At 34.8% G+C, this 72089-nt stretch overlaps 3 protein-coding genes across 3 annotated transcripts; 2 read left to right on the top strand and 1 right to left on the bottom strand.

Annotated features, from left to right (window-relative positions):
* Window positions 1-33978: 33978 nt before the first annotated feature.
* On the top strand, window positions 33979-36654 carry LOC130970494 (pentatricopeptide repeat-containing protein At4g39530). The gene has a single exon (XM_057896598.1). It carries the CDS (start codon window positions 34022-34024, stop codon window positions 36584-36586), a length of 2565 nt encoding a protein of 854 aa, XP_057752581.1. The 5' UTR covers window positions 33979-34021; the 3' UTR covers window positions 36587-36654.
* Window positions 36655-54923: 18269 nt separating this feature from the next.
* Window positions 54924-55463, bottom strand: LOC130966888 (30S ribosomal protein S13, chloroplastic-like). The gene is made up of 3 exons (XM_057891711.1): window positions 55355-55463; window positions 55063-55289; window positions 54924-54983 (listed from the first exon to the last, which is right to left on the bottom strand). The coding sequence occupies exons 1-3, from the start codon at window positions 55461-55463 to the stop codon at window positions 54924-54926; spliced, it is 396 nt and encodes a 131-aa protein (XP_057747694.1).
* Window positions 55464-58739: 3276 nt separating this feature from the next.
* LOC130970769 (60S ribosomal protein L6-1-like) lies at window positions 58740-60194 on the top strand. The gene is made up of 4 exons (XM_057896949.1): window positions 58740-58999; window positions 59271-59377; window positions 59769-59950; window positions 60039-60194. The coding sequence occupies exons 1-4, from the start codon at window positions 58740-58742 to the stop codon at window positions 60192-60194; spliced, it is 705 nt and encodes a 234-aa protein (XP_057752932.1).
* Window positions 60195-72089: the final 11895 nt, after the last annotated feature.

Genomic DNA, 72089 nt, shown 5'->3' with positions numbered 1-72089 from the left:
AACAGAACTGCAAGTTTCATGGACTTCCATCAGAAGATCCTTACCAGTTCTTAACTGAGTTCTTGCAGATCTGTGAGACTGTTAAGACTAATGGAGTAGATCCTGAAGTCTACAGGCTCATACTTTTCCCTTTTGTTGTAAGAGACAGAGCTAGAGCATGGTTGGACTCTCAACCTAAAGATAGCCTGGACTCCTAGGATAAGCTGGTCATGGCCTTCTTGGCTAAGTTCTTTCCTCCTCAAAAGCTGAGCAAGCTTAGAGTGGATGTTCAAACCTTCAAACAAAAAGATGGTGATCCCTCTATGAAGTTTGGGAAAGATACAAGCAGATGACCAAAAGATGTCCTTCTGACATGTTTTCAGAATGGACCATGATAGATATATTCTATTATGGTCTATCTGAGTTCTCTAAGATGTCATTGGACCATTCTACAGGTGGATCCATTCACCTAAAGAAAATGCCTGCAGAAGCTCAAGAACTTATTGACATGGTTGCAAATAACCAGTTCATGTACACTTCTGAGAGAAATTTCGTGAATAATGGGACGCCTCAAAGGAAGGGAGTTCTTGAAATTGATGCTCTGAATGTCATATTGGCTCAGAACAAAATGTTGACTCATCAAGTCAACATGATTTCTCAAAGTCTGAATGGATGGCAAAATGCATCCAACAGTACTAAAGAGGCATCTTCTGAAGAAGAAGCTTATGATCCTGAGAACCCTGCCATGGCAGAGGTAAATTACATGGGTGAACCTTATGGAAACACCTATAATTCATCATGGAGAAATTATCCAAATTTCTCATGGAAGGATCAACAAAAGCCTCAACAAGGCTTTAATAATGGTGGAAGAAATAGGCTCAGCAATATCAAGCCTTATCCATCATCTTCTCAGCAACAGACAGAGAATTATGAACAGAGTACCTCTAACTTAGCAAATTTAGTCTCTGATCTGTCTAAGGCCACTTTAAGTTTTTTGAGTGAAACAAGGCCCTCCATCAGAAATCTGGAGGCACAAGTGGGCCAGCTGAGTAAGAAAATAATTGAAACTCCTCCTAGTACTCTCCCAAGCAATACAGAAGAGAATCCAAAGAGAGAGTGCAAGGCCATTGATATAATCAACATGGCCCCACCTAGAGAGGAAGGAGAGGACGTGAATCCCAATGAAGAATACCTCATGGGACGTCTCTCAAGCAAGAAGGAGTTCCCTATTGAGGACCCAAGGGAATCTGAGGCTCATATAGAGACCATAGAGATCCCATTAAACCTCCTTCTACCATTCATGAGCTCTGAAGACTATTCTTCCTCTGAAGAGGATGAAGATGTAACTGGAGAGCAAGTTGCTCAATATCTAGGAGCTATCATGAAACTGAATGCCAAGTTGTTTGGTAATGAGACTTGGGAAGGTGAACCTCCCTTGCTCATTGGTGAACTAGATACATGGATTCAGCAAACTTTACCTAAAAAAAAAGATCCTGGCAAATTCTTAATACCCTGTACCATAGGCACCATGACCTTTGAAAAGGCTCTATGTGACCTGGGGTCAAGCATAAATCTTATGCCACTCTCTGTAATGGAGAAGCTAGGGATCATTGAGGTACAGCCTGCCTTATTCTCATTACAATTGGCAGACAAGTCAGTAAGACAAGCTTATGGATTAGTAGAGGACGTGTTAGTAAAGGTTAAAGGCCTTTACATTCCTGCTGATTTCATAATCTTAGACACTAGGAAGGAGGAGGATGAATGCATCATCCTTGGAAGACCTTTCCTAGCCACAGCAGAAGCTGTGATAGATGTTAACAGAGGAGAATTAGTCCTTCAATTGAATGGGGACTACCTTGTGTTTAAGGCACACGGCTATCCTTCTGTAACAAGGGAGAGTAAGCATACGGAGCTTCTCTCAGTACAGAGTCAAACAGAGCCCCCACAGTCAAACTCTAAGTTTGGTGTTAGGAGGCCACAACTAAACTCTAAGTTTGGTGTTGAATCCCCACATCCAAACTCTAAGTTTGGTGTTGGGTGTCGACAACATTGACCTGATCACCTGTGAGGCTCCATGAGAGCCCACTGTCAAGCTATTGACATTAAAGAAGCGCTTATTGGGAGGCAACCTAATTTTTATATATCTAATTTTATTTTATTTTCATTGTTCTTTTATGTTTTATTAGGTTCATGATCATGTGGAGTCACAAAAAAAATATTAAAATTAAAAACAGAATCAAAAATAGTAGAAGAAAAATCACACCATGGAAGAAGGACTTACTGGCGTTTAAACGCCAGTAAGGAGCATCTGGCTGGCGTTCAACGCTAGAACAGAGCATGGATCTGGCGTTGAACGCCAGAAACAAGCAACACCCTGGCGTTCAAACGGCAGGAATGCACCCTGAGGAGAGCTGGCGCTGAACGCCAAAAACAAGCATGGAACTGGCATTCAACGCCAGAAACATGCTGCAGATGGGTGTTGAACGCCCAGAACAAGCATAAAGCTGGCGTTTAACGCCAGAAACAAGCATCAATCTGGCGTTAAATGCCAGGATTGCACTTAAATGGCATTTTACACGCCTAATTGGTGCAGGGATGTTAAATCCTTGACACCTCAGGATCTGTGGACCCCACAGGATCCCCACCTACCTCAACTCACCTTCTCCCTTCTTCACCAATCAACTCAATCTCTCTTCCCCATCACCTATTCACCACTCACATCTATCCATCTCTTCCCCACCCAATCCCACCCATATGGCCGAAACATACACATCTCTCCCTCTCCTCCATATCCTCTTCTTCTTCTTCTCTTCTTTCTTCTTTTGCTCGAGGGCGAGCAACATTCTAAGTTTAGTGTGGTAAAAGCATAGCTTTTTCATTTTTCCATAACCATTGATGGCACCTAAGGCTAGAGAAACCTCAAAAAAAAAAAGAAGAAAAGGGAAGACAAAAGCTTCCACCGCTAAGTCATGGGAGATGGAGAGATTCATCTCAAAGGTCCATAGCTCAGTAATAGAGCATTTGACTGCACATCAAGAGAGCCCACACATGGATCTCAACAAGCCGAGAAATCCCTCAGATACCTCAGGGGATACATGTTCCTCCACATAACTATTGGGAGCAACTAAGGATAGGAACACCAAAATCACTAGGGATCAAGCAACAGAGGTAAGGAAGAGACATAGAGGAGCTCAAAAAGCACCATTGGTCCTTCAAAAAAGGCGCCACCCTCACTAAGGTGGACTTATTCCTTAACTTTCTTGTTCTTAATTCTCTGTTTTTCGATTTTTATGCTTCATGTTTATCTATGTTTTGTGACTTTATTACATGATCATTAGTATTTAGTAACTATGTCTTAAGGCTATGAATAATTCCATTAATCCTTTACCTCTCTTAAATGAAAAATGTTTCTAATTCAAAAGAACAAGAAATACATGAATTTCGAAAATTGTCCTTGAATTTAGTTTAATTATAGTGATGTGGTGACAATACTTTTTGCTTTCTGAATGAATGCTTGAACAGTGCATATTTTTTATCTTGTTGTTTATGAATGTTAAAATTGTTGGCTCTTGAAAGAATGATGAACAAGAGAAATGTTATTGATGATCTGAAAAAATCATAAAATTGATTCTTGAAGCAAGAAAAAGCAGTGAAAAAGCCAAAGGCTTGCGAAAAAAAAAGTGGCAAAAAAAATTAGAAAGAAAAAGAAAAAGCAAGCAGAAAAAGCCAATAGCCCTTAAAACCAAAAGGCAAGGGTAAAAAGGATAAAGCTGTCCCTAACCATGTGCTTGTGGCATGCAGGTCCAAGTGAAAAGCTTGAGACTGAGTGGTTAAAGTCGTGATCCAAAGCAAAAAGAGTGTGCTTAAGAGCTCTAGACACCTCTAACTGGGGACTCTAGCAAAGCTGAGTCACAATCTGAAGAGGTTCACCCAGTCATGTGTCTATGGCATTTATGTATCCGGTGGTAATACTGGAAAACAAAGTGCTTAGAGCCACGGCCAAGACTCATAAAAGTAGCTGTGTTCAAGAATCAACAAATTTAACTAGGAGAATCAATAATACTATCTGAAATTCTAAGTTCCTAGAGATGCCAATCATTCTAAACTTCAAAGGAAAAAGTGAGATGCCAAAACTGTTCAGAAGCAAAAAGCTACAAGTCCCGCTCATCTAATTAGAACTAATATTTATTGATATTTTGGAATTTATAGTATAGTCTCTTCTTTTTCTCCTAACTGATTTTCAGTTGCTTGGGGACAAGCAACAATTTAAGTTTGGTGTTGTGATTAGCGGATAATTTATACGCTTTTTGGCATTGTTTTTAGGTAGTTTTTAGAATAATCTAGCTACTTTTAGGGATGTTTTCATTAGTTTTTATGCTAAATTCACATTTCTGGACTTTACTATGAGTTTGTGTGTTTTTCTGTGATTTCAGGTAATTTCTGGCTGAAATTGAGAGACCTGAGCAAAACTCTGATAAAAGGCTGACAAAGGACTGCTGATGCTGTTGGAATCTGACCTCCCTGCACTCGAAATGGATTTTCTGGAGTTACAGAACTTCAAATGGCGCGCTCTCAACGGCGTATAAAAGTAGACATCCAGAGCTTTCCAGAAATATATAATAGTTCATACTTTATTTGTGATTTGACGACGTAAACTGGCGCTCAACTCCAGTTCCATGCTGCATTCTGGAGTCAAACGTCAGAAACATGTCATGAACCAGAGTTGAACGCCAAAAATACGTTACAACTTGGCGTTCAACTCCAAGATAAGTCTCAGCTCGTGTAAAGATCAAGCTCAGCCCAAGCACACACCAAGTGGGCCCCGGAAGTAGATTTCTGCATCAATTACTTACTTCTGTAAACCCTAGTAGTTAGTCTAATATAAATAGGATATTTTACTAGTGTATTAGATATCTTTGGTCTCAGTTTTATTTTATTATTCATCTTAGGAGACTATTGATCACGTTTGGGGGGCTGGCCATTCGGCCATGCCTGGACCTTCATCACTTTTGTATTTTCAACGGTGGAGTTTCTACACACCATAGATTAAGGGTGTGGAGCTCTGCTATACCTCAAGTTTCAATGCAATTACTACTATTTTCTATTCAATTCTGCTTGTTCTTATTCTAAGATATTCGTTGCACTTCAACATGATGAATGTGGTGATCCGTGACACTCACCATCATTCTCACCTATGAACGAGCGTGACTGACAACCACTTCCGTTCTACCTTAGACCGGGCGCATATCTCTTGGATTCCTTAATTAGAATCTTCGTGGTATAAGCTAGAATTGATGGCGGCATTCATGGGAATCCGGAAAGTCTAACCTTGTCTGTGGTATTCCGAGTAGAATTCCGGGATTGAATGATTGTGACGAGCTTCAAACTCGCGATTGTTGGGCGTGATGAAAAACGCAAAAGAATCAAGGGATTCTATTCCAACATGATCGAGAACCGACAGATGATTAGCCGTGCTGTGACAGAGCATTTGGACTATTTTCACTGAGAGGATGGGATGTAGCCATTGACAACGGTAACGCCCTACATACAGCTTGCCATGGAAAGGAGTAAGAAGGATTGAGGGAAGGCAATAAGAAAGCAGAGATTCAACAGGGACAATTCATCTCCATATACTTATCCGAAATTCTCACCAATGATTTACATAAGTATTTCTATCTTTATTTTATGTTTTATTTATTATTATTATTTGAAAACTCCATAATCAATTATTATCCGCCTAACTGAGATTTACAAGATAACCATAGCTTGCTTCATACCAACAATCTCCGTGGGATCGACCCTTACTCACATAAGGTATTACTAGGACGACTCAGTGCACTTGCTGGTTAGTTGTGCGGAGTTGTGACTAAGTGTGATTCACGTTTGAGAGCGCTACCAAGTTATTGGAGCCATTGTTGATGATCACAATTTCGTGCACCAATGCGTGACTGAGATTTACAAGATGACCATAGCTTGCTTCAATCCGACAATCTCCTTGGGATCGACCCTTACACATGTAAGGTATTACTTGGACGACCTAGTACACTTGCTAGTCAGCTGCACGGAGTCGTGAGAGAAGTGTGAACTCACGATTTCGTGTACCAGTAAGCACATCATAGAAGCACGCTGCAACGTCGGAAAAAAAAAAGGCCAGAAAGTCTTTATTCCTAGGATGACCCTAAGCGCATCCGATCATCGATTGCTATTCAAGTTTCAATGTAGACAATTTTCTACAATGGTATCATATGCAATGACTATAAACAAAAGCCAAGGCCAACCGCTTTCAAAAGTTGGATTGATTATGAAAAAACCAGTTTTTACTCACGGACAGCTGTATGTGGCAGCATCTAGGGTCACAAATAGGCAAGGGTTCAAGATATTGTTATGTCACGCTGATGATAACCGAACAACAACAGATAATGTCGTATTCAAAGAAGTGTTTTAGGAATGTTTTTTGAAAGATCAAGCACCAGCCATACCATCATATGTTTGAGTAATGTGTTCTGAAGGTATTAATCTTAAGCTGCGTCAGGAGCAGGTACTGAGTTTTGTTTAGTTTTGCGCATTTTATTTTCTCCGCATGAATACACATTGACTTTAAAGGAATTTCCATATAATTTTACCAAATTGAATCATTAAACTATTGCCAACTAAGCATAAGAGTTATAGATCACACGAGTCTTAAGATGTTAATACAGATTACAAAGGGATAGAATTAATTTGAATGCAATTTATAATCGAATTTGGTCATGCACATCGATAAAACAACCATCTTAATCCAACAAAAAGATTTGTATTTTTAAACAATCTTACTTGCATTTGAGGGAAGAGACCATTTTTCCATTTTGATTGCGCCCAACATCAACTTAGGATGAAGCCGACTGTGATTTTGATTTGTCAATAAATCAAACATGGTATTATTGCAATATCTGAAAGTTGAAGATAATTGATATTTCAATTAGCTGTAGATCAAAATATAAGACATTAAATAACTAATTGCTGCACAATTAAAGAAATTTGACAGGGAAGAAAAATAAATAGAACACAGGGCCCAATATTATGCTCACTCAAGTTTAGTAATTAGTACAAATCCTCACACTTGACTATTAAGAGAAGAAAAATAAATATTTTGATTATTTATAAGGATTCTTTTCTCATGAAGTATGGAAAACTAGTTTGGTAAATGCTTCATAACTCATACCTATTACACTGTGTTAGTTGTAATGTGCTTCTAATTGAGCCTTCAATTCACTTGATTCCAATTCTATTGTGATAAAAAAATAGGTGATACATTTGTTGAGTACAACTTATATGAATTAAGAAAGTCGTATAAACAACTATGGCTAAAATTGTATTTCTTTTGAATTCTTTCTTATTACATGTTCTTGTGTAGTAAGCCTGCCTTGAGGTATAACTCGCCCTATTCAGAGATTGAGCTCTCTTTCGCCTGAAGTGGAAGAGGTATCGGTTGATTTCAAGAAAAATGACAGCGGTAGGCACCTGCAAAGGCACTCTGATGTTCAAGTAAGTAAGAGTAGGATATGAGTATAATGTTATTCAGAGTGAATAGCATACATTTTACGTAGTAAGAATTTTGTATTTATTGCCTCTTCAGAGTGGTCGAGATATTTTTCTGACATTTTGATAACCACCCTCAATTTGTTTTGGAATGGTTTTATTGTCACCGAGATTCTCTCTAACTAAAATAAGTCATGTTTTATTTATTTTATCTGAATTTTGATTTATAGGTTTAACTGGGCCGGGTTATTACTAATGGATTATAGCCCCCAAACTTGACCTATGATATTTTCAATAAAACAGGTTGAATTTTTGTCTTTTGGACCTATAAATCAGAATCGTGGTAATAGTAGTAGCTCCCAAACTCAACTTCTATTTTAAAAATAATAGTCATGCTAGAAAGGAGAGGTTAAGTTAAATAATAATAAAGTAAAAAAAATGAGAGTGGTTATGAATAATGATTAAATATGAATATGAGGATTAGCCCCCATTTTCTAGTGTGATTGAAATATATGAAGTATAAAATTTGTTGAAATAACGAAAAGAATAATTATGATTTAAAAAAGAAAATAAAAATAAATAACATGAAATGTAATAGATGAAATTAGAGAATAATGTTTGAAATGAGTAATAAATGATATGACAAATGTAATTATGACTTAGAGTTACTTTTTTGTTCACCAAGATCATCAAGACCATTTATCAAGAGTTGGAACTTGAGAAATATGATCAACAAATGATGTGTTAGTGGTAATTTAAAAGGTCAGGTTTTGGACCGTAAGATGGGATAACTAGTATTTATTTATCAAGTTGATGTGAAATAGGCAGAAAAATATAGTTGAGGCATTTGCATCTTCCCAAGAAAAAAACTTGAAAATGAGTAAGAGAGGTTAGTCGCTTACCTTTTTTGTTTGTTATTCATTGTATCTTCCTCTTCGTTTCTAGGTTATTATTGTTTGACTTTCCTGTTTTTGGAATGGAAAAAAAGAAAAATAAAGGTGAAGATGATGATATGGTAGACAAGGAGTTTGTTCTTGATTATTGTGATCCATACTCGTGGGTAGGTTCATCTGTGAGAGGTTATGTGTCATTGTTTAATGATGAAAATAGTATGCTTCAATTAGGTAGCTCTGAGTGGATTAGAAGAGGTGAGAATATGAAGGTTGAGTTTTTGCCATGTCGTGTATTTGATAAAGTGTATCATCGGAATGAAGGTTATGAGTTCTTTTATATGTATACTTATTTGTTTATGGAATTAGGGGTGAAGTTTTCCTTCACACCTTTTGACTGTGGTGTTCTTACTCAAATAAAATATGCACTATCTCAGTTATACCTAACGCATGGGCGTTCATAAGAGGGTTTGAAATCTTAATGGAGCATATGGAAGAGGAGCCTTCTTTAGAGATATTTTTTACAAGGGTTAAGGAGAGGAATATGGTTAAATTTTGCGAGTGTTCTGAATAAGGCTATTTTTAGTTTGTATAAGTCATCTTTCAAAGGGTTTAAGGGTATGTATGTGAAGGTGAGGTCTCTAGAAGAAGAATTTTTATTCTTCATAGATAAGTATCTCTTAGAAAGGTTTCCTCTATATTAGTGCCTAAATCCTCGACAAATATTAAATATGGAAAAAATAGGGTATAAGAATAAAGTGATTACAAAAAATTTTGTAAATAACGTGTCAACTTTTAGATTATTTTCTGTTGTTAATTTGCTTGAGTGGGATACGGATAAAGATGTTGTAGTCAACTATAAAGGTAACTAGTATAGAAAGTGATTTTTTTTTTGAAATACTTTGGTTATTTAAAATTGATGATATATGATATTGTGTTCTGTAAGAGAGAAGGCATCAAAGGTCACTGCCAGTAGCCTTTAGTCATTTTTTTAGGGCAAAAAATATGGAGAAAGAAGAATCTACCAGCAATGTGAAGGTGGAAGGAGGGCTGAGGTGGATTAATCGATACCTCGAAAGAGAGTTGTGAGTATTAAGAAAAGGAAGATTGAGATAGAGGTTGCTAAAGAAAAAGTGATAGATCTGACTGATGGCAAACAAGCTACAAAAGAGTTGGATTTGACAAAAGTAGAAAAGCTTACTAATAATCAAAAGAATTTGCACAAGTTCAAAGGTACCGAGGATATAACCTCTATGTGGAGTGAACACTATCCCTTTGTGTTACTATCGGACGAGCATGGTCAAGCACCTGCAGATATCAATCTTGTTAATAGTGCGGAATAATGTGACCGTTGATTAATATTTGCAAGTATTGTTGATTATCACTATGTGCAAAATGTATATTCCATATTTGTTAATGCTGAGTTGCTTGTATTCTGTGTAGGTGATTGGGGCTAGATTAATGTGCATATGGAGGACCCGGGAGGTGAGCCATAGGATGGCCGAGGCGGGGAAGGAAGATATAGAAAAGCTAATGAAAGAAAAGTGTAAGACGGAAAAAGAGCTTTGTGCTACTATGGAAAAGCTAGATGTTATAGAGAAAAAGTTGAAAGAGATGAAAGAAAAATTGAGTTCACTAGAGGAAAAAGAAAAAAAGGTTGACTAAAGAGAATGCTAAATTTCAAGCGAGGATTGTGGAGTTGGCTCTTGAGAAGAAAAATGCCGAGAATAGTAAGGTGAACCATGGGCTTAAAATGTTCTCTGCTGGATTTGACAGGGCTGCAGAGCAAGCTAAGTTTATTGCTCCTACTATGGACTTTGTCACTATAGACCCATGCAAGATTGTTCTTAATGGAGGACTTGTAAATGATGATGTGGATCAAGAGGGTGGACATAAGAATATGACTACTCCATAGTAGTTTATTTGTTTAAAGAATTAGATTGTATGTGTATTGTTTGAACAATGTTTTATGTTTATGTTTTGTTGATGATGAACTGATTACTCAACTTTGTAGGGTGAACTTGGTTGGTTTAGGAATTTATATATTGTGCCTTTGTATTGATTTGATATTCATATGTTTGTGTGATCATGGTAGAGTCATTAGGGATGATGATTGATCATTGTGAAATTTATAATTTAGTAAATATATATATATAGATTGTTATTTATAAATTAAGGATGTGCTTTGTTGATGGAACCTAAGAGTTATGCTTTGGGTAATGTTAAGATTAATAAACAAAGGTAGCATGATTTGTGCTATTTGTGATTTTTATAGTAATTGTTTTATATGTCGGTTAGTGATTTTGAAGTTGAATGATTGTATCAAAGTATCAATTGTGTGAGTTGTACTTGGGTGTGAGTATCTGATTTTTATGGTCGGTTATTAGGGATAATGGAACATGATAGATAATTTGATATCTTATGTGTTTGAAAACCGAAGTATAGTTTGGTTCTGATTGAGTTACATGTGTGGTATGAATAGTTGTTACAAAACAACTTATTCGATTTGATCGTATACCGAATGACTTATAAATCAATTGGAGATAATAATAAATGAGATTAATAGAAAAAATTGAAAGTAAAATTGTAAATTTATTTTATTAATGAAAAGAGCACATCAACGTATCTCGACTTATGAACTTAGCTGTAATGCACCTTTAAGGAAAAGATGTTCCATGTACTTGTTAAAGTATTGTCGTCGAAAGTTTGCAAAATGTATGCTCTTGTCCAATGAGCTTTGAGTGTTTTTGTTGTACTTCTATTCTATAGGTATTTTCTTAGCTTGTGTAATGTATCTCTTATGTCAGTGAACTTATTTTGATCCTTTACAAGTATCACTTCGGTCGAAGTATCTATTTGTATAGGCCAATCTTATATATCTGATTTGGAGTTAAGATCTGTTAGGAGGTTCAAGCTTTCCGAGTTATAGCCCTCATGGTGATACGATTTTTGAGGTTGCTTTGGTGGGTTTGTCTTAAAGTTTGCGTTATAGCACTGCCTGACTTCCTTCTGGTCACCATGTATCGTTACAATTGTGTTATCCTGTATACAAAATTTGATGCACAAGTGTACAGTAGAAATAGTAACGCCAAATATATTTAAAGAAGGTTTACCTAGAATGATATTATATGGACTAACAGTTCACGACTAAATATTGTATATCCAGAGTTGACATATGAAATGATAAAATACACCAATGTGAAACAACTTGAGTATATAGCGTAGTGTAAACCTTATGAGAAGCTACGATGTATAGAAATTTAAAATTAAAGATTTATATAAACAAGGTAGATTATGCATACACATTGTTTTATCGTGGTAAAAAAGACTTATTAATTCGATTTGTTGAGGTCATTTGCCTTTTATTTTTCTTCCAAGTTAATTTCGAATTCTTTTTTTGCACTGAGCATTGTAAATACATATTTTGAATTTATTGGTTAAAGCTAAAGCTAAACCCTGTTATTCCAAGAGTAAATAATTGAAAAGAATGAAGAAAAAACATGAATAGGACAATATAAACTAACATCGAGCAATCAAAACACGGTTGAATAAAGTTGCACGAAATTGCAATCACACTTTTGCAATCCCGCACAACTAACCAGCAAGTGCACTGGGTCGTCCAAGTAATACCTTATGTGAGTAAGGGTCGATCCCATGGAGATTGTCGGCTTGAAGCAAGCTATGGTTATCTTGTAACTCTTAGTCATGATATCAATAATTATCAGGGTTGATTGTAAAAAGCAAAAGAACATGAAATAAGTACTTGTTTTGCAGTAATGGGGAACAGGTTGAGGTTTTGGAGATGCTCTGTCTTCTGAACCTCTGCTTTCCCACTGTCTTCTTCTTCAAACACGCAAGGCTCCTTCCATGGCAAGCTGTATGTAGGGTTTCACCGTTGTCAATGGCTACCTCCCATCCTCTTAGTGAAAATGTTCAACGCGCTCTGTCACAGCACGGCTAATCATCTGTCGGTTCTCAATCGGGTTGGAATAGAATCCAGTGATTCTTTTGCGTCTGTCACTAACGCCCAGCCCTCAGGAGTTTGAAGCTCGTCACAGTCATTCAATCCTTGAATCCTACTCAGAATACCACAGACAAGGTTTAGACCTTCCGGATTCTCTTGAATGCCGCCATCAATTCTAGCTTATACCACGAAGATTCCGATTAAAGAATCCAAGAGATATCTACTCAATCTAAGGTAGAACGGAGGTGGTTGTCAGGCACACGTTCATAGTTGAGAATGATGATGAGTGTCACGGATCATCACATTCATCAGGTTTAAGAACAAGTGATATCTTAGAATGGAAGCAAGCATGATTGAATGAAAAATAGTAATAATTGCATTAATCCATCAAGACACAGCAGAGCTCCTCACCCCCAACCATGGGGTTTAGAGACTCATGCTGTAGAAGATACAATGAGAAACGTGTAAAGTGTCATGAGGTAGAGATACAATATCAAAAGGTCCTATTAATAGTGAACTAGTAACCTAGGGTATACAGAAATGAGTAAATAACATAAAAATCCACTTCCGGGGTCCACTTGGTGTGTGCTTGGGCTGAGCATTGAAGCTTTCATGTGTAGAGACTTTTTCTGGAGTTAAACGCCAGCTTTTATGCCAGTTTGGGCGTTTAACTCCAATTTTTGTGCCAGTTCCGGCGTTAAACGCCGAGAATTCTGAAGCTGATTTGCAACGCCGGTTTGGGCCATCAAATCTCGAGCAAAGTATAGACTATTATACATTGCTGGAAAGCTCAGGATATCTACTTTCCAACGCCGTTGAGAGCGCGCCAATTGGGCTTCTGTAGCTCCAAAAAATTTATTTCGAGTGCAGGGAGGTCAGAATCCAACAGCATCTGCAGTCCTTTTCAGTCTTGGAATCAGATTTTTGCTCAGGACCCTCAATTTCAGCCAGAAAATACCTGAAATCACAGAAAAACACACAAACTCATAGTAAAGTCTAGAAAAGTGAATTTTAACTAAAAACTAATAAAAATATAATAAAAACTAACTAAGATATACTAAAAACATACTAAAAACAATGCCAAAAAGCGTATAAATTATCCGCTCATCACAACACCAAACTTAAATTGTTGCTTGTCCCCAAGCAACTGAAAATTAAAATAGAATAAAAAGAAGAGAATATACTATAGACTCCAAAATATCAAAGAAACTTAGCTCCAATTAGATGAGCGGGACTAGTAGCTTTTTGCTTCTGAACAGTTTTGGCATCTCACTTTATCCTCTGAAGTTTAGAATGATTGGCATCTATAGGAACTCAGAACTCAGATAGTGTTATTGATTCTCCTAGTTAAGTATGATGATTCTTGAACATAGCTACTTTATGAGTCTTGGCTGTGGCCCAAAGCACTTTGTCTTCCAGTATTACCACCGGATACATTCATGCCACAGACACATACTTGGGTGAACCTTTTCAGATTGTGACTTAGCTTTGCTAGAGTCCCCAATTAGAGGTGTCCAGGGTTCTTAAGCACACTCTTTTTGCCTTGGATCACTTTTTATTTCTACCCTTGCCTTTTGGTTTAAAGGGCTATTGGCTTTTTCTGCTTGCTTTTTCTTCTTCTCTCTTTTTTTTTTTTTGCTTTTTCTTGTTTCAAGAATCAATTTGATGAATTTTTTAGATCCTCAATAACATTTCTCCTTTTCCGTCATTCTTTCAAGAGCCAACAAATTTAACATTCTTTAAACAACAAATTCAAAAGACATATGCACTGTTCAAGCATTCATTCAGAAAACAAAAAGTATTGTCACCACATCAAACTAATTCAACTAGTTTCAGAGATAAATTCGAAATCCTGTACTTCTTGTTCTTTTGTAATAAAAACATTTTTCATTTTAAGAAAGGTGATGGATTCATAGGACATTCATAGCTTTAAGGCATAGACACTAAGATACTAATGATCATGTAATAAGACACAAACATAGATAAACATAAGCATAAAAATTTGAAAAATAGAAAATAAAGAACAAGGAGATTAAAGAACGGGTCCACCTTAGTGATGGCGGCTTGTTCTTCCTCTTGAAGATCTTATGGAGTGCTTGAGCTCCTCAATGCCTCTTCCTTGCCTTTGTTGCTCCTCTCTCATGATTCTATGATCTTCTTTAATTTCATGGAGGAGGATGGAATGTTCTTGGTGCTCCACCCTTAGTTGTCCCATGTTGGAACTCAATTCTCCTAGGGAGGTGTTGATTTGCTCCCAATAGTTTTGTGGAGGAAAGTGCATCTCTTGAGATGAATCTCTCCATCTCCCATGGCTCGGAGGTGGAAGCTTTTGCCTTCCCTTTCCTCTTTCTAGAGGTTTCTCCGGCCTTAGGTGCCATAAATGGTTATGGAGAAACAAAAAGCAACGCTTTTACCACACCAAACTTAGAAGGTTTGCTCATCCTCGAGCAAAAGAAGAAAGAAGAGAGAGAATGGTAGGGTAGGTCGGGATCCTGTGGAGTCCACAAATCCTAAGGTGTCAAGGATAATTCATCCCTGCACCAAGTGGCGAGCAAAAATGCTCCTTCTGCCAATCCTGGCGTTAAACGCCAAGCTGGTGCCCATTTCTGGCGTTTAACGCCAGCTTGGTGCCCATTCCTGGCATTTAACGCCAGTCTGGTGCCCCTTTCTGGCGTTAAACGCCCAGAATAGTGCCAGACTGGGCGTTAAACGCCCATTTGCTGCCCTTACTGGCGTTTAAACGCCAGCAAGTTTTCCTCCAGGGTGTGCTATTTTTCTTTCTGTTTTTCATTCTGTTTCTGCTTTTTCAATTGATTTTGTGACTTTCCATGATCATCAACCTATAGAAAACATAAAATAACAAAGGAAAATAATAAATATAACATTGGGTTGCCTCCCAACAAGCGCTTCTTTAATGTCAGTAGCTTGACAGTGGGCTCTCATGGAGCCTCACAGATACTCAAAGCCATGTTGGAACCTCCCAACACCAAACTTAGAGTTTGAATGTGGGGGCTCAACACCAAACTTAGAAGTTAGTTGTGGCCTCCCAACACCAAACTTAGAGTTTGACTGTGGGGACTATGTTTGACTCTGTTTTGAGAGAAGCTCTTCATGCTTCCTTTTCATGGTTACAGAAGAAGAACCTTGAGTCTTATAGTTTGCACTGTCTGCAAGCCACGGAGCTTCCTGAATAGCAAACAATTGCTCATCCGGAAAGGTTTCAGAGATCTCAGTAGGAGGGAAGGATGCTCCTGCTACTAGTTCTATCCGGGACAGGTGATCAGCTACTTGATTTTCTGTCCCTTTTCTGTCTCTTATTTCTATATCAAACTCTTGTAGAAGCAACACCCATCTTATGAGCCTGGATTTTGAATCCTGCTTTGTGAGTAGATATTTAAGAGCAGCATGGTCAGTGTACACAATCACTTTTGATCCTACTAAATAAGATCTGAACTTGTCAATGGCATAAACCACTGTAAGTAACTCCTTTTCTGTGGTTGTGTAGCTCTTCTGTGCATCATTTAGAATACGGCTGCCATAATAAATGACGTGCAGAAGCTTACCATGCCTTTGTCCCAATACTGCACCAATGGCATGGTCACTGGCATCACACAGTAGTTCAAATGGTAATGTCCAGTCTGGTGCAGAGATGACTGGTGCTGTGACCAGCTTAGCTTTCAGAGTTTCAAATGCCTGCAGACACTCATTATCAAAAATAAATGGAGTGTCAGCAGCTAGCAGATTACTCAGAGGTTTGGCAATTTTTGAAAAATCCTTTATAAACCTTCTGTAGAATCCTACATGCCCCAGAAAGCTTCTGATTGCCTTAACATTGGTAGGTGATGGTAATTTTTCAATTACTTCAACTTTAGCTTGATCCACCTCTATTCCTTTGTTTGAAATTTTATGCCCAAGGACAATTCCTTCAGTCACCATAAAGTGACATTTTTCCCAGTTTAAAACTAGGTTGGTCTCTTGGCATCTTTTCAGAACAAGTGCTAGATGGTTAAGGCAGGAGCTGAATGAGTCTCCAAATACTGAAAAGTCATCCATGAAGACTTCCAGAAATTTCTCTACCATATCTAAGAAGATAGAGAGCATGCACCTTTGAAAGGTTGCAGGTGCATTACACAGACCAAAAGGCATCCTTTTGTAGGCAAATACTCCAGAAGGACATGTAAATGCTGTTTTCTCTTGGTCCTGAGGATCTACTACAATTTGGTTGTAACCTGAGTAGCCGTCCAAAAAGCAGTAGTATTCATGACCTGCTAGTCTCTCTAGCATCTGGTCTATGAATGGTAAAGGAAAATGATCCTTTCTGGTGACTGTATTGAGCCTTCTGTAGTCAATACACATGCGCCACCCTGTAACTGTTCTTGTAGGAACTAGTTCATTCTTTTCATTATGGACTACTGTCATGCCACCTTTCTTAGGTACGACTTGGACAGGGCTTACCCAGGAGCTATCAGAAATAGGATAAATAATCCCAGCCTCTAGTAACTTAGTGACCTCTTTCTGCACCACCTCCTTCATGGCTGGATTTAGCCGCCTTTGTGGTTGAACCACTGGCTTAGCATCATCCTCCAATAGGATCTTGTGCATGCATCTTGCTGGGCTAATGCCCTTAAGATCACTTATGGACCACCCAAGAGCTGTCTTGTGTGTCCTTAGCACTTGAATTAGTGCTTCCTCTTCCTGTGGATTTAGAGCAGAGCTTATGATCACTGGAAAAGTGTCACCTTCTCCCAGAAATGCATATTTCAGGGATGGTGGTAGTGGCTTGAGCTCTGGTTTAGGAGGCTTATCTTCTTCCTGAGGAATTTTCAGAATTTCTTTTATTTCCTTTAGTTCCTCCAGATCAGGCTGAACATCTTTAAAGATGTCATCTAGCTCTGATTCAAGACTTTCAGTCATATTGACCTCCTCCACCAAAGAGTCAATAATATCAGTGCTCATGCAGTCATTTGATGTGTCTGGATGCTGCATAGCTTTGACAACATTCAACTTGAACTCATCATCATTGACTCTCAGGGTTAATTCCCCTTTTTGGACGTCAATGAGGGTCCGTCCAGTTGCTAGGAAAGGTCTTCCTAGAATGAGAGTTGCACTCTTGTGCTCCTCCATTTCCAGCACTACAAAGTCAGTGGGAAAGGCAAATGGCCCAACCTTGACAATCATGTCCTCAATTATGCCTGATGGGTATTTAATGGAGCCATCAGCAAGTTGGAGACATATCCTGGTTGGTTTGACTTCTTCAGTCAAGCCAAGCTTTCTGATAGTGGATGCAGGTATTAGGTTGATACTTGTCCCAAGATCACATAGAGCTTTCTTGGTACAAGTACCCTCTAATTTGCATGGTATCATAAAGCTTCCAGGATCTTTAAGCTTCTCTGGTAAGCTCTTTAATATGACTGCACTGTATTCTTCAGTGAGAAAAACCTTTTCAGTTTCTCTCCAATCCTTCTTATGACTTAAGATCTCTTTCATGAACTTAGCATAAGAAGGTATTTGCTCAAGTGCCTCTGCAAACGAAATCTTTATTTCAAGAGTCCTTAGATAGTCTGCAAAGCGGGCAAATTTCTTATCCTGTTCTGCTTGGCGGAGTTTCTGAGGATAAGGCATCTTGGCTTTATATTCTTCAACCTTAGTTGCTGCAGGTTTATTTCCTACAGAAGTGGTTGGAGAAGCCTGCTTAAGGGGGTTGTTATCAGCACTTGCAAGTGTCTGACCCCTTTGTGGCGTTTGAACGCCAGGATTGGGTGCTTTTTGGGCGTTTAACGCCAGATTGCAACCCTTTTCTGGCGTTTGAACGCCAGAAGTGGCTACCCATTGGGCGTTTAACGCCACTTTCTTACCCTTTTCTGGCGTTTGAACGCCAGAATCATTCCTCTCTGGGCTCTTACTGTCCTCAGAGGGATTTTGGGTAGTTGGTTGGTCATCCTCTGTCAGTTGTTCCTTTCTTAGCTTTCTGCTGCTTTGAGTTGATACATTCAATGTCTTTCCACTCCTTAATTTAACAGCTTGGCATTCTTCTGTTATCTGTTTAGATAGTTGCTGTCTTGTCTGATTCAATTGTGCTTCCATATTCTTGTTAGCATTTTTAGTGTCTTGGAGCATCTCTTTAAATTCTGCTAATTGTTTTGTCATAAGGAGTAATTGCTGATTAAGCTCAACCATCTGTTCTTAAGGGTTAGGATCAGTAGTTACTGCCATAGCTTCTTCTTTTATAGAGGACTCACTGCTTGAGTATAAATGTTGATTTCTAGCAACCGTATCTATGAGCTCTTGAGCCTCTTCAATCGTCTTCCTCATGTGTATAGATCCACCAGCTGAGTGGTCTAAAGATATCTGAGCTTTTTCTGTAAGCCCATAGTAGAAGATGTCTAACTATACCCACTCTGAAAACATTTCAGAGGGGCATTTTCTTAGCACACCTCTATACCTCTCCCAGGCATTATAAAGGGATTCATTATCCTCTTGTTTAAAGCCTTGGATGTCCAGCCTTAGCTGTGTCATCCTTTTTGGAGGGTAAAATTGATTCAGGAATTTGTCTGATAACTGTCTCCATGTTTTTATGCTTGCTGTGGGTTGGTTATTCAACCACCTCTTAGCTTGATCTTTTACAGCAAATGGAAACAGTAATAGTTTGTAGACATCCTGATCCACCTCTTTATCACGTATTGTGTCAGCAATTTGTAAGAACTGTGCCAGAAACTCAGTAGGTTCTTCCTGTGGAAGACCGGAATACTGGCAATTTTGCTGCACCATGATAATAAGTTGAGGATTTAGCTCAAAGCTGCTTGCTTTGATGGGAGGTATACAGATGCTACTCCCATATGCAGCTGTAATGGGGTTAGCATATGACCCCAGAGTCCTTCTGGACTGCTCAATTCTACTTAGGTCCATGATGGAGAAAGGGAAATGATATGGATTGCAAGTAGATTATTTTTTTATTTTTTTTTTAGCCAAAAATATAAAATAAAATCAATGGAAAATAGAAAAAAATTTGAAAACCAAAATAGAATAAAATCAAAGCAAATTGAAAACTAAATTAAAAAGATTTTGGAATTAGCAATTAAAAAGATATGATTGAAAATTTGTTTTGAAAAAGATTTGATTTTTTTTTTGAAATGAGGAGAGAGAAAAACAACAAAATGACACCAAACTTAGAATTTTTTTAAAAAAATCAACACAAATTTTTGAAAACCTAAAGGAAAACACAAAGAAGACACCAAACTTAGAATTTTTAAAGATAAAAAAGGGACTAAGGACATGCAAATTCGAAAATTAAAAGAAAAACAAAAGCATGCAATTGACACCAAACTTAAAATATGAAACTACACTCAAATAAAAGACTCTAAACCAACAAAAATAAAATAGTCCTAATCTAAGCAACAAGATAAACCGTCAGTTGTCCAAACTCGAACAATCCCCGGCAACGGCGCCAAAAACTTGGTGCACGAAATTGCAATCACACTTTTGCAATCCCGCACAACTAACCAGCAAGTGCACTGGGTCATCCAAGTAATACCTTACGTGAGTAAGGGTCGATCCCACGGAGATTGTCGGCTTGAAGCAAGCTATGGTTATCTTGTAACTCTTAGTCAGGATATCAATAATTATCAGGGTTGATTGTAAAAAGCAAAAGAACATGAAATAAGTACTTGTTTTGCAGTAATGGGGAATAGGTTGAGGTTTTGGAGATGCTCTGTCTTCTGAACCTCTGCTTTCCTACTGTCTTCTTCTTCAAACACGCAAGGCTCCTTCCATGGCAAGCTGTATGTAGGGTTTCACCGTTGTCAATGGCTACCTCCCATCCTCTTAGTGAAAATGTTCAACGCGCTCTGTCACAGCACGGCTAATCATCTGTCGGTTCTCATTCGGGTTGGAATAGAATCCAGTGATTCTTTTGCGTCTGTCACTAACGCCCAGCCCTCAGGAGTTTGAAGCTCGTCACAGTCATTCAATCCTTGAATCCTACTTAGAATACCACAGACAAGGTTTAGACCTTCCGGATTCTCTTGAATGCCGCCATCAATTCTAGCTTATACCACGAAGATTCCGATTAAAGAATCCAAGAGATATCTACTCAATCTAAGGTAGAACGGAGGTGGTTGTCAGGTACACGTTCATAGTTGAGAATGATGATGAGTGTCACGGATCATCACATTCATCAGGTTTAAGAACAAGTGATATCTTAGAATGGAAGCAAGCATGATTGAATGAAAAACAGTAATAATTGCATTAATTCATCAAGACACAGCAGAGCTCCTCACCCCCAACCATGGGGTTTAGAGACTCATGCTGTAGAAGATACAATGAGAAACGTGTAAAGTGTCATGAGGTAGAGATACAATATCAAAAGGTCCTATTAATAGTGAACTAGTAACCTAGGGTATACAGAAATGAGTAAATGACATAAAAATCCACTTCCGGGGTCCACTTGGTGTGTGCTTGGGCTGAGCATTGAAGCTTTCATGTGTAGAGACTTTTTCTGGAGTTAAACGCCAGCTTTTATGCCAGTTTGGGCGTTTAACTCCAATTTTTGTGCCAGTTCCGGCGTTAAACGCCGAGAATTCTGAAGCTGATTTGCAACGCCGGTTTGGGCCATCAAATCTCGGGAAAAGTATGGACTATTATACATTGCTGGAAAGCCCAGGATGTCTACTTTCCAACGCCGTTGAGAGCGCGCCAATTGGGCTTCTGTAGCTTCAGAAAATCTATTTCGAGTGCAGGGAGGTCAGAATCCAACAGCATCTGCAGTCCTTTTCAGTCTTTGAATCAGATTTTTGCTCAGGACCCTCAATTTCAGCCAGAAAATACCTGAAATCACAGAAAAACACACAAACTCATAGTAAAGTCCAGAAAAGTGAATTTTAACTAAAAACTAATAAAAATATAATAAAACTAAATAAGATATACTAAAAACATACTAAAAACAATGCCAAAAAGCGTATAAATTATCCGCTCATCAAATAACAAAATAGTGACTACTTTAACAACGTAAATAACAACTAGAGAAGTTCATTGTAAGTTGGCTTGAATTGTTTGGATCCTATGTAATTTACTCTTAATCATATATCAGAAATATTTAAATTCATTTTGTTATTTGATCAAATGCTTGTATAATTGTACTAAGCTAGAATTCCTTATGAAAACATGAAAATCAGGGATGTGTTATATGTAACTAAAATTGTATACCACTAAATGGTGTTACCAGAAAATTTGAAAGAATTTATAGTGAGTTGCAGAGTTTTTTTCATTGTGATGCCGACCTTGGTTGGGAGAAGAAAATCAAGTTTCGAATCCTCATTCATGTTTGCATTGCACTCTGTCGTTGAGCTAATAGGTTGACCATCCTCTAGACCTCGACTTGTAGCGTAATGTTCATAACTTATAACTCGGCTGGAGTTGGTGGAGGAGGAAGTGAAGTTTTTTTCATCAGTCATGATCGAGATCCTACAAAAAAGAAGAATAACGAGTGGAAAAAGAAAATGTTGGATAACATTAAAGTCGGTCCCACGGTGGACGTCAAATGTTCCTGTGTAGTAAGCCTGACTTGAGGTATAACTTGTCATGTTCAAGGATTGAGCTCTCCTTTGCCTCAAGTGGAAGAGGTATATGTCAGCTTCAAGAGAAATAGTGATGGCAGACACCTACAAAGACACTCCAATACTCAAATAAATAAGAGTAAGAGATGAATATAATGTTATTCTGAGTAAATAGCATACTTTTACGTAGTTAGAATTTTGTATTTATAGAGTGTTGCCTCTTTAGAGTGGTTGAGATATTTTTCTTGATATTTTAGTAACCACCCTCAATCTGTTTCAGAATAGTTTTATTGTCATCGATATTCTCTCTAACTAAAATAAGTAATATTTTATTTATTTTATCTGAATTATGATTTATAGTTTAACTGGGTCGGGTTATTGCTAATGGATCATTACCTAAGTACAATATAACACAATGAAACCCATCCTAGACTTATCATCAAACAATGTACAAATACAAATTAGAAAAAAAAATAGTAGTAAAAAGAATCACAAATACAAATAGTGCAAATACAAATAGCACAAATATAAAGGGTACAAATATAGAATAATATTAGTCATACAATATCCTAATTAAAGATAAAGACCCAACAAAAAATCTTAAATCACTATAAAAATCTAACGGCTACATTGGGTAGATGGCATAAGAACAATTTTGGTGACATGAATATTAAAATAAAGAAGTTTGAGGATGAGATGAGGAAGATTGATGATATGGTTAGTGATGGTGTACATGATGGCATGGCAAAGGCTAAAAGGAAGGTGTTGGTTAGATTTTGTGAGAAGTGGTATGCTAGAAAGAAGATTCATTGGAAGCAGATGTCTCGATCCAAGCATGACAGGAATATGGATAAAAATACTAGATATTTTCATAGTATTGTCTCGGCAAGAAGGAAGAGTAATAGGATTGACGCCCGAGTAATCAATGGGAGGCTGGTGCGAAATCAGGCTAGAATAAAGATTGCAATTAGAGGATTCTATAAGGAGATGTATCGGCAGAAACATGCTCCCATAATTGGTTTTTGTGATGCGTTAGTGAATCAGATTGAAGAAGAAGAAGAATCTATAGCGTTGGAACTAGGGGTGTTCGGTTTGCGGTTTGGTTCGATTTTATGGCAAAAACTCATCTGATCCCATGTTATCTTAATTATGTGGTTCGATTTGGTTCAATTTTTTATCGAGACTATCTGAACCAAACCAAACCAATTAATATCGATTTGGTTTGGTTTGATTTTTTTGATTTTTCAATTAATTTCAGAAAAAAGTCTAAAAATTGCAAGAACTATTATAGCCAAGACTGAAATATAAAAAAATAGTAAAGTGTAAGCAACTAATAGACATTAGTATGTACACTTCCGTTCAAACATTCCTAATTTCATGTACTGTTTGGAATTGGAATTCTGTTCCCAAAGAAAATAGTAACACATAAAAATATAATATTTCCAAATGTAGCACTTATGATTTTATCAATAGTTATTATTCATATATCTCATAGTCTTCCAAAGTTGCAGTGTTTTCCATCATCTGAAAATAAAATGCAGAAATTTCTGTTGAAAATTGTACAACTTTTCACTTTCACCATTAACAACAAAATTTTGTAAAGGTTGTGACATTCATGACAAATCAATGGAACTTCTTCAGTAAAAATCAAGTTCAATTAATCATGAAAATGAGCAAGAGCTGAGGGTTGAGGGTGGAGCAAAATATATTTTAGGAAGGAAAAGATAGAGCCAGAACCGTTCCTCTAAATAGTTTATAAAAAAGAGTAGTATAATAATATAGAATTAAAATATATAACATTTTAATAATACAAAAAAATGTTAATCCATTAATGACAGCATAAAAATAATAACTAACAACCAACTAAAAGGTGAGAACCAAGTATATTGGTATTGGTACGTGCCTAACCAATAACCAGCAGAAGCATAAGAAAAAATATCAATAGGTTAAATAGAAAAAATCAAGGGAAAAAAAGATTAACAACATGATCCAAAAAATATTATCAATAGTTTTTCACAGCATTGGGCCCAAATCCTCGATCCAAGCCAATAAATCTATCCCGTGTTACAATCCCTGCATCAATGAAACAGACTTCCAAAAATCAATAATAAATACATTGAACAAATACAATGAACAAATACAATGAACAAATAATTAAAAAATCAGAAGCAGAAATTCAAACAAATGCATTCAGCAAATATTTTCAACGATGAATAACAATTAGCAACAAAATATATTCAACAAATACCTGACTTGGAGGCTCCATATCTGACTCGGTAGACTCTGACCTTCGACGGTGCTGGGAGTGCTAGGAGGGAGGGGGTTCAGCGCTGCTGGGAAGGGATGGGAGGACTGGGTTTGGCATTGTTGGGAGGGGTTGGGTTTGGTACTGCTGGGAGGGGCTAGGAGGGCTAGGTTCGGCACTGTGCTGGGAGAGCTGGGTTTGGTGCTGCTGGGACGGGTGAGTTTGGCACTATGCTTGGAGGGACTGGGAGGGGTGGGTTCGGTGCTGTGCTAGGAGGGGTTCCTTTGAGTTTGAACACGCTAGGTTAGGTTAGGAAATCTGATTTGGGGATGGGGTAATAAGGGCTAATGGGGTAATGGGTTTTTCAAGTGACCGGACCGGTTCGGTTCGGTTAGGATTTTCAACGTTAGAATCGAAAACCGAAGCAAATCACAAAAAATAGCAAAACATAATTTTTTCGGTTTTTGGTTTATTCTATTTTCAGTTTTTTTAGTTTAATTGGTTAGTTTTGTTCGGTTCGGATCGGTTTTAAACACTCCTAGTTGGAGGCATTGCATTCTATTAAGGAAATTAGAGAGACAGTATGAGATTGTGGGTCAACTAAGGCTCGAAGCAGTGATGGGTATAATATGAATTTTATCAAAAAGTGTTGTGATGAGATTGAACAAGAGTTCACTGCAGCTGTGATGGGATTCTGTTAAACTGCCAAGCTGCCAATAGATTCAAATGTAGCGTGGGTGGCGCTAGCTCCGAAATTTGTGGGGGCTAAGGAGATCAAATACCTTCGGCTGCTTAGCATGGTTAGTTGTGTGTATAAGGTGATATTAAAGATTCTGGTGAGGAGAATGATATCAGTAATGCCAAGTCTAGTAGGAGAGACACAAAGTACATTTGTGAAGGGTAAAAAAATACACGATGGAGCGCTTATTGCATGCGAGACGGTTCAGTGGCTGAAGTTGAGGAAGAAGCAAGTGGCGATTATCAAGTTAGATTTCCAGAAAGCTTATGACAAGGTCAAGTGGAGTTTTGTCGACATTGCGCTACAAAAAATGGGGTTCGGTCTCAGATAGAGGGAGTGGGTTAAGGAATGTGTAAGTATGACCTCTATGTCAGTTCTTATCAATGGGTCACCTTCTAAGCCTTTTAAGATGGAGAGAGGTTTAAGACAAGGAGATCCACTTTTTCTATTTCTGTTTGTCCATGTGGTTGACGTTCTACATAGGATGGTGGGTAAGGCAGTTAGGAATCATCGCATTTCTCCGTTGCTGGTTGGGAAGGATAACATAGAGTTATCACATCTTCAATTTACGGATGATACTATTTTATTTTGTCCCCCAGAGATAGAGACGATAAGGAATTATAGAAGGCTTCTTCAATGTTTTGAGCTAATGTCTAGTCTAAGTATAAGTTTCGATAAGTCAAGCTTGATTTCGGTTAATTGTGAGCAGGAGTGGTGACTAATATGTGTGGTTTATTAGGGTGTTCGAAAGCTGTTTTACCAGTAAATTACCTTAGAATTTCTTTAGGTGTGAATCCACGGCTAGTAAAGACATGAAAGCCAATAATGGACAAGGTGGACGACAAACTTAACTTATGGAAAGCAAAGATTCTCAACAAAGCTGGTAAGCTTGTTTTCATCAAATCTGTTCTTAATAGCTTGTTGGTTTACTACCTTAGTTCGTATAAGATGCCGATAGCGGTGGCAAAGAAGCTTATTACATTACAGTGAAGATTTTTGTGGAGTAATTAGGATGGAAACAATGGTATACCTCTTGTAAAATAGGAGGTAGTGCAGGCTCCGAAAAAATTTGGTGGATTGGGTGTGGGGGATGCAGTGATAAGGAACACCTCGCTTCTTTTTAAGTGGTGGTGACATTTTTCTAAAGAGGAATGTCCACTATGAAAGAAGATTGTGTGCTCTTGTAATAATTTGAACTCCAATGAAATATTATATAGTCAGACTTTACTTGTAAGAGGTGGGTCGTGGAAAGACATTTATTAGTTACAGTTTAAGGAGCAACAGGTGAGAGATAAGATGATTGGTGGTTTATTTATGGAGTTAAAAGATGCACGAAGATTTCGGTTATGGGAAGATAATTGGCTACTAAGTGGTTCTTTGAAAGATAGCTTTTCTGAGACTTTTCTTGATTTTAAACAAAAAAGAATCTGTCATAGAGAATTGTGTGTTTTGGGACGAGTTAGAGTGGATATAAAACTTTCATTAAAGGAGAGATCTTTATCAATGAGAGTTGGAACTTGTCAACCAATTTCGTGATATGTTAAGGCCAGTTAAATTAACAACTGGGAGAGAAAATAGAGTTGTGTGGAAGTTTGATAAAAAAATGTATTTTTTGACTAACTCTTTAGTGCATGTATTGCAGGCAGAATCTCTTCTGTAGGACATAACAAGTTACAATTTCACTAAAGAGATCTGGAAAGAATTAATTCCTCCAAGAATTGAACTATTTACATAGTTTGTCCTGGTGTATAGGGTGAATACAAGAGAGATTGAGTAGACTAGGCATTATTGATTAGAGCGACAATACATGTGTTTTATGTAAAAAATAAATTAAATTCATTCATTATTTGCTTTTTTGGATGTGAATTTTTTTGGTAGGTATGGTGTGCATGGTTAACAGATTTTGGTAGAGCTTGGGCCTTTTTGAGTACCATTAAACAATATTTTGAGAGTTGAACAAAAGATTCTAATAGAAAAGAGGAGCGCAAGAAGTAGTTGATTAGGTTTTTTTACTGTGATTTGGAATATTTGGTTTAAAAAAATGATAGAATATTCAGGGAAAAAAAAAAGAAAAATACGAGGAAGTTATTATTTTTAGATCTTTTTTGAACTATAAAGAGTAGTGTAGTGTTGATTTATTAGATTATTAATAACAATATTAAAGATAACAATAAATTCATTGCTCTTTAGTTATTCATATTTTTTTTTGTTATTGATTGTTTCTTTTCTTTTTGTTCTACGTTGTTATGTTGAGTTTTTGTTAAAAAACATTAACACAACTTGTTTTTTGAAAAAAATTTCATACAAATGAAAGAAATACAAATGAATTGGTTGTGCTACAAGTAATGATAAACTTTAAGCGTAATGCAACATTGACAATATGGCTAACTTCACAACTTCACATAAGTTATAACAAAACTAGGTTAAAAATTTGGAAATAGAGTTTTTTTTTTAATTATTCTAAAAGATCAAGATGTGTGATGTTGATTGTTGAACCTTAAAATGGTGGATTCAGTGTTTCTCGCAGCAAACGATAAAACTCTTTTAATATTTTTTTAAAAAAGCATCTCGCACGTAGCGAAAAGCAATGTCAAAAAATTTTTGTATTTTAAAAACTCATCTAGCAGTTAGCAAGAAGATTTTTTTATGGAGGAGTGAGTTGTAACTATTAATTAGTTATTATTAATATTTTTAAGAAAAAAGCTCTGCATTCATGTATTTTTTATATGGTTGTTAACCAAGTAATTTCCTCCACATGCGTGTCCCTGATACGTGAGCATCTTCTCTATCTTTTCCTAGTGAATTTGCATTCAAATTGTTGAGTTTAATCAAGATTTAATATATTTTAGCCACTATGAATGCTACTTTGAGTTGTGTGCATTTTTGTTTATTTTAAATAGCATTCGGATGGATTTGACGGAGTTTTGTAGCAGAAAAGGAAGAAAGCGAATGATGCTGTCAACCCCGACCTTTTTGCACTCAAATAAAAATAACTTGAGCTACAGAGGTTCAATTGACATGATTCCAGTTGCATTGGAAAGCTAACCTCCAGAGCTTTCCAATAATATATAATAGTATACCCTTTTTTATTTGATTTGGCCTCTTCCACGCTGAACTTGGGAAACCTCATGTTCAGCGTGGAGCCCACGCACCAAAGGAGTCCAACGCACATCATCCCACGCTGAACTTGGGAAAATCCAAGTTCAGCGTGGACTCAAAGGAAAACAATAAGAAAGCGCTGCCTCCTCCATGTTGAACTTGAGAATTTCCAAGTTCAGCGTGGACTCAAAGCTCCAAAGGATGCATACTACTCTCATCCACGCTGAACTTGAGAATTCTCAAGTTCAGCATGGACCTTACTAATCCAAGTGGTCCCCATTCACGTCCAAAGGCTGCACGCAGAATTTATTTAATTTTTTGTTAAAATTTTATTTTATTTTTAATTAGGAAAATATATTATTTAGTTTAGGAAGTATATTTTACATTAATTAGGATTAGATATAAAAGGGAAAAGAATCAGCCCTTCGGGAATCTCTCTCTTCTCTTCTACCTCATTCGGAATTTACAGTTTACCTGAATCCTTATTTTCTCTCTGAACCATGAGCAACTAAACCTCCACTGTTAAGGTTAGGAGCTCTGTCTATTGTATGGATTGATACTATTATTTTTCTATTTTAATTCATGTACTAATTTATAATTCAAGAATTATTTTCGTTCTTTATTTTATGAATTTGGGTGGAACGGAAGTTTGACCCTTTTTCTAATTGAGTTCTTGTATAACTTGGAAAAGCTCTTTACTTGAACAACAGTTTGAAAACAATTTCTCCTAAATTCTAATTATCTAAACTTAACGGAATACGTGACATATAATCCTCTTATATTTGGGTAATTAGGATTTTTGTGGCATATAAACTAGAATTGAACTTCATCCTCTAATTGGAATTAAATGACCAAGGAATTGGCGGTTGATGAATTTTAGAGGAGACTAGAAAGGTCTAAGAAATTAGGGTTTAGTCACATATAGTTTGCCATGAATTAAATCTTGCATGATTAAAATAGTTAGTAAGAAAAGTCAATCTGGAAAATAGATAACTCTGAAGCCTTAACTGTTTCTCCATATATTATTCACTACTTGTTTATTGCTTGCTTTTTTGATTCTCTGAATTACTATTAATGCTTTTGAACCTTCAAACACCATTTTTTGTTTGTCTGACTAAGTTAATCACTCAATCATTGTTGCTTGATCCATCAATCCTCGTGGGATCGACCCTCATTCACCTGAGGTACTACTTGGTACAACCCGGTGCACTTACCGGTTAGTTTGTGGTTATAAATTTCGCACCAATCCCCCACCCCTCACTCGTTTGTCATACACGCGCTACATATAATGTGCTACAACCTAAAGCTTTGTTCAACGTAAACCTTCTGCTATAATGTAAACCTCCTCCTTCTTCTTCTTCTCTGCTCGCGTTCTTCCTTATTGATCTGTATTGCCTTCGTCATTCTCCTTTGGTCACATTTATCTTCTCATTTTCTTGTTTCGATCTGGTTACGTTGCATTTATCTTCTTCATTTTCTTCTTCAATCTGCACTTCTGAATCAAAACAATAAATGACTCAACTTCAAATCAGTTGAATGGAGAGCTATTTGGATTACTCTTCTGAAACGAATCAAACTGACAAAGTTTGGATTGTTCAATTTTGAATCAAATTGAATGGAATGTAATTGCTTATTTGAATTGAATTAAATGGACGGAGGTGTACTGAATTGAATTGAATTGATAATATGTAAATTGTAGGCAGAGTTATTTGAATTAGATTTTATATAATGGATTATGTTTCGTTCACTCAGTACTATACAATTGTTTCACCATGAGTACTGTGTTCGGTTCATTCTGCAGAAAGCTGTTTGAATTTGATTTTATATAATGGATTATGTTTTGTTCACTCAATACTATACAATTGTTTCACCATGAGTATTGTGTTCGGTTCATCATGAGTATTGTGTTCGGTTCACCATGAGTATTATGTTCGGTTCATTCTGCAGAAAGCTGTTTGAATTTGATTTTATATAATAGATTATGTTTCGTTCACTCAGTACTATACAATTGTTTCACCATGAGTACTGTGTTCGGTTCATTCCGCACTATTCAAAATTCTTATTCCTCACCTTCTATTGCTTTTTCACCAGAGAGAAGGAAGAAAAGACAAAAAAATACAACACCAACAACAACAAAAGAAAGACGATAAGGAGAAAACACGTGAAGAAGAAGGAACGCGAAAAAGGAGGAGAAGGATGAGGAGGAACGCGAAGAAGAAGGCGAAGAAGAAGACGCTTCGTGCGTAAACGAGAGTGAGAAGAAGAAGAAGAAGAAGAAGAAGAAGAAGAAGAAGAAGAAGAAGAAGAAAAAGAGAAGAAGCGTTGGACAAGAGTGATTCTGTGTGTGTTGGGCGCGTGTATTTCACGTTTCATTTAATGGTATTGAGATTTTTAGTGTCGGGCCAACTTGGTTACATGGATGTGTAGCATCCCTGTACTTTTAATGGTGTGAAATTATATCTAATAATATGAGATTACTCACTTTTTTATTGGTTAAGTATTAACCAAATTTTAATAAAAGTGTTGGTCTCCTAGATTTTTTTTATTTCCTTAACATTTAAAAACATATCTCTCAGGTAGCGAGAAACTTTTTCTTATTTTTTAATAAAAATAATTAAATATATAATTAACTAATAATAACTAATATATATGTTTATATTTAATTAATGTATAATTAAATAAATATATATACCGTAATTAACTAAATATATAATACTATATATATGCATAGCAATTTTATTTAACAATTTGTATTTTTGTCCGTAATAATATTACGAAAATATAAATCTTTTAAAATTATGTCAGTTTTATTCTAACATTATAAATTATGATAGAAAAGGTTTATAGAATCAAATTACTGTTTGAAAAAGATAGTAGAGGATAAAAGTCTCTATCTGCTAAAAATCAGAATTTTGGTAGATAAAAAATAAATCAAATAATAAGTTTTTTAGTTATTATTTTTATGTAAAAGGTTTTAATTTTTTATTAATAATTAATTTTAACATTCATTGTCTAAAATTTAAAAGAATTCAATGTGTATACATTATATTTGATTATGTGTTAAGTCTTTTGCACCAATAAAAATAATTAATTTTCATACTTCTTATTTAAAAATAATATTTTCTCTTTATATATAAAAATATAATTTGATATTAGTATAAAAAAATTTATATTAATAGTTATAAAATTAACTCAAAATCAATTTTTTGAAACAATTGAATATTAATTTTAATTATTAATTACAATATTAATATTTTTTCTAAATTATATGTAATAAATATTTAAAAAAAATAAAAATATAATTAAAAAAATAAATGGTAAAAATTTAAAACTAAATAAAAAAATTAAAAAAATATGCATATAATAATAATATATTTTTATGTGAATAATATTATAGGATATTATTTAATTATAAATTTAATGTATTTTTTATAATTTTATAAATTTATTTTTAAATTATATTATTTTATTAATTTTATTTTTTGTATATCAGAAATACAGAGTGATAGAGAATGAGAGAGAAAACAGAAAAAGATAAAGAAGAAGAAGAAGTAGAGAGCGAGTGAGTTTATTAATTTTGGAGAAAAAGATTTTATTTTAATTGTAATGAAAGAATATTTCGTTATACATTTTTATTTGTCAAATTAGTATTAAAATATAAATTATAAGTTATATATAGAGTGGTAAAGGTAGAATGAAATAAAGAAGAGGAGAGAGATAGATAAGAGGATTGAAGAAAAGAATTTATTAATTTTGAAGGAAAATATTTCATATCAATTTTAATGAGAGAGTGTCACGTGACATATTTTGGTTGTTAAATTAGTAATATAATATAACTATATTTCAATTCCTATTTCAATATTCTAATTTTAATTACAATTAGAGAATATCATGTTGTATGTTGATTCTGAAAACAGAACAAGATAAAACACGGAAAGCAAGACACAAAGGACAGAGACACAAAATTTAGTGTTTTTGTATTTTGTTTGGTAATAAACTAGAACAAATTATAAAAATTCAATTTATTCTCAATTTTTTCATTTAAAAAATTTAGAAAAAAATATAATGATAAAAATATGATGATGAAAATTTAACAAAAATAATAAAAAAATAAAAAATAAATTGTATCTCTTGTTAGTGTTTGTGTGTCTTTTCTATCAGGATGGACACAAAATATACTAATTCAATTTCTTTGAACACGGTATTTCTATCCATATCTTATCTGTCAAATACAATTTTGTATCTCTGTATTCTTATCTCAGTGTTCTATACTTTCGAACAAACACTAATGGATGAAAGGATAAAAAAGATAGAAAAAAAAAAAAGAGAAAAGAAACAACTCTTTAATTTGAAAAAAATGTTTAATTTCAATTACAATAAGAAAAATAAGATATAGTATATTTTAGTTATAAAATTAATAATATATAATAAATATAAAACATAAATATATTAATATAAGTATATTTTATTAACATAAATATATAAAATAGTAACATTAACATGAATATATAAAATACTCTAACATATATATATATATATATATATATATAATAACTTTTACATTCGGTAATAATTTAATTTTGTTTTTGACATATATAATAATATTCAAGATTCTTTATATTAATACTAATATGGTATTTTTATTGATGATAATAATAATAATGCATATTACTCAAATTATTACCCATAATTATTATCTACTAATAGTAATATTTAAAATACATTTATTTGGAAAATTATTTTAATAATATATAGTTTTATACCGTAATTATTCATTTGTATAATTTGTGAACATTAACATGCAAAAAATAGTAACTAAATAAATATATAAATGTCATTAGTTCATTACTTACACTATACAAAAAATAAATTATTTTTATGTAACTAAATTAATATAATAATAATTTTAGTTACATAGTGTTTTAGATAAAAGAGAAACGATTAAATTCATGACCGACTTTATGAGATAACGGCAGAATACTATAATGACTATGCCATCAAATCTTGTAATTGTCGAATCTTGACAATAATATATTACAATAAACACTAAATGCCAGAAAATGACACAGTTTTAGAAGATAAAATTAAAAAAAAAAATAACTAATAAATAAGTATCGAAGTGTTTTACAGATTGTCCACTTAAATCTAATTCAATACGTGATAAAATTGAAATCTCCAATCTCCACCTCTTCCGTTCGTAAATCTTTTCCGATTTCAACCCTATTTTTTCGTTGTTTACATGATAGCAGGTCAGCTTCTCGGAGAAAACGAGAAGTTTTGGACCCATATACCGGTTCGACAGCTAATTTTTTTTATATTAGATTGTTTTTGGTGTTTTTCATTAATATTATAATATTTTAACGTAATGTAGTGATATGGGATAAAATGAAATCGTGAGTAACGATTTTAAATAAGACAAAAAATAAAAAAATAACAGAAATCGTGGATTACACTTTTAAATAATACAAAAAAAAATAAAAAATCGTGAGTCACAATTTTAATTTTTTAATTTAAAAAAAATTATGATTTATGTGAATAATAAATTTTTTTGTTATGCAAATAATAAATAACGATTTGTATTATACATCATACTTATAACATACACCCATTTTAATTCATAACAATATATTACACCATTTCATTCATCGTATAAAAAATAACTAACTCTCCAGTCCCCACTCGACACCTATGAACGTCACTAAGTTACACAACACTAAAACTAAAACAATATAAAAAATAATTAGTGAAAACTACTTGTCGAAATATACGTTAATTAAGATAAATAAAAATAAATAAAATAGTTAAATAAATATTGGTCAAAATTAAAATAATTAATTAGAAATAAAATATTTTAATATTTATAATATTAATTTTAAAAATTATAAAAAAATGAGAATGAAAATAATTTTAAATTATCCTTTTAACCTATTTTAAATCAAGAAAAAAAAATTCTCAACTCTTTTGAAAAAATTCTTATTGTTACCGTTCCATACAAGCTCTGTTGAAAGCAGAGCATGCATCCACCTTGTCCCATATATGATGCGAATCCAACATGGACAATTACTACGATCTAAGTTCAATTTCCTTCACAAAATCAATGCCAACCATGCTTTTAACATTCCCACTTTGTCACCTCATAATTTTCTTCATTCACTTGATCCATTTATAACTCCTCCATTACGTAAACAACGGGAAATTGGTCATGAATTGGCCAGTTTGTTGCAGTTGTCATGGCCAAACAATCCTATTCCTTATTACTATAAGAAAATCCATGCTCATGTTGTGGTTTTGGGCTTTCAACATGATCTCTTCCTTGTTAACACTCTGCTTCGTGCATACTCAAAATTGAAATTTATAAATGATGCACAGAAGCTATTCGATATTATGCCTCAGAAAAACCTTGTTACTTGGTCTTCTATGGTTTCCATGTACACTCAACATGGTTATAGTGTGGAAGCTCTGCTGTTGTTCTGCAGGTTCAGGAGAAGTTCTTGTGAGGAACCAAATGAGTACATTTTGGCCAGTGTTGTCAGAGCTTGTACACATTTGGGTAGTCTCGCTCAAGCACTGCAGGTGCATGGGTTTGTTTTTAAGAGTGGATTTATTCAAGATGTTTATGTGGGCACCTCTTTGATTGATTTTTATGCAAAGCATTGTTACATTGAGGAAGCAAGGATTCTATTTGATTGTCTTGAAGTGAAAACTATGGTTACCTGGAATGCAATTATAGCAGGGTATTCAAAACTTGGAAGAAGTGAAGTGTCCTTAAAGTTATTCAACCAGATGAGAGAGTGTGATCTATGTCCAGACAGGTATGTGCTTTCTAGTGTGTTGGGTGCTTGTTCGATGCTTGAATTTCTCAAAGGTGGTAGGCAAATTCATGGATATGTATTAAGGAAGGGGATTGAGATGGATGTTACAATGGTCAATGCACTTATAGATTTCTATTTGAAGTGTCACAAAGTGAAGACGGGTTGGAAGTTATTTGATTGTCTGATAGACAAAAATATTGTTTCGTGGACCACCATGATTGCTGGTTGCATGCAGGATTCATTTCATCAAGATGCCATGAACCTCTTTGCTGAGATGGCTAAAATGGATTATAAGCCCGATGCATTTGGTTGCACTAGCATTCTCACCTCATGTGGTTCAGTCCAGGCTCTAGAAAAGGGAAGGCAAGTGCATGCTTATAGTATCAAGGTGAATATTGATAATGATGATTTTGTGAAAAATGGCTTGATTGATATGTATGCAAAATGTGATTCCTTGACTGATGCGAGAAAAGTCTTCAACCTTTTGGCTGTTGTTAATGTAGTATCCTACAATGCGATGATAAATGGATACTCAAGACAAGACAAGCTAAATGAAGCATTGGATCTTTTCCAAGAAATGAGGCTGAGTTTATTGCCACCAAATCTATTAACATTTGTAAGCCTGCTTGGGCTGTCTGCATCCTTGTTTCAGCTTAAATTAAGCTACCAAATACATGTTTTGATTATTAAATATGGAATTTCTTTAGACAATTTCGCTGGAAGTTCTCTAATAGATGTTTATTCAAAATGTTCATGTATTGGGGATGCAAGATTAGTTTTTGAGGAAATACATGACAAAGACATTGTAGTATGGAATGCGATGTTTTCTGGGTATACACAACAGTCAGAAAATGAGGAAGCACTAAAACTTTACAAAGATTTACAAATATCAAGACTAACACCCAATGAGTTCAGTTTTGTTGCTGTGATCACAGCAGCAAGTAATATAGCAAGTCTGCAGCATGGTCGGCAGTTTCACAACCAGGTCATAAAAATGGGCCTTGATGATGATCCGTTCATCATAAATGCTCTGGTGGATATGTATGCCAAGTGTGGAGGCAATGAAGAAGCTCACAAGGCATTTAGTTCTACAAATCAGAGAGACATTACTTGTTGGAATTCCATGATTTCAACATATGCACAGCATGGAGAAGCAGCAAAAGCTCTAGAGGTGTTTGAAAACATGATTAAGGATGGAGTAAGGCCAAATTATGTCACCTTTGTAGGTGTGCTATCAGCATGTAGCCATGCTGGACTTAATGACCTTGGATTTCATCACTTTGAATCAATGCCCCAGTTTGGTATCGAACCGGGAATGGATCATTATGCTTGCATGGTTTCTCTCCTGGGCCGCGCTGGTAAAATATACGAAGCAAAGGACTTTATTGATAAGATGCCAATAAAACCATCAGCAGTAGTGTGGAGGAGCTTGCTCAGTGCATGTAGAGTTTCATGTAATATTGAACTGGGAACGTATGCTGCTGAGATGGCAATTTCATGTGACCCAGCAGATAGTGGATCATATACTCTACTTTCAAATATTTTTGCATCCAAAGGAATGTGGGTACATGTCAGGAGGGTGAGAGAAAAAATGGACAAAGGTGGGGTAGTGAAAGAACCAGGTTGTAGTTGGATTGAAGTGAATAATGAAGTTCACACGTTTATAGCGAGGGACAAATCCCATCGTGACACCACCCTTATATCTTCAATGTTAGACAATTTGATTCTTCAGATAAAAGAGTTTAGTTATGTGGGTAATGCAGCCGCATTCTTAATTGATGAATTATGATTGAGATCAATTATAATGTGCTAATATTACAGTTACGAGTTACCCAAACTTAACTTGTAAGTTATCCCATCAAGTAAGAGCTTATTCGTGTACCATTAACTTGTTAGAAAAAAATTTATTGAGAAAAATATTATAGTTTTTAGCGTGTTTCACAAAATTTTAATAATAAAAATAAAAATATTAAAAAATATATATTTTTTTAAAAATTATAAATTATTTTTTTAAAGATTTTTTTATCTAAAAAAAGATATTTTTAACATAATAAATAAACAAAAAATATTTTGAATAATTATCTAAATCAGTCCCAAAGATTTTAAAAGCAGACATTTTAATTCAAAAAAAATTAATACACAAAAATATTTTTAAAATTTTACTCCAACAGACAAAATTAGTACTCAGTTCATTTTCCGACAGAATAATTACTCAGATAAGTTCTCAAGAATTTTAAAAATAGACATTTTACTTCCCTAAAAAAACTAATACACAGATCAATCCCCAACGTTTTTCTTCATCAAGCATAACAGTCTTCCGTAAAAGAAAATAAAATAAAATTATTATTATTATTATTATTATTATTATTATTATTATTATTATTATTATTATTAATTGCACAATAATACTGTATCATAATTTTTTATATTTTTTAGGCAAAAATAATTATAAATTTATTCATTAGATTCTTATGTATGTATTTATAATATAAAAAGTATATATATATTATATATATATATAGTCACTCAATAATAATAATAATAATAATAATAATAATAATAATAATAATAATAATGTTCAATAAAATTATTAGAGATTATTCTACAAGAAATTCAATGTTGAAATCATTTAATATTTTTGTATTTAATATAATCAAAAGATGTCCTATTTTAAAAAATATGTTTGTATTAAAAAAAATATTTTAATTTGGATTTCAAAACATCATTATTCACCTTACTTGTTTCTAACGAAAAATGTGTATTAATATGCTAGTGTCATCGTCCACATGCACAAAGCTAAGTTAATAATAATAAAGGTTGGCATATAGTAAAAATAAAATGGACGGAGGACTGTTACGTCTGATAGAGAAAAACGTTGAGGATTGATGCGTATATTAATTTTTCTTGGGAACTAAAATGTCCACTTTTAACATTTTTGGCGACTGATTTGAGTAATTATTCTGTCGAAAAATAAACTGGAGACTGATTCATCTGCCGGAGTAAAACCTTGGGAATTAATCTGTGTATTAATTTTTTTTTGGGACTAAAATGTCCGCTTTTAAAATCGTCGAAGACCGATTTGGGTAATTACTTAAATATTTTTATCGTGAGATATTTAAACACAATTTTTCTTTTAAAAAAATCGTTTGAAAAAAGATATTTCTCTAAAAGACCCATGCAAGCTTGAAGCAACATTGAGTTCAAGGTTCAAGAGGTTTTTCTCTCAAGATATTTGTATTCACAAGGAAAGAAGATTAATTTTGTGGTTCTTGTAAACTTGAGCTCATTCTTTGTCGACAAAATATTTGGTTGTATAGCAGTTTTTCCGCAAGATTAAACCATCACAACTAACTGACGAGTTTGCACTTTGCAGTTACGACAAGTCAGGCAAGGAAAGGTAAATTCTAAGGTGGCAAGCTATGTAGATGCACAAAAACGCACGCACACACAATTGATAATCTAATATGCATAATTCTTGCATCAAATGTTAATTTATTCAGCAAAACAATGTTACTATTCTAGACAAATAATGACAAAACCGAATGCCAATTAAACAAGAATTTGGCATTACAAGATAACATCGGATACGATGTAATAGCCATGTTATTAAGTTATGAAACCGCCAAATCATGGCATTAAGAGTACACTACAAGGGTAGTAAATGCCCAAGAAAATGATAATCTCGGAATAGAGGGATAAAAGGAGAAGAAACATGGCAGATAAACTCTGAAACATAACAAGCTATCACAACACATTGCTAACAAGTATCGGAGTGTCTTATAGGTTGTCTTTTCAGCCTGATTCTACTTTCCCCGAAGTTAGAATCTCCGATCTCTTCAACTATCCAACTCGTGTTCTCTATTCCTGGTACGAACATTTGGTGCCATCTGTAGGGAATCCTACTTCGCTAAGGAACATGTCTGAGCACAAAATCCACTTAACAATCAACCTGGATACTCCGTTAAAGGAGCAACATCAAGAACATCAAGTGCCTCCTGGATATGACATTGGGAAGTACCCAATCTGAAAGCTCATAATATAGGAACCCGACACTTCGCTGGGTTAAGAGATGATTATCATCATGCCATGCAAGAAATGCGACACCAAGTGCAAGAGCTAGAGCGTCATCACCTAGAACTGGAACAACGGCTGGCTGAGCGTTCACAATCTAGACAATCTCGTTCCCGAGGTCGATCGCTCAGGGAACCTGATGATGATCATCATGAAATCCCAGAGCGACAATAAGATCATAATTGGCGGGATTCACGCTTGCCACAACGTCAAAGGAGGTCACCTTGATGTAATGCCAAACCTCGTGAACATGAGAGGTGGGCAAGGGATGAGTCTCGATCCACCAGTTAAAAGGCGAAGGACTTCGCAAAGGAGCCCAAGTCCTAAAAGGCATGGGGAATCCGGGAAACATGTCATAATGGGTCAAACTCCATTTACATCCCACATCCTTCAAGTTCACTTGCCAAAACACTTCGACAAACCAACTGATTTGAAGTATGACGGGAAGTCAGATCCTCAAGATCACATGGATGCTTTTAAAGCCCGAATGAATTAAAGGGCATTGGGGATACTATTCAATGTAAACCTTTTCCGGTAACTTTGTCGGGACTCGGCTTTGGCGTGGTTTAATACACTCCCCTCCGGGTCTATTTTCTCATTTGCCGACATAAAAACTAAGTTTTTGGCACATTTCACCACAAGAAGAACCCAAGCTAGGCATCCGATCTTGTTGCTTGGTATTGAGCAACAATTCGGAAAAAGCATTTGAGATTATTTGGATTGATTCAATAAGCCTTGCTGGAAGTAAACACACGAACTCCCGAAGTTATGTGCCTTTGTTTGATTGCAGGATTATTAGAAGGAAACTTCAGGAGGCACCTAACTTTCAAAGATGTGAAATCCATGGAAGAGATTTACCATATAGCTTTGGAATACATACGTGATGAAGATGTCTCGAAAGTGGTTTCAACAAAGAGGAAGAATTCGACTCCATCACCAAGCAAGGTCAGAGGGTCGGGGAAGTCCTCATTCTCAAAACCCTTTGTTCCTCGAGTTGGGAAGTTCCCTACTTATACACCATTCATGGCATCCATATCCGAAATATATCAGCAAGTGTCTCATAGGGGCATTCTTCCAAAAGCGAATCAAATTCTGCCAAGGATTTCACTGAATAAGTCACAATATTGTGACTATCATAAGTCTTATGGGTATAGAACCGAAGATTGTATTAATCTCAAGGATGCTTTGGAACAGACAATTCAAGATGAGAAACTTTCCTAGTTCGTTCACCACGTCAGGCCGCCTAGACGGCAGACTGAGGATGAAGATTGAGAAGTAAGAAACCTGAGGAACACGAGGACTATAGAAGTCCCGGAGGAAATGGCCTAAGTCGTGGTGAATGTGATCGTCGGCAAGAATGGATCATCAAAATCCAAATATAAGAGTACAATAAAAAAGATATTAAAGTAGCGAACTCGGAAGTTCTGAAGATCACTAGCATCCCAATTGTGCAGTTCGCAGCAGAAATTTTTCAATATGCCACATCTGATGATGATGAACCCCTGGTTATCATGGCAAAGTTGGAAAATGGTATTATAAAAAGAATCTTTGTTGATATGAGAGCATATTTGAACTTACTTTTTAGGAACACTTTTGATGCCTTGGGTTTAAGGGATCAACACCTGAAGCCGCATCTTCTCAGAATAGTGGGATTAGTGCAATGGCGTAATCGACTTATTGTTTACTTTAGCAGAAGGTGCCCATGTCCAAGCTGCACAAGCTGAATTTGTTATTTTGAAAGATTCAATGACATACAATGTTATCCTGGGAAGAAAGACTTTGAACAACCTTTGCGCCTTCATATCAACAAAGTGATCTGTCATCAAGTTTTTAACCTTTGAGTCTCGGATAGCAACTATTCGTGGAGATCGGGCATCAGCTCTTAAAGATAAGGCCAAGGATTCTACTGGAATATTTTTAGTTGACTTGGATTTCTAAATTTAGAAGAAGCTGAGGCCAAAATAAAATGGGAATCTGGAAAAGTTCCAGATTGGTAACGTAATAGACAAATACACCGTAATCAATAAGGAATTGCCCTATCCCTTAACAATGGAACTTCAGGATCTCTTAAAAGGTAATGTCGATTTATTTGCTTGGAAACCTTATGATATGTTGGGAATTGATCCCATGTTTATGTCCTATCAACTTGCCATTAACTCTAACTTTAAGCCAGTTGCACAACAACGTCGAAAGATGTCACCCGACCGAACTACCGAGGTGAAAAGGCAAGTTTAAGTGTTTCTAGATGCTGGTTTCATCCGAGAATTGACATATTCGACATGGTTATCTAATGTTGCGATGGTAAAAATTCTAGTGGAAAATGACATTGACGGGGAAAAATGTCGGTAAAGATTTTCACAAAAATAAGCGCGTTGTAAGTATAGTTCTAAATCGACAATCAAACATCAATCAAATTTAAATTGTTTGTCACTTAAGCAAACCCAATAAAATTAACCGAAGTATTTAAACCTCGGGTCATCTCTCAAGGAATTGCAGGGAAGTGTAGTTTATTATTAGTTAAGAGATTGTATCATTTTGGGTTTTGAGTTTAATAAACAAGAAATGTAAATAACAAGAAAATAAATTAGTAACTAAGAAAGCTCTTAGCAAGGATTGATAATTAGAAGTTTTATCCTCATTATCATTGTCAATTGTGATGGTAAATGCGAATTGCCTTCACTTAGTTAACCTCTAACCAATGGAGGAAGGTCGAGTGCATACAATTAACTTGAGTTCACAAGTCCTAGTCAACTCAAAGTGAGAGACTAGCTTTGGTGAAGTTCAAGCTAACCGGAAATCTTCAATTACCAATCAACAAATGAGTTTTGATAACTCAAGAGTCTCTAATTGATTAATCCAAGTTAAGAACATAAAAATCTAATTTAAAACCCAACCAAGCATTTTATCAAATACTTGGAAGGCATAAAATAAAAGCATAGAAATTAACAAGGAAAATAAATCTAAACAACCAATTGCAAGCATCAATGACTAACAATTAAAGAGAGCAACAATAAACATAGAAAACACAAATTGCATTAGAAGAAATCAAATGTAACAATAGCTCATAAACATGAAAATGGTGAAAAAAGGGAATAACAAGGGAGGAAGATGAACTAAAGTGCTTGAACAAATAAAAGTAAGAGAAAACTAAATTAAAGTAAAATTGAACTTGAACCTAAGGAGAAATTGAAAAGAGAAACCCTAAAACCTAGAGAGAGGAGAGAGCCTCTTTCTCTAGAAAACTACATCTAAAACCTAAAATTGTGTGAATGAAAGTGTCAATAATGATTCCCCCACTCTACAGCCTCTAATATGTGTTTTCGGGCTTGGAACTCGGCCAAAACTAGCCTAAAAATTGCCCCCAACGTTTTCTGATATCTGTAGAACGTGACGCTTTGTCACTCGTACGCGTCGCTTGACAAAATCCTGGTCACGCCCATGCGTACGCGTCGCTTTTCCGCCGCACCAATCACGTGTATGCGTCATACCATGCGTGCACGTCACCTAACTGCAAGGCAACTATGGCAAATTGCATATCATTTTGAAGTCCCGGATGTTAGCTTTCCAACGCAACTAGAACCACCTCATTCGGATCTCTGTAGCTCAAGTTATTATTGATTTAGTACAAAGATGTCAGGATTGACAGCTTAGCAATTCCTTCAATTTCTTGTATTCCTTCCACTTTTGTATTCTTCCTTTCCATCCTCTAAACCATTCATGCCCTATAAACCCTGAAAAAACTTAACAAATATATCACGGCATCGAATGGTAATAAGAGAGGATTAAAATTAGCAAATTTAAGGCCAAAGAAGTATGTTTTCAATCATAGCACAAAATTAGGAAGGAAAATATAAAAAATGCGAATTCTATGAATAAATGTGAGAATAATGGATAAAATCCACTCAATTTAGTACAAAATAAACCGTAAAATAGCAGTTTAACAGACATATGTGTGTAGATTATATAGATTTAAATAAAGCATGCCCAAAGGATTATTTTTCCTTACCTAACATAGATACCATGATCAACTCAGACTCAGGATATTGCATTCTCAGCTTTCTAGATGCCTATAGTGGGAAGAATCAAATACCAATGCACAAGCCTGATGAGGAGAAAACAACTTTTATCACCCCTGAAGGGATCTATTATTATATTGTAATGCCCTTTGGTTTGAAAAATACAGGAGCTACATACCAAAGGCTTATGGCTAAGGTCTTTAGTCAGCAAATCGGAAGGAACATGGAGGTTTACATCAAAGACATGTTGATAAAGACCAAACAAGATTTCTTCTTAATTGCTGATCTACAAAAAATTTTCAGATGCCTCTGACTTCATTAGTTGAACCTAACGAAATGTGTGTTTGGGGTTTGGGGAGGTAAGTTCTTAGGCTTTATAGTCACTCAAAGAGGAATAGAGGCTAATTCTGAGAAATTTCAAGCTATCTTAGACATGTTGAGTCCTCAGAACCTCAAGAAGATACAAAGGCTCACAGGTCAGCTAGCTGCCTTGTCTAGGTTTTTAGGAGCTTTAGCTGAAAAAAGGTGAAACCATTTTTTAACTTAATGAGAAAGGGTGTCGATTTTGCATGGACAAAAAGAGTGTGAAAAAGCTTTTCAATATTTCAAAACTTTGCTATCATCCCCTCCTTCCTAGAAAAACCTAAACTCGAAAGGCCTCTATATCTTTATTTGTTTATCACTGATGAAATGATGCCCTCAATTCTAGTTTTGGAAAATGAAAATAAGCACCAACGACTTGTATACTTTATTAGTAAGGTACCTAAGGCCCTGAATTAAGGTTTGAAAATTAGAAATGTTGGCTTTTGCTTTACTTACTTTGGCACATCGATTGCATCAATATTTTCAAAGTCATATAATTATAGTGCGAACCGATCAAGCGATTAAAAAGGTACTACAAAAACCCGATTTAACAGGTCAGATGGTAAGTTAGTCTATAGAATTGTCTCAATTCGATATAAATATGAGTCACATTTGGCCACTAAAGCCCAGACAATGGTTATTTTTGGCTGAAATGCCCACCCAGTACCCGACGTACCAGAATGGGCACTCCAAGTTGATGGGAGTTCTAATATGAAAAATAGGGGTGCCAGTCTTATCCTAACTAAGGGTGACGATAAGGTGATCGAAGCATCAATCAAATTTGATTTTTCCATTTTCAATAATCAAGCTGAATATGAAGCTTTAATTGCAGATCTGGCATTAACTCGGGATGTTGGAGTAACGTAAGAACCGCGACTAATTAATCATCTAATTAGTTAATTAATATTGTCCAAATTAGATTCTGAGAATTTAGAATGAGAATTAGGGGATTTAAATATGATTTTTGGACTCAGTAGATTTTTTTGAGTCAGAAAATGTATTTTCTGCGAAAAATCGAGAAAAACCACAAACTGCCAGCAGAACCGGTTGAACCGGTCCAAGTCTGTCCGGTATTGTGCGAGAAAAATTTAAAACAGTAAAAAATCTTAGAAAATTATTAGAAATGGAAAATCGGGCGTTAATTTTAAAGGTTTGGCCCAAAGTTAGGCAAATGGGCTAAAAACACTAACGGGTTGGATTGGGCCCAAGCCCAACATATATAAGCCAATTAATGAACCCTTTCAACCATTAACACTCTCAAAACATACACACACCAGCTGAAAGAGAAGAGGGAGAAGAGAAGAGAAAACATTATTCATTATCATCTTCTCAAGCTCATATCTTGAGCTACGGAGCTCCGATTGCCGCACCGTTTACGGCCACGCGTTTCTCGCAAAGAGCTCTACAAAATCCATCCAAAAATGGTAAGAAAATCACGAATCCCTCTCAATTCTTCTCTTCAAAATTTCAAAAATCTAGGGTTTTGGATTAAGTGAAATTTTGTGATTTTAGGTGTTTAGGTACACTCTAGCCTTTGATTTCTATTGGGTTTGCACTCAATCAGCTTTGGGTAAGGTAAGCAAATCAACTCTCTTGTGGTTTTGTGGATTTAATGAACCCTAGGTTGAATTATTGTAAATTATATGTATTATAGCTTGAACTTGTGATTATTGGATATTGTTGGAGTTTGTTGGTGATTGTTAGTGCTTGATTGGAGTTGATTGGAGGCTTGAATTGTGGTAGAAAGCTCACATTGTTCTCAATTAGGGTTTTGAAAATATTGGAAATCGGCCAAGGTATGGTTTCGGTTTCCTCTATGTAGTATATAATATTTCTGGACACTTAGGCTAGTGACCTATAGGACAGAATTGAATTAAATTGGTTGTTGGAAATTGTGGTATGATGATGTGTGGTAATTTGATTATTTGGGATTGTTGATGAATTGATGTGTTTTGGCTATTTTGATGAATTGTGATGTAATGTTGATAAAGTGATGTTGAAGAGTGAAATGGAGGTTGAATGAGTTTAATTATGATGATTGATAATGATATGATGGTGATGAATGATTGTGTGGATTGAAAAATGATTCAGTATGATATATGTGATGTTGAGGTTGATGATATGGTAATGTGGGTGGAAATTTTGAATACGGGGTGAATTATGACAAAAAAAGGGGTAGATTTTGATGTAAAATTGAGTTTGGAAAGGGTGGTTTGATTTTGGTTGAGGATTGTGGAAAATTGAACTTTGTGAACTTTTGGTAAAATTAAAATTTTGGTGAACTTCCATGAATCATATCTTGAGCTACCTTACTTGAAATTCAATGCTTTTTATACCAAATGAAAAATGATTGAACAAGCTTTAAAATGGTTTAAGTTTTGTGGAAATCCGATTTTGGTAGAGGAAGATAAGATTATGGAAAGTTTAGTGTCAAATCTGAAATTCTACAATGTTGCAGAATTTTGTGATTTCTGGTATGTGCGCACGCACAAGACAGGGGAATGCCTTGTGTTTAGAGTGCTAGCACAACCTGTGCGTGCACATAACCAATGGAATTTTACAACTTGTGTGCACACAGCTCTGTGCGCACGCACACGTTGGGAAGGGCAGTTTGTTGAGGGCGCTAGCATACCTTGTGCGAGCGAACAGAATTGTGAAATTTTGTACTTGTGCGTACACACACCTCTATGTGTACGCACACTTTTTGAAAACCTCTTTGGGTGTGCGCACGCACACCCCTGTGCGTACGCACATGCACTGTTTTACAACTCAAACTTTGTTTTTAAACTATTTCACCTTCCCAACAAGCTTGTACACTTTTGAGACACCATTTTAAGACTCTTGGGCTTAATTTTGGGTATCAAAACATGGGGAAGGTCCTAGAAGAGTTAAATTGGTATTATTTTGAAAAGTTAGAGAACGAAGGCTTAGGTTTCTAGTGTACTGAGGATGGGTTTGGTGGAGTGAGAAGGAAGAATGGAATATGAATTGAGAAATTGATGAACTACTGAGTTCGGAATAGAAAAGTTAAACTGACAGTGGTTGAAATAAGCCGAGGATTCAGATTGAAACGATGGATCCATGATATACTAAAAATATTTTCTGAAAACTACTGAATTATTGTTTTATACTGAGATTATTGAGATGCTATGCGCCCGGCAGGGACGACTGTTAGATCCCACCTGTCGAGGTAGCAGCGGCAGCGTAAGGGTGGTGGTTCGTCCCGCTTGCGTTGAGATGTGAGGTCGGTGGCAAGAGTATCCCATTTACATTCCTTCGGAACAATAGAGTGTGCAGGCACAAAATCCTGGGCGGTGTTGCGAGCACCATATCTCGGGGGTTCCCAATGATGATTCCGAAGGGCGACATCTCCATGGAGATGTGTCGGGTTGGCAGTTGAATCGACAATGTGATATCACAGCCAATAGGACAGGCATTCATCATGTGCATCTTCTATCTGTTTGTTTTCCTTGCCGACTTGTAATTGTTTACCTAATTGTATAACATGCCTAATTGCTACTTGAATTACTTACCTTACATGCCAATACTTGTGTTTTACTTGCATTGTACATAATTGTGCTTTCTACTGGGACTGAAGAGGCTCTAAAGGCGGTAGCGACGGGATCGCATGGATGATAGGTTGGTGAAGGCTGTAGGACAGCAGAAAACTGTTAGACTAGAAAATCCCTTAAGTTAGATTGCCCCTTAAGTTCTGTTAAACTTTTAAGTTATATTAGGGTTTTATTTATGTTTTAATGTTTTAGTTATGTCTTAAGATGAATTTTGTGATGGATATGAAGTTTAGGATTGCCTTTGGCATCTCAGGATCTTATATCTTATATCACTGGGCACTGTTACCATACTGAGAACCTCCGATTCTCATACCATATTCTGTTGTTGTTTTTCAGATGCAGGTCGCAACCCACCTCGGTGAGTTGCTCTGATGGTGACAAAAGTGGAGGATCATGGATACTTTTTGGAGTCCTTTTGTTTATTCTGTTTATATATCTCTCACTTTTGCTTTTGCCTAGAGGCTTGTATTGAGAGAGAAAAACTTGTATAATCTTTTTTAAACTTCAGATTCTGTTTTGTCTGTATATATGGCTAGCCGGCTTAAACTCCGCGAGCCGTGGCTAGGTTCTTATACTATCATACCCTTATCTTTTGTTATATTATATCTGTTTCTTGTGCTTTAAGTTAGAAGCTTGTTAGTACGTTTTGCGCTTTTAAATCCTGTTTTTGAGCTATATCCTTCATCGGGCTCCTAGACTATATTAATTCTTCCTATATATTATATGTACGATCTTAGTACTGTCGTAACCTTTGAATAAAATTTGCTTTACGATGCGAGGTAAAGCTTAGGTTAATTAGGGTGTTACAAGTAACGACTGTTGTTATATTCAGTGATTCACAAATTGTAATATCCCAATTTAACGGAAAATATCAAACAAGAATTTCGTTGTTACAACAGTACTTGAAAAAGGTACAACAGGAGGTACAATTATTTGACTCCTTTCTTATCAAACATGTGCCAAGGGAACAAAATACATGAGCTGATGTGTTATCTTAACCAACAAGTACTAAGTCCGGAAGTGGAAATCGTAGTTTGATACAAGCGGTTCTTACAGAGCCTTCTGTAACAAACCCGATATCAGGATTTCAAACTCTTCCGGTGTTAGTACTTGGATGGACCCTATATGCACATACTTATATCATGAAATTTTACCTGGTAACGTTAAGGAAGCTAAGAAATTGTGATTTAAAGCAGCTAAATATACCATGATACATGAACAGTTATACAAAAGAGGGGTGTTCCAGTCACTATTAAAGTGTTTAAATCCTCAACAAACAATATATGTGTTACAAAAAATTTATGAAGGTTGTTGTGGACATCATTTGGGGGGGGTAAATCGTTAGCTCATAAGGTAATTCGAGCGGGATATTATTGGTCTACCCTTATCAAGGATGCCATGGAATATATAAAGAGGTGTGAAAAATGCCAACTACACGGAAACATTCATCAAGCACCCCTCACAAACTTGTATCCATTATTCCGACAAGGCCATTTGCCAAGTGGGGCATGGATTTTTTGGGACCCTTCCCGCAAGGGCCTGACCAAGTGAAATGTCTCATAGTGGCTATAGATTATTTTACAAAATGGATTGAAGCCATGTCACTATCAAGTATCAACTCGGCTCAATGTCGTAAGTTTATTTGGGGGAGGTTATTATGAGGTTTGGAATTCCAGAGGCCGTGGTTACAGATAATACAAGTCAGTTTTTAGATTCCAAGTCTTGAGAACTGTTAACCAGGTTAGGAATTCATCAAATATTCGCCTTGGTTGAGCACCCACAGGCAAATGGACAAGCTGAAGCTAGAAACAAAGTAATCCTAAAAAGGTTAAAAAATGATTAGACGAGTCTTCAAGTTCATGGGCTAACGAGTTATGGTCAGTGCTACGGTTATATCGAACCACAGCTCAATCTTCTACCAAAGAAACACCCTTTAGACTCACCTATGGTGAGGAAGTAGTCATCCCAGTAGAAGTTGGTGAACTTAGTTCGAGAATGTTCTCAGGGAGTTCAGAAACTCATGAAATCATGGTTTTGATTGATGAGATAAGAGCTACAGCTAACTTAGCTAAACAGGCCTTGAAACAAAGGGTAGCCAAGAGATATAATACTAAAGTCCGATAAAGGAATTTTCAAGTTGGAGACTTAGTACTAAAACAGGCTGATGCCAGAACTTTGGGAACTCAGGAGAAGCTAGCTACAACTTGGAAGGCCCTTTAGGGTGAAGGAAGTTCTGGAAAAAAGGGACATACAGGTTAGAAACCTTGAATGGCACCGAGATTTCGAGAAGTTGAAATACAGTTCATTTGAAAATTCGATAAAATTATAAGGACCTACAGAATAATTATTTTTTTAAAAAAATTAAAACAGGGCTTAAAGCTTAAATCCACATATAAAAACAAACTAGATAAAAACTAATTAAGATAGCTCCTCTCTCATTTGGTTACTTTCGAAAAAGGTTTATCTCATAACAAAATATTTCAATTATTTTTTACTAAACAATAAGCACATTTATTATCCTCTTTATAAATCTATACAAAAATAACATATTATCTATACATAAAAAATTATTTAATAATACAAAATATATATTAAAATATAAAATATATATTAAAAATAAATTGAATAATACATATATTAATATACAAATACATAATAATTGATTCAATGGTTAATTTTTATTATATAGATAACATTTTTTGTTGACAAAATATATTTCATCTTATCAAGTTGAATTCGGTATGTACGTTAGGAGCCGGAGTGTGGTAGTGTAGAGACATATGTGTAATGATATTTTTAATACTGAAAATTATTGGACAGATCACAAAGTGGTTACTCTCATCAGAAGCACAATCACAGATCTAAAGTTATATATGAACATATCTACTTCTTTTAGTATCTTCAGAAATCGTTTGTCTTGAAAACCTTCTATAAGTAATAACTTTAAAGTTAATTGTGATGCTAGTTTGTTTATTGATTTGAGTTTGGCTGGATTTAGTTGTCTTATTAGAAATTCTAATGGGGTTAGATTGTGGGTTGTTTTGATAGCTCTCCTCCTTGGTCCATCATCTAATGTGAGCTTTTTGCAGTTTGGAGGGGTCATATTTTAGCTTGGGATTGCAGATTAAGAGACATAATGTGTGAAACGAATTATCTGGATATTCTTCATCTTTTGTATGACTCTCGTGGTGGGTGTAAATCTTAAATTGTTGATTTAGTGAACAAGATTCAGAAGCTACTTTCAAGACCCTAATACGATTCATTTGATCGTATATGTAAAGAAGCAAATAAAATTGTCGATGAGATGGCTAGATATGGAGTTAGAAGTAATTCCAATCATGTTATTTGGTCTGCACTTTGTGAAGCTCTCCAGTAAATCATTTTGACTGATTTAGGATAGGTGTTTTGCTTCGTATTTTTCTTTGTTGTTTAGACACCAAAAAAATTCAGTGTGCATTTTTTTTTTTTGGGTCTTGTGTGTGGATTCATTTACTTAGTAATATTTTTTGTCAGAAGATTTGTTTTAAATAGTACATAGACTAGCAGAAGACCCGTGCAATGCACGAGTTGAAAATTTTGGTTCCTTCTTTTGGATTTGTTTTTTTAATGTTCTTGAATTGTCACTTTTATGTTAATAAAAAGTACTTTTGTTGTTCAATTCTTAACTAAATGTAATAGATTTATTTACTCTATCACTACTCAATACATAAGTATTTTTTTAACTCTTCATAGTTTGCATAAGTATCGTTGCTTTTCAAAACATTAATTTTGATGAGCACATCTTAGAATTTGCTATAGAAATCCTGTCTCATAGAACATTGTATCTTGTTCAACTTCATAAATTATACAACAACAAATACAACTTAAAAATATAAATAACACAATTAAGAAGATAAACATAAATAAGAACCAAAACCAATATAATTTAAGTATATAAAAAGAATTCTTTCATCGCATTAAAATTTAAGGAAGGGAGCAATTGAAATTGAACCGTATAAGATTTTATAGAATTTTTCACATATTACAACAAAAATATATTATTATTCAAATGCATAAAATTAAATCTTCTAACATTGAGATAAATAAGAGTCAAAATTGAGAAAAATCATCAGTAATTAAAAGAGTAAAAATTGCTTTAGTTTCATACTTGAACTTAAAAGAAATATCTGGTTTCCTAATAAATTAAAAATGTTATCGGTAAGACATAATAATAACACAAAAATTCATATTAGTTATGAGCTAAACAAATAATATCACATTAAAAAAAATTTCATACACATACGCAAGTCGCAAATTTATTGACCTAATATCTCAAATGCAAGTAATTCTCCTAACACAATAAGAATAGAGTTATTATTATAAAATATATAGTTAAACTTACTCTACAGTAAATTAACTAATCATAAGTAAACTGTTCGAGTTGAGTCACAAGAGCGTGAAAAAATATGGTAAGTGAATGAAGTTATTAACCCACTCAAAGACAACTTATTAACTAATAATTTGATTATGCGTATAATGTTAATACAACTCCTTGTATTTTAAAATAACAAAATTATATTGTTATATAAATTCAAACAAATATCTATAAATTGATGCTATTCTAATATACGTTAATAATACATGATGTCCTAAATTTTTTTTTCTTGTTAAAAATTTATATTTATAATTTTGTGCCATTAATGTCAAAATTGTGTATTCAAAAATTTGCGTATTTGACTCTCAAATTGACACGAGAGAGAACTAATAAGATCCAAATGTTTTTGAAATTACTTTATCCAATAAAAAAAATTCAGTCAAATAGAAAATCATGACTAATTTTGTGGTGTACACATATCCGTGTCAACATTTTATGTATATGCATTAGTAGGAGCACTATCGAAAGAAGATAAATGCATGCACCAAAAAAAAATTATTAATGATATGATACAACTGAGAAGTGTCTTAAAATTAATCCAAAACACATAAATCAGGTAACATTTCAGAAAATTCACAACACAGAAATGATTGATTTGGTGTCACAATGACAATGCTAAAATGATCAAAGATTACTGCGCATTTTCGTTTAATTCCTAACAACAGTTCTTTATAACCTCATGGGTAATACTCATGTTAAACTAAGGTAATAATGAGTATTTATAATTCAAAAAGTAAAAAATGATTTAACAAAGAAACAGCTGCCAGCCGAAACATTTATTGCACTGAGAGTTAATATTTTGAGACCCTGTGAAAATCTGAGTGAACTCTATGTCCACCTAAGTCCTCACCAGAGGCTCCTGCTGCTACTCGTATATCTTCAATAAGTGCAAAGTTTCCCAATATATCAACATGAGCACCACTCTGGGTTCCCCTTCCTTCGAGAAGATTAGCCAGAGCAGCGTCTTCATATTCCCTTATGAACGTTTAGATGCCTGAAGGATTAAAGCGGGTTTTTTCCCTCCAACCTCTTGCACAAATGAAACCAGCGCTTAAAACAGGAATGGTTTCATCCCCATTGGCACTATAAACTCCATCCTTTAAAAAAGGGTCCTCATCTCCACCAATTGCTGATGTGTCAATCTAAAACAGAATGTAGCATTCCGATTGGGAGATTGACTTATAAACATAGGCTCTTTACGTTGGAATCCCGACCCATACATAGAGTAAATCTCTATATTTGGAGCATGTGGTAATCTGCAACAGCAGGAAAAAAATATAACACAAACCATAAAGAGTAATAGTATGAATAAACAACGGATTTTAAAAGCCAACAGGATACGACATTATAGAAGATAGAAAAAGTAAGAATCTATCAATGCCCCAAACCAAGGTAATAAAATGATTAATTACGTAGTAGCTAAGTGCCAACAATAGTCAGATTCTAGATTGGCAGTCTTCTTGTGTTCAACTTCTACAAAATGTTTAGTAAAGCAATTAAGTATAGGATCTCACCTTGTTTCTAAGGGGTTAGACCAATATTTGTAATGCTTGTATTTTGGGTCATCCAAATTATCAGCAATCCCACAAGACAGTTTTCTAATAATAATGTTTATTTAACTCATTTTGTGCATTGTAATAAACTTCCTTATTTCCAAATTTATTCCAGAACTTATAGTTATATACTTTAAATACTCAAACTAATTTTAGACATTATACTTCTATTATTGTTGTAGCTTTTTCCAACAACAAATTGAAAAAAATAAAGAAAGACCCAATAGAGCAAGGGTCTCAATGAATGAATACATCATAAGAAAACTTAAATCAATCTAATGCCTACTAACCTGTTGAAGCTATTGGATCACCTCACAATTGCCATCATGAAAGCGAAAAGACAGCTCCATGACCACAAATCTAGCTTTTCAATTTGACCCAAATTCCAATCAGCAATCACTCACAAATCATCCCCCTCCCTAAACCCTACCCTAAATCAAGTGTGTATGAGTATTAATAGCTCAATAGTTTAGTGTACACTATAAAAAATTGAGTATTAAAATCAACGGAAAATTACAAAACTCATATTTAAAACACGCAAACCCCAGTGGGAAATCAGGAACACAATTGCAAACCATAATAAAATCACTGCATACTGAAAATGAAGAACCTAACAGAAAATCGAAAAAGAATCTCTCTTCATGAAGACAGAGTTCAGAAAAAGAATCAAAATTATTTAAAGCTACTTATGAATTACATATTAGAAAATCAAATCCAATCTGATGCCTACAATTTCTAGGATATTCGGAGAGCATTTAAAGTGTTTTCATATGAATTGTATATAGATCTTATTATGTGTCTCTCTTTCATTGTGTTTTTTTTTTCCACATGCTTCTGTTCCAATTGCTGCTAGAACCAAAAAATTAGCCACGTTTTAACTAACAAACCCAAAAGAAGTATGCATCTATGTACAACACAGGTATGTTTATTTAATCTCCAAAGAAAAATTAATCAATTAGGAAGTGAAGTGAATAAAGAGTTATCTTTATCTAACCAGAGTAATTAAGTACCTAAAATTAGCTAATTACCATACAATCAAATTAAATATCAATGAAACCTGTTAAACCTTAAAACCCAATGATAGAACAGCACAAGCAATACTAATGAATTAAGTGTTTTGCATCATCCTAATTAAGACACTTGTTTTCTTTTTACTCTAGGAAGATCAGATACAGATAAAAAATGACAAAAATATGGCCTCATAAAAAGGGATATTTAAATTTAAGAATGAAGGCAAAATATATCAAACTTACACTGGGGGCAATAACAGGAAGGCAGAAATTATGCTTCCTGAGCAAGAGAAAAGAAAATAATTAAGATCAATCATGATATAGTAGATACAATTGAAGTAATTAATTTATAAGTGTACTCTGTACAGAATGAAAGGTAGAAAAAATATTAGAAGTCAAGGCTCTCTTAAACACAAAATAGAGAAAACCCATCATAAAAAGGGGAAGGAATATCGTAGCAACTTGCAACAATCCAGGACGAAATCAAGACACAATTTTTCGCACTTCAACCAGGGAAGCAAAAACAGATCGAAATAACTCAATTCTTTAGGGTTTAAAGAATTTTCCACTGTTTTAACACAATAGTTTTTCGAAATTAAATGCATAAAAAGGCATAATACAACAGTTAGAAATATAAGAGATAAATAGCTCCAATCTGAAGCAAATGGTGAAAAAAAAAGACAGAACAACAACACTTATTAATTATTTAATTCAACACCCAAGTAAACAGAAGGAAAAAAAAAAGATTCAGACAAGGAATCAAAAAGAAATCAGAAGAGAATGGATAAACAGGACTAAAATCAATTACTGTTACAGATGCATGTGGACAGTACTCTTAATGTGAAACAGATGAAAACACATAATCGATGGCGTTCTCAATTAAGTAATCTCCACAAAGAAATTAAAATTTCACTAATTAATCAAGATCCATATTATGTATAGTTATGAGCAGTGAAATTAAGTAAAGCTGATATTGGATCAGAGAGAGGGAGAATGAAGAGGTACGAACCAGGGATGGCTGGAATATTCGAAGAGCTTGCCTTTGGTAGAGAAGATGATGAGTGCGACTTCGGCATCGCATAGCACTGAGATTTCGTTTGCCTTCTTCAGCAAACGTACCTATCTACCTATTCTCTGTAACATTGAATCTCCTTCAATCTCCTTATATTCAGCGCATTAAACCTCCTCTGAGAAAATCAATAAACACATCAATAAAGTAAACTTTCTTCTTAATTAATTGAATGGTCTAAGCGAAAGGAAACTAACCAAATCGCCTTCAATGACGTATTTGGAGACTTCATCTCTAAGAGTGATGAGATCCTCTTCGCTGAGATCCTTAGTGACCTTGTTGTCCATGCTTATATCGCAGAGAATCTTGCGAGCTCTGCTCCTTCCGATTCCATGGATGTACTGTAGCGAGAACTCGATTCTCTTGTTGTTCGGAATCTCCACTCCACCAACTCGAGCGCACTCTATGCTTAACACTCTCACTTGAGCACACAAATTCAAAAGTAAACAAAGAAATATTTCAGAAATGTAAGGTAGAGTTTGTTTTATGTTACCTTGGGAGGGTTGATAACAAGGAAATAGACGGCTCTGGAAAGAGGTCTAGGGTTTGAGATTAGGGCGAGAGAGGGAGCTTTGGGCATCGCTAGCGTTTGTGCCATGCTCGAGTTGTTCTTCTTTCTCTGCTGCTAGAGAAAAAAAACATAACATTGATGATAATAAACTTCAGACCATCTCAAACCATAGAGAAAGAAAACACCTACCAAACCCCAAATCAAAAACAGCGAAAACACAAAGGAAACCCTAAATCAAAGAGATTAAAGATCCAGTACCAGACAAACCATGAAATCGAGAGAATGCCTACACAAGGGGAGCGGTGGTTGAGACCTCGACCCAGCATGCTTCACCAAGCCTATTGACATTCGTGACAGGGGTGTTGATGGTTTGGTTAATTCAAAAACCAAACCAGTTTTTTGGTTAACCAAAAATATAGTATTGGTTAATTAACCAAATTGATTTTACATGATGAAACTGGTTATTAACCGGTTAGTAAAATTCAAAACCGGTTTTTAACCGGTTATTAAATTAAAAACCGGTTTTTAAAAAAACTGGTTTTTATATAAAAAAATCGGTTTTACACTAAAAATTGGTTTTCATATTAAAAAATCGGTTTTACACTAAAACCGGTTTTTACACATAAAAAAACCAGTTTTTATACTAAAAAATTGGTTTTTATACAAAAAATTGGTTTTTACATGTAAAAATAGATTTTTACACAAAAATTAATATTGTTACATACAAAAACCCAAATTTTTAAACCTTTTTTTAATTGAATTTTTTTAATCTAATTTTTTTCTTTCTAAATAATACGAGTAACATTTGTAACTAATGAAATCCCTTCCATTGCTTTTGTTCCTTTTTCTTTCTTATCTTTTTTCAGTATTTTCTATAAATAATTTTTTCTGATATAAATAATTTTCTTTCTAAATGATACGAGTAACTTTTTCTTATCTCCTGCTTCCCATCTCTCTCCTTTTCTCTCCCCCTCCTCTTCTCTCTTCTTTCTCTCTCTCCCATTCTCTTCTTTCTCCCCTTCCCTCTCTTTTTCTTCCTCTCTCTCTCCCCTCTCTCCCCCTCCCATCTCTCTCCTCTTCTCTTCTCTTCCTTTTCTCGCTCCTCCTCTCTTTTTTTCCCTCTCTCTCCCTCCTCTCTATCTATCTCTCTCTCCCCCTTCTCCTCTTTCTCCCCTCCCCTTTCTTTCTCTATATCCTTCTCTCCCTCTCTCTTCCCATGCTCTCTCTCTCTCCTTCCCTCTTTCTCTCTCCCCTCCTCTCTTTTCTCTTTCTTCTTCTCTTTTTCTGTCTCTCTCCTTCTCTCTTTCTCTCTCTCTCTCTTTCCTCTCTCTTTCTCCCTTTTTGTCCTCTTTCTCTCTCTTTTTCTCTTTCTCCTATCCTTCTTCTCTCTTTTTATCTCTCTACTTTTTTTTCTTTCTCCTCCTCTGTCTTCTCCTTCTCTCTCTCTTCACTCTCACTTTAGAGAGAAGAGGAAAAAAGAGATAGAAGAGGGATAGAGATTGAGAGAAGGTTGAGAGAAAAAGAGAAAAGAGAGAGTAAAAAAAGAAAGAGGAGAGAGAGAAAAGAAGAAAATGAAAGAGAGAGGAGCGAGAGAGAGAAAAGAGAAAAAAGAGATAGAGAAAGAGAGGGGAGGAAAAAAGAGAGAGAGAGAGAGAGAGAGAGAGAGAGAGAGAGAAGGGAAAAGAGAGGAGAAAGGAGAGAGATATGGGAGAGAGAGAGAGAAGGATAGGAGAGGAGAGTGAGGAGGAGGAGAGATAGAAAAAGGAGGAGAGATGATTAGAGAGAGAAATGGGAGGACAGAGAGGAAGAGAGATAAGGGAGGGGGAGAAAGAGGACAAGGAGAGAGAGAGAGAAAGTGAGAGAGCAGAGAGAAAGAAAGAGAGAGAGAGAGACAGAAAGAGAAAGAGAGAGAGGGAGAGAAGGAGAGAGAGAAAGAGGGAAAGGGAGAGAGGGAGAGAAGGATAGAGAGACAAGGGAGAGAGAAAGAAAGACGAGGTGGAGAAAGAGGAGAAGGGGAGAGAGAGAGAGGGGGAAAGGGAGGGAGGGGAGAGAGAGAGAGAAAGAGAAGAAGAAAGGAAAAGAGAGAGATAGGGGAGAGAGATGAGGAGAGAAAGAGGGAAAAATAAGAGAGAGAGAGAGATGAGGAAGAGATGATGGAAGGGAGAGAGAGAGAGAGGGGGAGAGAAAGAGGGAGAGAGAGAGAGAAGCAGAGAGAGATGGAAAGGAGAGAGTGAAGGGGAGAGGAGATAAAGAGAAAAATGAGTGACAGAGAGGGGGAAGGAAGGGGGAGAGAAAGGGAGAGGGGAGAGAAATAGGGGGAAAAGAAGAGAGAAAAGGGGAGAGAGAATAGAGAGAGGAGAGAGAGAGATAGGAGGGGGAGAGAGAAAAGAAGAGGACAAAGAGGAGGAGAAAGAAAAAAATGAGAGAGAGAGAGGAGGGAGAGAAGGAAAAAAGAGAGATAGGAGGAGAGAGAGAAAGGAGAGAAAGAGGAGAGAGAGAGATGAGAAAGAAGGGAGGGAGAGAGAAAGAGAGAGGAAGAGAGAAAAAGAGAGGAAAGGGAAGGGGGGAGAGAGAGAGAGGGGAGAGAGAGAGAGAGAGAAAGAATATGTAATTTGGTTTTGAAATTAGGTTTTGATTTTAATTTAGTTTGGGTTTTGGTTAACCGGTTAAAAACCGTTTTTTTTTTAATTTGGTTTTGGTTAACCAATTCTAAAAAATATGGAAATGATTTTTAAAATTATTTTATTAAACTGGTTAATCACAATGTGGTTATGGTTTTTTAACCAGTTAACCACATTTTGATTTTTTTATGAACACCCGAGCATAAAGCCTGCAACAGAGATCTCAGTCTCTCAGCATCTCCGGCATCTCACCGGCTGACAAAAATTCTTTTGAAGATACGGTGTTTGGGAGGGAGACATATATCTTAGGAAAATGAGGATTTGAGACACAGAAAAAGCGACAAACAGAGCGTGAATGGCCAGAGATTATCCGGAGCAGGGGGAGTGAGTTGACTATGTATGAGAGAACGAAGGGGAAGGTGGGATTTAGGGTTTCAAAAGAGAAACAGAGAGGACAGCACGCCTTGAAGTGAAACCTAGATAGACAATTGAGGAAACCATAAAGGGATGAATGAAACATTTAGGTTAGAGGCCATTTCGATTTTTTTATTCTGGGTTATTGAGGGGTTGACGCGTGGGCCGGAGGTACTAGACCCTGAGTTTCGGGTTAAGGCCCATTAGAGAGAGAGGCGTTTTATTACTACACAGAAGAGGGTACATAGAGTTTCATTTGCGTCTGCGCTGAAAAAAAAAACTAAAACTAGGGTTTGTTGCAGCAAGTGCGAGTGGGAGTGGAGCAGCAATGGCGCCGAAGCAGAGAACAGCGAGGAAGGTGAGCCGGAACCCCGAACTGATTAGGGGAATCGGAAAGTACTCGAGGTCCAAGATGTACCACAAGAGGGGACTCTGGGCCATCAAGGCCAAAAACGGCGGCGTTTTACCTCGCCACGATCCCAAACCTAAGCCTCAAGCACCTTCTCAGAAGCCTCCCAAATTTTATCCTGCTGATGACGTCAAGAAACCCCTTGTCAACAAGCACAAGCCCAAACCTACCAAGCTCAGGTGCCTTTTCCGTTATCAATTTCGTTTGGATATGATTTCGTTTACTTTTCTTTGTTTCGTTCATTTTCGGTTTTGTTTATTAATTAATTAGGATCTGGATTAAGCTTTAGCCATTTTATTTTCATGAGTAGTGTACATTTCAGATTGCTCGTGATACAATGCACTCTTATATTACATGTTCTAATTTATTATTAGCTTTTTATTTATAAAAAACTATTTTGGAGCTTGTGACAATACAATTTTTTTTTGGGTATTGTTTTTGTGAGTTCAGGGCTAGCATTACTCCTGGAACAGTGCTGATTCTTATAGCCGGCAGATTTAAGGGAAAGAGGGTAGTGTTCCTGAAGCAGCTTCCTTCGGGCTTGCTTCTTGTTACTGGTTAGTTATGTATTAATCTTTTTTTATTTTCTGTTTGCATGATATGCTTTTGTTAATTGCAGTGCTTCATATCTTGTGGTCATGAGTTGGTACTGTATTCCATTTTATTTCTCAGTTATTTATTGGGATTTTACTGAGTGATAAATGATTGGTTTATGAGGGCTTTTTTGTTTCCCTACATTTACATGCTTCAGTTTAAAAATTGGTCTAACTGCTGTCATTTATCATTATCGCTTTTCTTTTTATTTTTTAAATCCCTGTATTTGGACTTGTATGTTGGTGCAAATGCTGTTTGTTATATAGTGTGTGCTTTGGCTTCAGACTTTTGATGACCACTGATTAGGTTCTAGGTGTAGTTCACTATCTTATGTTTTTTTGCTTGTCCCTTCAGGCCCTTTCAAAATCAATGGAGTGCCTTTGAGACGTGTGAACCAATCCTACGTCATTGGTACATCAACCAAAGTAGATGTCTCTGGTGTTAATGTGGATAAATTTGATGACAAATATTTTGCAAAGGAAGCTGAGAAGAAGAAGAAAAAGGAAGAGGGAGAGTTCTTTGAATCAGAGAAAGAGGTTGGATTGCTTGCTGACTTTTCACATGTTATTCTCATTTCTCAATTGATTGTGTGCGCTGATTCTGCTATTCTTTTTGGTGATTCAGGAGAAGAAAGTGATGCCCCAGGAGAAGAAAGATGATCAGAAAACGGTGGACTCTGCTTTGTTAAAAGCCATTGAAAGCGTTCCAGATTTGAAGGCATATATTGGTGCTAGGTTTTCCCTCAAGCAAGGCATGAAGCCTCATGAGCTAGTTTTTTAAAAGCGTTTTACACTTATTTTTATCATATTCTGTTTTTTATTGAATTTTTGTCCTAATAGTTTTGCTGCTATAATTTTCTTTCTGGTAGACTATTGAAGAACACGGTTATTTTTGTTAGGCAAAATATTTTGGGAATGTTTATTCAAGTATTCAACCAATTTTACTCTTGCGTGTAAACTTCATTTAAGTGGAACCATTAATTAGGATTTTAAAAGTTGTGATTTTTATACCTGGATTAGTTGCTATAATGAGTTTTGGTTATGATACAATTAGATTTTAAGATTGGTTTTTCTCCTTTTCTCTTTTTTCCATACACGTTCACCTTTCTAGTGTTTCCGCTAAAATAGAAACTGTCGTGTATCAGGAAAGAGATGATCATCTTTATATGCATCATTACTTTTAAATCTAAGGTGTCTATCGAACATTAGTATTAATGGATGAGATTAAGTCATTAATAATTTATAAATAGTTAGAATTAGACTATAATAGAAGTTTAATTACAATAAGGGGAGTTTTTTATGTTTGGATGTAATTTTGTTTTGGTCTTTAAAGGTTAAAGTATCTTATTTAAATTTAAAAAAGTTTCATTTAGATTTAATGTAGTTTTACCGTAATGTCAAATTAAATAACAAAATGTCTTATATGACAACAATACAAAAATAAGGTGGATAATTTAGATAAAAATTACAAGCTCTAGAGGCACAAAATCAACTGTAGATTCGTTAATATATTTATTTATCATTCTTCTTACAATTTAAATGAAATATTTTTTATCGAGAATGTTAAATAAATGTATTCATGTATCCACGGTTGATTTTGTGCCTCTAGAGTTTGTACTTGTTCTACAGATTATTGACCTTATTCTTGTGATGTTGTTATGTAGGACATTCCGTTAATTATTTAACTTTGATCTCACGATAGGACTACATTGAAACTAAATGAAATTTTTTGGATTCAAATAGGACACTTTAAACCTTAAGGACCAAAACAAGATTACGCCCAAACGTAAGGGACCAATTTAGTACTTTACCCTTACAATAAACTTTTAACATTTTCCCACTTGGCCTAAGTGTAATTACATTTTCACATGTTATATAATTGTTTCAATATGGTAAAATATTTTGCGAGTTATGGTAGTCATGTATTAAATATGAAACGCATTTCCTTCCATATACTACAACCACTAGTATCTTACTACACAAGCTGCATATATAACAATTTTATATTGGTCCCATAAAGTTTTTAAATCATTATGTTATAACATATAAAAATAATATTACTTTAACTAGAAACAACAAACTATCAAGTTCAGTAAACACATAAGTAAACATAATGAGCTCAGAGTGTTAGTATCATTCAAAAGAACCAAGACCCATTCTATGTACATCTTCCTTAAATATCTTTGGTTGCAATTCTTTAGTCAATGGATCAGCAATCATAAGTTCCGTTCTAACATATTCTCTGGACACTCTTTATTTTTGAACTTTCTCCTTAACGTCAAAGTACTTTATTTTCATATGCTTGGCACCTTTAGAGTTTCTATCATTTTTGGAGAAAAATATTGCTACAGAATTATCACAATAAATTTTCAATTATCTAGCAATTGAGTTAACAATGCCAAGTCCTGAAATAAAATTTCACTGCCATAAAGCTTGATTTGTAACTTCAAAATAAGCTACAATTCTGCCTCCATAGTAAATGTTGCCTCAACACTTTGTCTAGAGCTTTTTCATGATATGACAGCTTCTCCAAATAAGAATAAGTAGCCAAATATAGACTTTCTTGTGTCAACACTTCCACCAAAATCTGAATCTGAATAACCAGTTACTTCTAATTAGCTAGATCTTTTGTACACAAGCATATAATTCTTTGTACCTTGAAGATACCTTAAAACCTTCTTTGCAACTCTCCAATAATCCATTCTAGCATTACTTTGATACCTTTCAAGTATTCCTACTACAAAGCTAATGTCCAGTATTGTGCAGGTCTGCACATATATAAGACTACCCACTACAAAACTATATGAAATTGCTTCCATTTGCTTTCGTTCTATATTATTTTTTGGGCATTGTGTAAGACTAATTTATCCCCTTTTTAAATTGGTGCAATTCTTGCGGAATACTTTTTCATATTGAACGTCTCTAGAACCTCATTTATATAGGCCTTGTGAGACAATCCTAATAATCCTTGTGATTTATAACGGAAAATTTCAATTCCTATCACATAGGATGCCTCTCCCATATCTTTCATTTTAAAGTTTCTAGAAAGATATTATTTAGTCTTTCGCAACATTTTCATATCATTTGTTGGAAGCAAAATATCATCAACATATAAGACTAATGAACTTACTCCCATTAGCTTTTCGGTATATGCATACATCAACAACATTTTCTTCAAGATCAAAAGAAAGAATGGTATTATTCAACTTAATATACCATTATCGTGAGGTTTGTTTCAATCCATATATTGATTTCTTAAGTTTACATACCATATGACTTTTTCCTTCATTTGGAAAACTTTCAAGTTGATCCATATAAACTTCTTCATCAAGATCACCATTCAGAAAGATAGTTTTTACATCAATTTGATGTAACTCTAAGTCATAATGAGCCATAAGTACTATAATGATACGCAATGAATCTTTCTTAGAAATAGGTGAAAAGGTTTCTTTATAATCAATACCATTTTTTTTGTGTAAATTCCTTGGCAACAAGTCTAGCTTTATATCATTCAACACTGCTGTTTGAGTCTCACTTAATTTGGAAGACCTATTTACAACAGATTTAGCATCCACTGAAAATTCAACAATATCCCAAACTCTATTAATTTCCATAAATTTTAGCTCTTTTTTCATGGCATCAATCCATTTTTCTAAATCATCATTATTTATAGCTTGTGTAAATGAAACTGGATCTTTAGATATTCCAATGTCTTCTTCTTGTAAATAATTCTCATAATAGTTTAGAATAGCTGACTTTGTTTTTCTTTGAGATCTCCTCAATGGTACTTCTAGAGACTCATTTCTTTATAATATTTGTAAGTTAGTTTTTTTATTTGGAATATTATCATTCAAATTTTGTTCGTCACTACTAATGTGTTCAACAATAGTTGAAACAACTCTTTAAGTAGGTGTGAATAAAGAAACACTAACATATATAGAAACATTAACTTTAATTTTTTTATTTTTACATTTTGATGATTTTCACTCCCACTAACTTCACCATTGTTAAAGAATTTGGCATTACCATATTTTACCATTCTTGGACTATGATTTGGATAATAAAAATATACCCTTTAGACTTTTTTGGATAGCCAATAAAATAGCCACTCATTGTTCGAGAATCTATTTTTTTTCTTCTAGATTAATTCTTTAGAATAGCTTTATTAGGAATTCTATTTAGCAAATACACAACAGTCTTTAATGTATACATCCACAAGAATTTGGATAAAAAAAATTGCTCGTAATAATTCTAACCATATCCATTAACGTTGATTACGCCTTTTTGCCACACCATTTTGTTGCGGTGTGTATAACATTGTGTATTGTGCACATATATTATGTCTTTCTAGAAGTTTTGCAAATGGGCCAGGACATTATCTTGTTTCATTATGTTTTTCATAATATTCACCGCCTCTATCTGACCTAACAACTTTCACCTTTTTGTCTAATTGTCTTTCAACTTCTTTAATATAAATCTCAATAGCATCAACCTCTTGAAACTTTTCTTTAAGCAAATAGACATATCCATAACGTGAAAAGTCATCAATAAAAATAATAAAATATTTTTCTCCACCAATAAATGAAGCATCAAAAGGTCCGCATACATCAGTGTGTATAATTTCAAGAAGTTGTCTTGTTGCACCTTTCTTTTTTGTTTGGTTTGTTTTTTCTTAATATAATTAACACATAAGCCATGATCAATAAAATTTAGATTTTGTAAAATCTCATTCTTTACTAATCTTTTCTTTCTTTCTTTGGATATGTGACCCAAGCATTGATGCCACAAAAGGCAGAATTTTCTTTAGGCATATTTAGTCTAAATATGTTATTCTGGCACTCAATCAAAAAATTGATCAAGAAGTTTTAATCTGTATAAGCCATCAATTAGAACAACATAACCAACAATATCAGAATTTTTAAATAAATTAAAACAACCATGTTCACCATTAAAAGAAAAACCACAATTATCCAACTTTAAAAGAGAAATTAAATTCCTAGACGTTGAAGGTATATAAAGAGTCTTAGGTAAATTTAAATGAAAGTGTGTAGCCAACACCAAGCGATAAATTTCCTATTCCTTCAATGCTTTCACACGGTTTTTCATGTAGAGAAACATCTTACTTTGACTTGTGGTTTGGATAGTAAGGACTCGCTGCATTATATTAGATACATGAGTTGTAGCACCAGAATCAAGCCACAAAAAATTATGAAGAATATCAATTAAATTTAATTCATAAGTACATACATATGTTTCAAATATACATTTCTTTTCGAACCATATTTTACGTTTAGAACCATCTTTTTGAAAATATCCTTTCTTTCTATAAAAATGATACTATTTTGCATTAGCCTGTCATTTCTTCTTAAAATTCTTGGGCTTTGTCTTTAATTTCTTTTCTTATTTGCCAACTTCTTGAACCAAATTGACAGAATGACCACCACAGTTTTTAAATCTATTTTTTTCCTATATGAGTTTTTCAATCAATTCATTAACGTCCCATTTTTTCTTCATAATATTCTAATTAATTTGAAAAACTCCAGAAGATAGTGAATTCAGAATGAACTGCATCATAAGAAGTCATCAACTATTATACCCAATGATTTTAATTTTGCAGTAATATTAGTCATCTCAATAGTATACTCTCATATGCTCTTAGACCCATCAAACTTCATGGCCGTGAGTTGTGACATTAATATATACTAGCGAGTGACTCACCAGTAGAACAGAAGCGATCTTCCACAAACGCAAGATATTCTTTAGCACTTTTTGTTTGTGGAAGGGTAGTCATTCGAATGAACATAAGACTCAATCTATTAAAACGTTGCTATGTCTTAAGTGCATACTTCTCATCCTCATCATTATCATAAGTGACAATAGATTTTTCTTTCAAAAGTGAAAATCAAGTTCCAAAAAATCTAAATAGAGTTTCACTTGCTCACTCCATTAAGAAAAATTTAAGCCATTAAAGATGGTAACAAAGGAAGCTTGTGAATGAATTGAAATAGTAATTTAATCATACAATGCTTATATTAATTTTAATTTTATCATCTATTCAAATTACAGAACATAACAAAGTATATTATAGTTCATCTTTGGGTAAAATTCTATAATATACTAACATACAAATAAATGTCATATTTATCATACTTGAAGATTGAAATTCTCTGTGAAATACATATATCATTTTTGAACAATATATATATATTTGACTCAAGAATAATAAATTTTCTCTTTCGAATAATAGGAAAGATTTTTATTTGGATAAATCTAATTCTAAAATTAATTAACATATTATTAATTGTATTGGCATTTTATATTATAACTTGGTCACTTTGATATACACAAGTAATAAATAATCAAAATAAATTTAATACTATAAATAAAATATTTATATATTTTTATAAAACTAGAGTACATCATGTACTCAAAATAAATTCATAGTTGTCATCAAGACTAAACATGAATTCAATATTAAATTTATACATGAGTATAATTTATGGCCAAATTAAAATTTTCAAAAGAAAACATGTAGAACATATACAATCACAAATATCCAATTTTGATCGCTTTAAAAATTGAAATCTACTAAATTAAAATTCTACTCTAAATAATTAATCAAAAAACACCGTGGACATCATAATTTTTTTTTGGTGGAAAAAGTGGGTTAAAGACCCAAAAACGAAACACAAAACTAAAACTACTTTCTTATTCTAGGAACACCCGAGTAATCTAATAGTAAAGTGTGATGAATATCTGAAGGGGCTATATCAAAGATGTGGAGGCCAGTAGGTAGATCGTGGTCTTTTCTAGCAAGAGGTCTGCTATGAGTCCAATCAACCTTATGAAGATGTCTGTCTGGTAAGTAGTTTATTATCTTCAACAAAGGCAGAGCATGGGTGAGAAGATGGGCATGATAAATCTCACTGCTGTCAACAAATCAAATTCAATAATGAGTTGTTCAAACCCATTTGCATTGGCTATTTGTAGACTTTTGATAACACCCTAAAATTTAGTATGGTTTATGGAGCAACTTTTAACATTGTACGCAAAACCAATGATATATCTGGACATATGGTCTCTAAACACTCACCGGCAGGTGGCATTATTATTATGAGTAATGAGAACCATCAACATTCAACTTGAGGTAATGATGCAAAGGAGGATACCAATGGATGAGTCGATCAGTAGTCATAGCCTATTTCTTTAGTGGCAGTTTGGATGCATTAAAAATTTTCATACTCCGAACTTTAATGGAATCAATTGCTGCTTTAGGTAGAGTAATCTTATTATCGGATATCAGTTTGTTTCGATAGAACCATAGGGAAGATAAGGCTATACCGAAGAGGCATGACCAGTCCTCTTTTCTAGTAGTGTTCCTGATAATCCAATTATGAAGGTCTAAGTTAAAAAAATCATGGTTCAGACCGTGCTCAAAAAGGATCTACCAGACTAGCTTCGTGAATGGCCAGTTGTAGAGAACGTGCAGGGTATCTTTCTCTCTTCTATGGCATCTCGGACAGTCTGACATATTTGAGAGGTGTCTTTTACGCTGTTCTACATTCGTTAGAATGGCATCATTAGCCCTCAACCAAAGAAACATATGACCGCACTCCGGATTTCTCCACTTCCAGATGAGTTTAAAAATTTGCTTCGGGGGAGGTTGGACAGCAACAATATACTGGTAAGCTATTTTCAGGCTGAAGCATCCATCATGCGTGTTTTTCCATGCAATTCAGTTAGCTTCTTTCCAAGGGAAAGGTGGAGCCATGGCCAAAATCTTCTTAATCACCGTGTCTGGCAGCCATTCCTCTAATTTTCTTGCATCCCAAGACCCTGAAATGGTAAGACAATCCATGAGTGAAGCCTCTAAATCCACATTAGAAATTACCAGGGAATTGCATTGACATAGGCTCCCCATGTTGGCACCCAATTATGAGTCCAGAATTTTATTTGAGACCCATCTCATATCCACCATATAGAATTCTTCTCCACATCTTTCCATGTAGCTGCGATCCCCTTCCAGAGGTTAGACATGCAGTTTTTCCTAGAAACTCTTACTAAAAGATCATTCCCACATCTATATTTGGATATGAGTATTCTGACTCACAAGAAATCTTTTTTTCTCAACGAAGCCCCAACCAAGTTTCATCATGAAAGCATGGTTGACATCCTTCGCGTGATGGATTCCAAGGCCTCTCGCGCTTTTAAGGTTGCTAACCTTCTTCTAGCTCATCAAGTGAACTTTCTTTTTCTATTATATTTCTCTCCACAAGAAATTCCTACATTTACGATCAACCAACTCATAAGTATATGAAGGTAAAGCAGTTTGCATAGTATAACTAGGAAGAGAGGATATGATAGATTTCACCAGTGTCGTGAGGCCAGCAAGGGAGAGAGTAGAAGCTTTCCATTTGTTGAGCCTTGAGTTCATTTTATTAATGACATCACTATACGTGTCCTTATTAACTCTCGAATGTAACAGGGGGACTCCAAGATATTTTTCTAAATCACCCGTTCGGAAAAAATGCAGGTCATTGCTGATCTCACTCCTGACATTATGGTCAACATTATTAGAGAAAAATATTCGAGTTTTGTCATTGCTAACTTTTTGTCCGGAACTCCTACAGAACTCCTCCAAAATCTTACTGATGACCTCTGGTTGACACATATCAGCCTCGAAAAAAGGGATAAGATCGTCTGCAAAGCATAAATGAGAAAGTTCAGGCCCATCCCTTTTCAACTAGATAGGTTTCTAAAAGCCATGTTCGCAAGCCGCACTAATTAGCTGGGACAGCCTATCGATGCACAGGACAAAGATGTAGGGTGATATTGGGTCTCCTTGTCGAAATCCTCTGGTAGGAGTGAATTCGTCCAAGGCTTTCCCATTTCAAGGAACCCTCATCCTTGTAGTAGCGATACAGTAATAAATTAATTCAATACAATGAGCCGGTAACCCAATATCCAATAGCATATCCTTGGTAAAATTCCATTTCAGCCTATCATAAGCTTTCTCAAAATCAATATTTATTTCCATCCAGCCTTTAGTGCCCTTTTGTGTCTCATGGAGTGAATAACTTCTTGGGATATGATAATATTATCGAAACTGTGTCTCCCAGGGACAAAGTTGCATTGTGTTGGTTTGACCAATTTTTCCATCACAATTCTGAGTCTATTGGCAAGAATTTTAGTGATAATCTTGTATGACACATTACACAGACTAATCGGCCTCATTTGCTTCAAGTTAGTGATCACATCAACCTTAGAAATTAAGGATATCAACGTTTAGTTAATTTTCTCAATATCTTTAGGATTGTTAAAGATCCTTCCCATTATGTTGCACACATCAGAACCCACTAGATTTCACTTGGTTTGATAGAACAGAGCTTGAATACCATCTTTGTCTGGCGCTTTAAGATTACCTATGCTAAACACCGAGTTTTTGATATCCTGAACAGAAGGAACACAGCTAAGAAAATCAACATCAGTAGTGGATATGGCATGAAAGGAATTTTTAAGAATAAAAGGAATATCTGGAAGATTGTCAAATCAAAGATTAGAGAAGAAAGACTTAGCCATGTCCTGAAGGATGGAAGTATTTGAGATCTAGGCACCCTCATCATTTTGAAGCGAGATAATTTTGTTTCTTCTTCTTTTGGCCATAGTGGTTCCATGGAAGTACTTGGTATTTCTGTCTTCCATTTCCAACCACTTCCACCGAGATTTTTGGAACCAAAGAATTTCTTCCTGATTAAGGATCTCTTTGTACTCCTTCCACAACTGGGTCTGAAGCTCATCGATAAAATTGTTGTTATCGTTAGATAAGGACGCCGTGATACCCTTAAGTCTTCTTAAGATTTTGTTCTTACTTCTCTGAATATTTTTGAACACATAATAATTCTAATCTTGAAGAGACTTCTGGAACTCCTTAGTCCCATTAGGCCATGAATTTTGCACTTTCCAGTTAGTGGAGACCATATTGTGTAAAATCAGGGTGGGTGAACCATGCTGCGAGAAAACAGAACGGACGAAGACCTCTATTCGGAGAAGGAAGTGGAGACAAATGAAGGAGAAGAGGGGTGTGATCAGACTTTAACATAGGAAGGTGCTTGATTCTGGCCTCAAAAGATAAAATCTGCCGGTCAAGGTTACCAAGCCCTCGGTCAAGTCTTTCCATCAGGTTGCCTCTTTTCTAAGTGAAAGGCCAACTAGAGTAACCAAGGTCAATAAGTCCACACTCCATAACACAATTTTGAAAGTCAGAGCATGGCATTAAACTCCCCAATTAAGTACCAAGGACGATTGATCCCGGAAAATAAGGTTTGAATATGGTCCCAAAGATCACAATGGGTATTTCTCTGAGGGTTGTCGTAGACAGTAGTAAGATTTCACACATCAGAGTTTCTCCCAGTGACTTTCATGTGAATATACTGCTTATGATTATGAAGAATATCTACTTTCCAATTATTCGTATCCCATAGAAACCAAATCTCTCCGGAGAAGCCAACAGCTTCTTCCACAAAACATCCATCAAACACCAAATTCTTTCTGATCTTGTACCCCTTATCGCCACTGATATGAGTTTCCAGAAAGATGAGGAAGGTAATATCATGCTCTTTCTTGAGATCACGAATGAGAAAGGAGAAGGATTTACTCCTCGCACCTCTACAATTCCACAGTACAAGATTCATTAAAAAAGTTTGTAAAACAAATTGGTCACCAGAGACCAAAACTTGCTTGGGGGCAAACCTCCACTCCTCTAAACCAGCCTTGTCAATTTCGACTTGCATATCTTCCTTTTCATCCCAATGTTACTATCCATGGCTTCATTCGGGGGTTCTCTTCCTGTTTCTCCTCAATAAGACCTTCCTTCGATATCCCAATCACCACGTTTTTACGCCGAGAAAGGGGTTTGGTTAAGGAAGCTATTTTTGACCACAAAAGAATCAAGGACATTATTAGCTATTTTAGAGACCTCATATGCTTCTCTTTGTTCACGCTCAATTCTTCTAAAATCTTTCAGCATCTCTCATTCCCGAAATTCTATCTCTTTATTTCTAGAAGCAAAGCATTTGGGTTGGGTGTCCTTCTTCTCTGGCTCGGTGCAACAAGGGTGAAAACCACAGACTTACCTTTATTTTTAGTGGTAATATTAGAGGAGCTTGGGCTATATTTCATTTTTGGGTCTTTCCTTTGGGTCTGAAGATTCTTACCTACCCCTGGCTTAATGATCTTTTCATGAATACGGTTTATAGTAGTTTGGACTTTTTTAGCCTTTTTTGTTTCAACTCCATTAGCTCATTTTTGCATATTGATAGGCAGTGATGGACCCAGAAAATTTTAGAAGTGGGGACAAAATTATATATACTAAAATAAATTTTGTTAAACATTATTAATTATATAAATAAATAAAAATTAAAAAAAGTTAATGAACACTTTTATTCTTAAAATACTATTTATTATATATAATTTATAAAAATTAATTTTTTATTTCTAAAACTTGAACTTAAAATATTTTAATTAAATTATAGATGACTTGTTATCTTAACTATTTTTTTTATACACATTTAATAATAAAAGACTGACTCAATTGACACATTAGCAACTAGTGATACACTAGTATAATTTAAAACTAGAATTATATATAAATACTAAAAAAATTAAATATGTATATAAAAGTATGTTTAAATAAAATAATATAACCTTAATTTACAGTTTTTTTTCTTTTTTTTTCTTTTTAAAATAATCAAATTTGTTATATATTTTTAATTTAATTTTGATATAATGTTAGATGAAAAAATTTATTCATCTATTTAATTATGTATTGTAATTAAAATATTTTGTCTTTACTATTTTTAAAAATAAAAAATATATTCTAAATTAGTAAATTAATTTATTTATTTTAAAATTTTATATGCAACACAGGTACATATAATAAAACAAAAGATAAAAAATAAATAATAAAGATGAATAAATTGAGAATAAAATAAAATATATAAAGTCATGAAGAGAAATATTAGATTAATACCTAAACTATAATTGTTTGAATTAAAATTTGTAATTGAAAATATCAAAAAGAAAATTAATGAAATTAGAAGATACATAGAGTTATAAAAAGTTATATAAAAAAATATGGAGAATTTAAAATTTACCTTTTGATGAACATAAAATGACTACTAGATAAAGAATAAAAAAAATGTTAAAAATATAAAAATAAAAAAAAGAGTTTAAAAGAATAAAAGAGTGACCATACAAAAATTAAATTTAATTAGGTTAAATAATAGTAAAAATAATAAAATAATAAAAAAAATAAATTTATAACTTTAGCCAATTAAGTATAATTTATTTACCGTGGAATCATTTAAAATTTAAAATAAAGATACATTATTATATATAACTATTTTTTTTAAAAAAAATGAAAACCAGTGGGGGCAAGTGCCCCCTCATGGCCCTTACTGGGTCCGTGCCTGTTGATAGGAGTAGATCGTTCCTCATGCATAACTTTTGCATTTAAATCTTTAGCATTCACTGAATTGTCTTGATAAAGAGCATTAAATCTAGATCCTTTCTCATTTGAGGGGACAATAATAGCGTTATCTCTTTCCAATTCAGGTTGATCATCCTTAACTATAGTAAGACCTTTAAATCCCGTCTTGCCTTTTTCAACCTTCTTTTT

This window comes from Arachis stenosperma, chromosome 3 (assembly GCF_014773155.1).
Source record: "Arachis stenosperma cultivar V10309 chromosome 3, arast.V10309.gnm1.PFL2, whole genome shotgun sequence".
NCBI lineage: Eukaryota > Viridiplantae > Streptophyta > Magnoliopsida > Fabales > Fabaceae > Arachis > Arachis stenosperma.
This window is presented reverse-complemented; position numbering and strand designations above follow the sequence as displayed.

Excerpts from the sequence above, each read along its gene's own strand:
- LOC130970494 (XM_057896598.1), top strand. The coding sequence starts at position 34,022 with ATGATGCGAATCCAACATGGACAATTACTACGATCTAAGTTCAATTTC.
- LOC130970769 (XM_057896949.1), top strand. The coding sequence starts at position 58,740 with ATGGCGCCGAAGCAGAGAACAGCGAGGAAGGTGAGCCGGAACCCCGAA. Across the intron at positions 59,000-59,270 it reads CCCAAACCTACCAAGCTCAG|GGCTAGCATTACTCCTGGAA; the intron begins GTGCCTTTTCCG and ends TTGTGAGTTCAG. Across the intron at positions 59,951-60,038 it reads TCTTTGAATCAGAGAAAGAG|GAGAAGAAAGTGATGCCCCA; the intron begins GTTGGATTGCTT and ends TTGGTGATTCAG.
- LOC130966888 (XM_057891711.1), bottom strand. The coding sequence starts at position 55,463 with ATGGCACAAACGCTAGCGATGCCCAAAGCTCCCTCTCTCGCCCTAATC. Across the intron at positions 55,290-55,354 it reads TATCAACCCTCCCAAGGTAA|AAGTGAGAGTGTTAAGCATA; the intron begins CATAAAACAAAC and ends ATTTGTGTGCTC. Across the intron at positions 54,984-55,062 it reads ACGTCATTGAAGGCGATTTG|AGGAGGTTTAATGCGCTGAA; the intron begins GTTAGTTTCCTT and ends TGATTTTCTCAG.